We start from the raw sequence: 66,570 nt of genomic DNA on the forward strand, positions 1-66,570 counted from the left end.
CCACCAATAGGACGAAGGGGCTGGGGGCTTCCAGGAGCCGCGCGCCATCGCCTGCATCTTGGGTGGCGCTCAGGCCCCAGCTTCCCAGCGCATCTTCAAGTAGTTCTCTCACAAGGTGAATGCAGCCCTCCCCAGGCTCGAGGCCACGCGCCCGCTCATATGGTCCAAGTACGCCATCATCTTTAACTCGACGGACCAGCTCAAATGCACGGCAACCGCCGGCTGATGACCCACAAGTATAGGGATCTATCATAGTCCTTTCGATAAGTAAGAGCGTCGAATCCAACGAGGAGCAAAAGTAAATGATAAGCAGTTTTCAGCAAGGTATTCTCTGCAATTACTGAAATTATAGGTAACAAGTAGTTTTATGATAAGATAATTTGTAACGAGTAACAAGTAACAAAAGTAAATAAAGTGCAGCAAGGTGTCCCAATCCTTTTTGTAGCAAAGGACAAGCCTGGACAAATTCTTATATAGAGAAAAGCGCTCCTGAGGACACATGGGAATTATCGTCAAGCTAGCTTTCATCACGATCATATGATTAGCATTCGGTACTTTGATAATCTGATATGTGGGTGGACCGGTGCTTGGGTACTATCCTTACTTGGACAAGCATCCCACTTATGATTAACCCCCATTGCAAGCATCCGCAACTACAACAGAAGTATTAAGGTAAACCTAACCATAGCATGAAACATATGGATCCAAATCATCCCCTTACGAAGCAACGCATAAACTAGGTTTAAGCTTCTATCACTCTAGCAACCCATCATCTACTTATTACTTCCCAATGCCTTCCTCTAGGCCCAAATAATGGTGAAGTGTCATATAGTCGACGTTCACACAACACCACTAGAGGAGAGACAACATACATCTCATCAAAATATTGAACGAATACCAAATTCACATGACTACTAATAGCAAGACTTCTCCCATGTCCTCAAGAACAAACGTAACTACTCACAAAGCATATTCATGTTCATAATCAGAGGGGTATTAATATGCATATAGGATCTAAACATATGATCTTCCACCAAATAAACCAACTAGCATCAACTACAAGGAGTAATCAACACTACTAGCAACCCACAGGTACCAATCCTAGACTTAGAGACAAGAATTGGATACAAGAGATGAGCTAGGGTTTGAGAGGAGATGGTGCTGGTGAAGATGTTGTTGGAGATTGACCCCCTCCCGATGAGAGGATCGTTGGTGATGACGATGGCGATGATTTCCCCCTCCCGGAGGGAAGTTTCCCCGGCAGAACAGCTCCGCCGGAGCCCTAGATTGGTTCCGCCAAGGTTCCGCCTCGTGGCGGCGGAGTTTCGTCCCGAAAGCTTGCTTATGATTTTTTCCTCAACGAAAGACTCCATATAGCAAAAGATGGGCATCGGAGGGCCACCAGGGGGCCCACGGGGCAGGGGCGCGCCCAGGGGGGTAGGGCGCGCCCCCACCCTCGTGGCCAGGGTGTGGCCCCCCTCTGGAGCTTCTTGTGCTCAGTATTTTTTATATATTCTCAAAATGACTTCCGTGAAGTTTCAGGACTTTTGGAGCTGTGCAGAATAGGTCTCTAATATTTGCTCCTTTTCCAGTCCAGAATCCCACCTGTCGACATTCTCCCTCTTTATGTAAACCTTGTAAAATAAGAGAGAATAGGCATAAGTATTATGACATAATGTGTAATAACAACCCATAATGCAATAAATATCGATATAAAAGCATGATGCAAAATGGACGTATCAACTCCCCCAAGCTTAGACCTCGCTTGTCCTCAAGCGAAAGCCGAAATCGAAAAATATGTCCACATGTTTAGAGGTAGAGGTGTCGATAAAAATAAAATATGGACATGAGGGCATCATGACCATTCTTAGAACAACAATTTATATAATTCTTGTCATATGATCTCTTATGCTAGAGTAACAATTCAATCACAATTTCAAGTATGAATCATAAACTTCATTGAAAACTAACAAACTATAATCTCAGTCATTGGAGCAATTGCAATTTATCATAACATATGAAAGAGTCAATATAGGAGCTTTTCAGTAAGTCCACATACTCAACTATCATATAGTCTTTCACAATTGCTAACACTCACGCAATACTTATGGGTATGGAGTTTTAATCGGACACAGAGAAAGATAAGGGCTTATAGTTTTGCCTCCCAACGTTTTACCTCAAGGGTAATGTCAACAATAATAGTTCATGAAAACTCACATCCAATTAGCCATATATACCAGGATCTTTCCAACATGTTGTGCTTGCCAAAAGATAAAATGTAAAAAGGAAGGGTGAAGATCACCCTGACTCTTATGCAAGGTAGGAGATAAAAGTAAAAGATAGGCCCTCGCAGAGGGAAGCAGAGGTTGTCATGCGCTTTTATGGTTGGATGCACAAAATCTTAATGTGAAAGAATGTCACTTTATATTGCCACTTGTGATATGGACCTTTATTATGCAGTCCGTCGCTTTTATTTCTTCCGTATCACACGATCATATAAAGCTTATTTTCTCCCACACTAATAAGTCATACATATTTAGAGGGCAATTTTTATTGCTTGCACCGATGACAACTTACTTGAGGGATCTTACTCAATCCATAGGTAGGTATGGTGGACTCTCATGGCAAAACTGGTTTAAGGGTGTTTGGAAGCACAAGTAGTATCTCTACTTGGTGCAAAGAATTTGGCTAGCATGAGGGGGAAAGGCAAACTCAATCATGTTGGATGATCCATGACAATATAATTTATCTCATATGTAAGAAAACATAACCCATTACGTTGTCTTCCTTGTCCAACGTCAACTCTTTATCATGTCATATTTTAATGAGTGCTCACAATTATAAAAGATGTCCAAGATAGTGTATTTATATGTGAAGACCTCTCTTTCTTTATTACTTCCTATTAATTGCAACGATGACCAAAACTATGTTTGTCAACTCTCAACAACTTTTATTCGTCATACTCTTTCTATGTGAGCTCATTACTCTCCATAAGACCCATATGATCTTTTTGTTTCTTTTTTTCTTTCTCTTTTCTTTTATTCACTCAAGATCATAGCAAGATAATCAAGCCCTTGACTCAACACTAATCTTTATTATATATAGCTCATGGACTCGATTACATAGAAGGATCGTAAAGCAAAACTCACAACTAGATCATACTAAAACTTTATGCTACTAGATCAAGATATTACCAAAAGGATCGAACTAAGAAAAACGGTAAAGATAGAAGTGATGGTGATACAATACCTGGGCACCTCCCCCAAGCTTGGCAGTTGCCAAGGGGAGTGCCCATACCCATGTTACTATGTCTCCTTTGTTGGTGAAGAAGATGGTGGTGATGATGGATAGTCGCACATCGAGCGTAAGAGATCCTCCAACTTGCGGATAATGCCCTTGAGTGCAACTATATGCTCCTTCAACAAAATATTTTCACGTGTGAGATACTTATTTTGTATACGAGCTAATTCAATCATCTTGAAAGCTTCGATCTCAGTCGGGGTAAGAAGATTGTGATCAGGTTGAAGGATGTCTTCTGTTGCCGGAACTTGGTCTCCGTGGCCTTCTTGATCCCTTCATCCTTGTTAATCTCCATGGGTTCTTCCCTCTTCCGCTCTATCTTCATTGACCAAGCATCCTTCTCACCATTGTTGGAGGAGGGGGACGACATGATACCTGGCCTTGACAACCCTGACAGAAAACAGCTCGAAACAAGAACAGAGGACAATTGCGTGATACAGGAGTCAAAACCTTCGGGTGATTATATAATGAATTTTTACCGACGAAAATACGTAACATGTAAGAAAATGGAGTTCGGAGAGCACACGAGGTGCCCACGAGGTAGGGGGCGCGCCCTCCACCCTTGTGGAGCCCTTGTGTCCTTCCCAGACTGCTTCTTATTGTTCTATTTTTCTAAATATTCGAAAACGGAGAAAAATTGCCATTAGAACTGTTTTGGAGTCGGTTTACTTACCGTACCACATACCTATTCCTTTTCGGAGTCTGAAACATTCCGGAAAGTGTCCCTTATGTATTCCTCCGGGGTTACGGTTTCAATAACATTGGTTTCAACATTTATAGGATTACCTGAGATATAATGTTTGATTCTTTGACCGTTCATTACCTTCGGATTTGTACCTTCGAAGTTGTTGATTTTTATGGCACCGGAATGATAGACCTCCTCAATAACGTAAGGACCTTCCCATTTAGAGAGAAGCTTTCCTGCAAAAATCTTAAACGAGAGTTGTATAGCAATACATAATCACCTACATTAAACTCATGCTTTTGTATCCTTTTGTCATGCCATCTTTTAACCTTTTCTTTAAACAATTTGGCGTTCTCATAGTCTTGGGTTCTCCACTCATCAAGTGAGCTAATGTCAAATAACCTTTTCTCACCGGCAAGTTTGAAATCATAATTGAACTCTTTAATAGCCCAATAAGCCTTATGTTCTAGTTCGAGAGGTAAGTGGCATGCTTTTCCATAAACCATTTTATACGAAGACATACCCATAGGTTTTTATATGCAGTTCTATAGGCCCATAATGCATCATCAAGTTTCTTGGACCAATTCTTTCTAGATCTGTTAACAGTCTTTTGCAAAATTAATTTGAGTTCTCTATTACTCAATTCTACTTGACCACTAGACTGTGGGTGATAAGGAGATGCAATTCTATGATTAACATCATACTTAGCAAGCATTTTATGGAAAGCACCATGAATAAAATGTGAACCACCATCAGTCATTAAATATCTAGGGACTCCAAACCTCGGAAAAATAACTTCTTTAAGCATCTTAATAGAGGTGTTATGATTAGCACTACTAGTTGGAATAGCTTCTACCCACTCAGTAACGTAATCAACATCAACTAAAATATGTGTATATCCATTAGAGGAAGGAAATAGCCCCATATAATCAAAGCCCCAAACATCAAACGATTCAATAACAAGTGAATAATTCATAGGCATTTCTTGACGTCTACTAATATTACCAATTCTTTGACATTCATCACAAGATAAGACAAACTTACGGGCATCCTTGAAGAGAGTAGGCCAATAAAAACCGGATTGCAATACCTTATGTGCAGTTCTATCTCCAGCGTGGTGTCCTGCATAAGCTTCAAAGTGACACTTGCGTAGGATCTGTTCCTGTTCATGCTCAGGTACACAACGTATAATAACACCATCTACTCCTTCTTTATAAAGATGTGGGTCATCCCAAAAGTAATGTCTTAAATCATAGAAAAACTTGTTCTTTTGCTGGTATGTGAAACTAGGTGGTATAAACTTAGCAACAATGTAATTAGCATAATCAGCATACCATGGAGTAGTGTGAGAAGCATTTATGACATTTAATTGTTCATCAGGAAAGCTATCATCAATAGGTAGTGGGTCATCAAGAACATTTTCTAACCTAGACAAGTTGTCTGCAACGGGGTTCTCAGCTCCCTTTCTATCAATAATATGCAAATCAAATTCTTGTAGGAAGAGAACCCATCTAATAAGTCTAGGTTTAGCATCTTTCTTTTCCATAAGATATTTAATAGCAGCATGATCCGTGTGAATAGTTACTTTAGAATCAACAATATAAGGTCTGAACTTATCACAAGCAAATACAACTGCTAAAAATTCTTTTTCTGTAGTGGCATAATTTCTCTGAGCATTGTCTAGAGTTTTACTAGCATATTGAATAACATTTAATTTCTTATCAACTCTTTGCCCTAGAACATCACCTATAGCATAATCACTAGCATCACACATAATTTCAAAAGGTAAATTCCAATCAGGTGGCTGAACAATAGGTGTATAGATTAATGCTTTCTTAAGTATTTCAAAGGCTTCTGCATAATCATCATCAAAGACGAATGGTATATCTTTTTGTAATAAATTAGTCAGAGGCCGAGAAATTTTTGAGAAGTCCTTAATGAACCTTCATAAAAACCAGCATGACCAAGGAAACTTCTTATACCTTTGATATCCTTGGGACACGGCATCTTTTCAATAGCATCAACTTTAGCTTTATCAACTTCAATGCCTCTTTTAGAAATTTTGTGCCCCAAGACAATACCTTCATTAACCATAAAGTGGCATTTCTCCCAATTCAAGACAAGGTTAGTTTCTTCACATCTCTGCAAAACTTGATCAAGGTTGCTTAAGCAATCATCAAAACAGGATCCATAAATGGAGAAATCATCCATGAATACCTCACATATCTTTTCACAAAAATCAGAAAATATAGCCATCATGCATCTTTGAAAGGTAGCAGGTGCATTACATAAACCTAAAGGCATATGTCTATAAGCAAAAGTACCAAAAGGGCAAGTAAAACTGGTCTTAGATTGATCATCAGCTGACACAGGTATTTGGGAGAAACCAGAATAACCATCTAGAAAGAAAAAATGTGTATGTTTGGATAATCTTTCTAGCATTTCATCAATAAAAGGTAAGGGGTAATGATCCTTTTTAGTAGCCTTATTTAATTTGCGGAAATCAATTACCATCCTATAACCTGTAATAATTCTTTGTGGAATCAATTCATCTTTGTCATTAGGAACGACAGTAATACCTCCCTTCTTAGGAACACAATGGACATGACTTACCCACTGACTATCAGCAACGGGATAAACTATACCTACCTCAAGGAGCTTTAGTATTTCTTTTCTTACCACTTCTTTCATCTTAGGATTCAGTCATCGTTGGTGATCAATAACTGGTTTGGCATCTTTTTCCAAATTAATTTTGTGTTGACATAGAGTGGGACTAATGCCCTTAAGATCATCAAGAGTATATCCAATAGCTGCACGGTGCTTCTTCAGAGTTTTCAATAATTTTTCTTCCTCCTTCTCTGAAAGGTTAGCACTAATAATAACAAGATATATCTTCTTTTCATCAAGATAAGCATATTTAAGAGTATCAGGCAATGTTTTAAGCTTAAACATGGGATCATCCTTGGGTGGAGGAGGATCCCCTAAGATTTCAACAGGCAAGTTGTGTTTCAGAATAGGTCCCTGTTTAAAGAACACTTCATCTATTTCCCTTCTTTCATTCATATACATATCATTTTCATGGTCTAGCAAATATTGTTCCAAAGGATCACTAGGAGGTACGGCAATAGAAGCAAGACCAATAATTTCATCTTTACTAGGCAATTCTTCTTCACGGTGTTGTCTACGAAATTTAGAAAAGTTGAACTCATGAGACATATCACCTAAACCAATAGTAATAACATACTTTTGCAGTCTATCCTAGCATTAACAGTGTTTAAGAAGGGTCTACCAAATATAATGGGACAAAAGCTATCTTGTGGGGAACCAAGAACAAGAAAATCAGCAGGATATTTAGTTTTCCCACACAAGACTTCAACATCTCTAACAATTCCCATTGGTGAAATAGTATCTCTGTTGGCAAGTTTAATGGTGACATCAATTTCTTCTAACTCAGCAAGTGCAATATCATGCATAATTTCTTTGTATAAGTCAATAGGTACTGCACTAGCACTAGCACCCATATCACACAAGCCATGATAACAATGATCTCCTATTTTAACAGAAATAACAGGCATGCCTACCACAAGTCTATGTTTATGTAACATCCCGAAATTCTAAATTTTGGAATGTTATAATAAATAGATAGTTTTGATTGCTCTGTGATTGATTGGCTGAAAGTGAGTGAATTCGAAACTTTTTGAAAGTTAAATGAGAGGGAATAAAAGGACTTTCCCAAACTTTCATTCTGCATTTTGATCCCCGTGAATTCAAATTCTTTTCATCACAAAACCCTGGAGAGAAGATGACATGACTTCTTCCATTTATTTAAATGACAAGGGTTTTTGAAAGCATTTGAATTTCATTTGAAAATATTTCAAATTCAGAACTTTAAGCAACTCAATGATTTTCATGTGAGAAGATAAAATGACTTCTTCAAATTATATGAAATATGAGTTGGAAGTTAAAAGGATCAAATTCAAAGTCCTTTTGAAATTATTTTCAATTTGGAGTTATTTGGGTTTTATTCAAATTATTTTTCTCCAAAGATAAAATATACAGAAAATAGGGTAACATGATTCCCTACAATAGAAAATTGGAGAGAAATAAATTTGAATTAATTTTGGTATTTTAAAAAAATGATTTTTTACTGGATTTTACTTGAGCAGTAGCACTCTTTATTTTATTTGAATTTGTGTGGATTTTATTTGACTTTACAAAAATGTTCAGGTTGTAGGAAATCTTTTTCTGAAAATTTTGATATATTATATGCCTACATAATATTTTTATTTATTTTGGGTTTTGCTATTTTGTTTGTTTGGAAAAATGTTTTAAAAAAACCTCTCCGCCGCCGAACTGGGCCGGCCCAACAGGCCGCGGCCCAGCCCAACGCAGCGCGTCCCCGAGCTCTAGCCGGACTCCACCGCGCACACGCCACGCAGCCGCGCCACCATGGGAGGCCGTGCCCGCCCCGGCCTCCTTTGCCCCCTCGCCCACGCCACGGAGTCGCCCGGCCCTCCTTAAATACCGCACGCCACCGACCCCTCTCTCTCCTCGCTTCGCGCCGCACCTTGCGCCGCCGCCGCCACGCATCTCGCCGGAGCCGCCTCCACCCGCTTCGCCCCATCGTCGTGGACCACCGCCGACGCCGCCATCCTCCTCACCGCGACGCGCCGCTCCTCCCGGTGCCACTGCCCGGCGCCGACGAGCCCCGGAGCCGCCGTCCCGTCCGTAGCCGACGCCGCCGACGCTGTCCTCTCCGTCGCCGGCGACTCCAGCCGTCGCGGTAACCACCTCCCCTCCTCGTCCGTCCGATCTGGATCTAAGGATCCAGATCCATTTGTTTTTTTTCTCTAAGCCTTTTTTCTATTTAGAGAATGTTCGTTTTCTAAACCTCTAGAGCGAACGGTTTCATCATTTAGGTTCTGTTAGCGAGCGTTCACTCGATAGTTTTTTTCTTTTTCTTTTAATTTCGTCCAGGGATCCTTCTGCAAATACTTTCTTTATAGTTTAGTCCCTAAACTTCAAACGATCATTACTTTTCGCTTGTTTATCCAAATCCGACGAAACCAACGCTCACGTCTTCGTTATGATCCCCTCTATCCAGTAATACAACTCAAACATGTTTTTGAAAGTTTAAAATTTGACTTAGGCTAGATTTGAATGCAAACTTCGTTTGATCATAACTTGAGTTTTATAACTCCGTTTGAGTTGATTCTTTTTGCAAATTAAAGCTCTTGACCTACACTTTCTGATAAGGCCAAATTGACATAATTGGTACAGTTAGAAATTGCTTTATGTTCCAAGAGTTATTTGCTTGGTTTTGATGTTTTCCGAATTGATTTCTTTGATCTTTCTGATCTTTTGAGTGATTTCTTATGAGTGGTTACTATTGCTTGCTTATGATAGATTGACCAGAGTGAGACGAGAAGATCTATCAAGAGTGTTGAGTGTGAATCATCTTCATCAACATCGCAGGCAAGTTCACACTTTGATCATATCCCTTTCATACCCAGTTTTTATGCATTAGTTTCACCCTCAAACATTGCATGGTTAGGAATTTATAACATGTGGGTATCGGGAAGTAGTTGATGAGGTAGGAACCTATTACCCTGCATTCAAACCCTGGGAGTTACTATTATGTTATGCTTATGCTGCCATGCTATGCTCGTAGATGTGGATTGGTTTGAGAGAATTCATGACAGATGTGAGAGTTATTATTTAATGGTTAACTTAAGGTGGCTACTTTAATACACATCTGGGTTGGTTGGTTGGGGCACCCTAGAGCACCCAGTGGTTTGCCCGGGCACCTGGAGAACCAAGTGTTTGCCCAAGGGGATCCCAGAGGACCCGTGTGATCACCCCATGGAGTGCCACCCAGGCTCAAAGGGATCATAAGATTATTCATGCTAGAAACTTCTGTGTGCAGCCACAAGCTATTATGGGCTCTAGCATAGTTGAGTAAGTTGCGTGAAGCTTCCGAAGAGGTGGATCAGCAGGTAGTGGGATGTAGGTTTGGTATGGTCTGCCCGGAGTAAGGAGTTAATGCTTCTGAAAGACTGTGTCTCGGTCATCCATTTCTCAAACACCCTATAGTGCGAGAAAACCAATGGAGGAGATTGAGTCTTGTGGGGAAAAGTGCACAAACCTCTGCAGAGTGTACAAACTAATCATGGTTAGCCGTGTCCCCGGTTATGGACATCTTGAGTATCTGGTTCTTGGATTATCATATTGATCTCATCACCTTACTTAAATAATTTGTTGGGTTATTGATGTTAATTTGGGATTGAGTTGGAGGAACCTTCTCAATATTTTCATCCAACTTTGTAGTTAAATAAATTATATTCCTTTGCAGTAGGGAAAATTAGCTTTTAGCAAAAACATTATAACCATAGAGCTTTTCCACTAGCCAAATATGCATGTAGTGATAGCCTTTATTCATCATTATCCTATGGTGTGAATTTGCCAGTACATTCAATGTACTGACCCTTTGTGGCTGCAACGTCTCATGTTGCAGGATTCTTACGAAGAGTAAGTGATACGTTAGGGTTACGATTTCTACACTCAACTTTGCCGTTCGTGTTGATGGGAATCCACAACCTTGTTGTCACATCCGCTATTTGGATTGAGGTAATAGTATTTACGTTATTTTATACATGTGATTTACCTCTGTTATAAATCCTCGAGTACTGTGTGTGTCAGCATACCGATCCAGGGATGACACTTAAGCACAGAGACTTGACCGTCTATGGTCGGGTCGCTACAAGATGGTATCCGAGCACATGTTGACTATAGGACGTGACCCCTAGAAATTGGCAAGCCCATAGGAAAGATTTTCTCTAAAACTTTCTTTTCAAACGGATCTTTTACCTCTCTTCTCTTCTGAGCTTATTCAAAAAATTTCTTTTAGTGGGACTATACCCCTTTCCCATTTTGACCACGAGGATTCGACTGATGATACCACTCCAAGAAGTACAAGATATCGGACAACTAAGACCACTTCGGAATGAAGAATATTTTACTGTGCATTATAATAATGGAAACTGGAACGGTTGAAGACTCCAAAGACTAGGAGAATTTGAAGACTCTGAAGAATTTCCAGAGTGGTATGACCTAGGAAAGTTACCCTTATGGAACTTGGCAGACTATGGAAGTTGTCAATACCCGAGATCGAGGTGTATCGGAGAAAGACTGGAACATGGAGCGTAAAACTCAAAGTTTTGCCAAGAAACCTAAGGCAGGAGATATCAACTATGGAATGATAGCTCATGGTAATGACAAGGGCAGGAACACGGCTATCCATGATGTTATCGCCCGCTTATGCTATTATCACCGTGTTGAGTTAAGCATGCATATGCATGGAAGGATTGGATGGTAGAAGGCTGATGGAGCACCTATCAGCAAGATGAAGTTTTTACCTTAGCTGGTGTATCACCAGGATCTGGAGTATTACATTAAGAAGTTTAGGATGGACCTGCAGGAAGCCGTATTAGATAAGGAAGCATTTCGTGAAGAACTCAGGAACCAGAAGCTGAAAGTAGCCAAGCTGGTGGAGCTACAACCTCGAGATACCGAAGATTTGTCAGGAACTGAAGGACAGTAGGACCATGGTTCATGCCAAGGATGTTGAAACCCAGAAGTTTGGAATGCAACCCCAGAATATTGAAGGATGTCATGAGAGACTTCGCGCCGACAGAGATGATCTGGCAAAAGAACTTGAGAAGGACAAGCACGATCGGAAGTAGCCATCAGAGACATGAAAAAGATGTGAAGAGTTTGACGACTTTGAAGATTCGTTGACCTTTAGAAGACCAAGCCCATGTTATATACCTACATTAGATGCGACGATTGTGAGTTGTCATTTGTTTGATGTTTTTCCGACAGCCACAAATAAAATTTGTCTCTTCAAAACTATTGTTTGTATTGTGTGCATTCCCCTTTGCCTCTCTCATCTCACCCCAAACCCATGGAACCAATATAGGACGAATGGAGATGAACTCATGTTTCCCTGGACCGATAAGTCAATTGGAGACGGACCGATGGATTCAGAACATGGAGGATCACATGAATGAAGAATAACCCTATAGTCGGAAAGGATATGACCCAGCATGATCTTCAGTGCTTTAAAAGAGGTGCTGCTACTTGGTGGAGGATGTACCAAACCATCAATGGATGGCAAGGAGTAATCACTTGGAAAGAATTTAAGTTGACTTTGCCAAAGTCTCGGTTTGTGTCCCAGAAGTTGAAGCCTTATGGAAAGGATATGAAGAAACCTTGTGCATGCAAGATTTGTGGAGAAATAGGACACACCCATAAAGAACACAAGGATGAATGCCCTAATTGTGAAGGAAGTCACCCAGCTGAAGAATGCCCAACTAGGCAGATGTAAAGCCCCGAGACCGATGTGCCAGGTGTCGTTCAGTTATTCGTTGTTGTTGTCTTGTCATTGGCTTGCGTGTTTTCATCATGTCATCATGTGCATTGCATCATCATGTTTTCAAAACTTGCATCCGTCCCGGTCTCCTCGTTCCGTCCATTGTCCGTTCTGAGCCCAGACACACTTGCACGCGCCCGCGGCATGTCCGAAATATTATTTTATAAGTGGCTGGAAAATGTTCTCGGATTGGGTTGAAATTTGGTGTGTGGTCTTATTATAGTGTAGACAGACCGCCTGTCCAGTTTCATCGCAATCGGAGTTCGTTTGACGCCCCAACGGATAAATATAGCGGCAATAGTAGCCGGTCAAAACGTCGGACGTTTTCGGTCTCCGGAAACAGTCGCCGGGCCTCCCTCTCTTCTCTTCTCTCAGCTTGAGACCGTCTGCACAGCCACCTAGTCCATCCTCCTTCCCCTCTTCGCTTCCGGAGTTGCCCGATGCGATCGCGCGGTCCGAAACCCTCTCTGCGCAGTGCATCGAACCCCTCACGCGAGCACCCGAAAGCTGTCCCGGACCCGACTCGGACAGTCGTTACCGCTGTGTCCGGATCATCCCCTAACATCTACAAAATATCTCTGTTTTCTCTTTTGGACTCCCTAGCTATTTTTTTTTGCGACCGTCCGTTTTCGATCCGAGGGACCGAGATAGCCCTTAACCTAATCTGTGGGGTATATATAGTCCACCCTTAGTCATTTTGGACAAACCCTAACTTCTAGGCAGTTTGTCCCTGCCGCCGCCGCCGCACTCACCTTCCGCCTTGGGATCTCCCCAGATCCTTCTCGTAGCCACCCACAGGCCAGCCGTCTCCCCTCGATCCCCATCCCACCAGTCCTTCCGATCCAAAAATCCACCAACCACAGCGTCCCGCACCCACAGCCTCGTGCGCCCGAGGCCTCGCCTCTTCCCGATCTCGCCTGAGGTCAGGGAGACGAGCTCCTCCTAAGGAAAGCCCCTCACCCTGCGCCCGTGCCTCTTCTCCCTTCCCTTCCCTTTCTCTCTCTCCCTCTCATCTCCTTGCTCCCTCTCTCTCTCGCAGGGAACGCAAGGACCCAGGAGCTCCACGCCATGGCCGCCCCCTTGGTGCTTCGTGCAGCGCCTGACCTGCTCCTTCCGGTGGCCTCAGCCTCGCGCGCCGCGCCAGCGCAGCAGCGCCAAGTCGCCCTGTTCGCGCCGCCATGTCACCCGCGTCGCGCCAAGGCCCTCTTCGCCCGGATCCCGCGTCGCCAGCAGCAAGCTCCGCCGCTCCGACGTCTGCTTCCCCTGCATCGAGAAGTTCTTGTTCGAGGAGGGTGTGGTCGCGCCTAGCTCCGCGCCCCTCCATCCCCTGCGCCTCCATCTCTTCCTCGCCGCCGAACTCCTGCTTCAAGCCGCGCCGGCGCCCCACTCGCTCTACTCGGGAACAAGCACGCCCCAGCGCCTCTGCTTCGATCCAGGGAGCGCCCGCCTCGTCCTGCCAGCGCCAAGACCTAGCGCGCGCCTGGGTTGCCTCTCCTCCAGCCGCGCGCGAAGCCCAGCCCAGCCGCGCCAGGCTCCAGCTGGCCCAGCGCCCACCTCTGCCTCCCCTTCAAACCGGCCTCCCTCTCAACAGATCTGGGCCTTGGGCCGAAGTGAGCAGATTCCCCTCCAATCCCTCTACCCTGTGCATGTTGGGATAGCCTCTGTTTCGGCCCAGTGTAGTTTTTTTTCGATCTGTGATTTTGTCTATTTTTCCAGGGTATTGCAGTTTTACAGGAAAACCCTTGCACTTCATGCATTTAATATCTAATTAACCATGCATCGGTTTAAAATAAGTTATATAAGAAACATGACTAGAATTTTGTCTAGTTTAATAATATGTCACTTTCATCAATGTTAAAAATGTTGTTTGCATTAATTTACTCCTATGCCATGCTAAAATGATTTAATTCATAGCTAAATAACCGTAGCTCCAATTTAAATAAACTTTATATGTAAATGGGGTAGAATTTTGCCTAGTTTAACATGGTGACCTTACTTTGCATGTTTAACAACTCTAAAATTGTGTTTAGGCCAGAACAGGACCTAATCTAAAATATGCATATGGGAGTTTCCGGAATTGTTGTTCGTTGCTTCCGGCCTCCTTTAAACTTGACTAGATAGGTAGTTTTATTTGCTTCACCCTCTTGCCATGTTAATCAACATTTAATATTGTTGGGGTACATAAACGAGATCAAACTAAATAACTTGTTGTGGTGCTTCGTCAATATGCAACTCGTTGCATATTGATCTCCACTTAATTTGTAGAACTGCTTGTGCACCTTGCCATGCCATGCTTCATTAAACCGGACATGCATCATACTCGTTTGTGCATCATGCCATGTTGATGTGTTGGTTATTTACTATGTTGTGTGCTTCTTTTCCGGTGTTTGCTTCTTCGGGTTGGTTCCGATAACGTCGAGGTTGTGAGGATCCATTCGTCTACGTCCGTTTGTCTTCTTCATGGACTCGTTCTTCTTCCTTGCGGGATTTCAGGCAAGATGATCATACCCTCGAAATCACTACTATCTTTGCTATGCTAGTTTGCTCGCTCTTTTGCCATGCCAATGCTACGATGCCTACCATTTGCTTGTCAGCCTCCCAAATTGCCATGTCAAACCTCTAACCCACCATGTCCTAGCAAACCGTTGTTTGGCTATGTTACCGCTTTGCTCAGCCCCTCTTATAGCGTTGTTAGTTGCAGGTGAAGATTGAAGTTTGTTCCTTGTTGGAACATGGAGATTTTGTTCCTTGTTGGAATATTTATTTACTTGTTGGGATATCACAATATATCTTATTTAATTAATGCATCTATATACTGGTAAAGGGTGGAAGGCTCGGCCTTATGCCTGGTGTTTTGTTCCACTCTTGCCGCCCTAGTTTCCGTCATATCGGTGTTATGTTCCCGGATTTTGCGTCCCTTACGCGGTTGGGCTATAATGGGAACCCCTTGACAGTTCGCCTTAAGTAAAGCTTCTCCAGCAATGCCCAACATTGGTTTTACCATTTGCCACCTAGCCTTTTCTTTTCCCTTGGGAGTCGCGCTCCTGAGGGTCATCATTATTTTACCCCCCCCCCCCGGGCCAGTGCTCCTCTGAGTGTTGGTCCAACCTGTCAGCTGCCGGTGGCCACCAGGGGCAACTCTGGGTTGGCCTACCCGTACCTTGGACAATCTGAGTGTGCCCTGAGAAAGAGATATGTGCAGCTCCTATCGGGATTTGTCGGCACATTCGGGCGGTGTTGCTGGTTTAGTTTTACCCTGTCGAAATGTCTTGTTGTACCGGGATACCGAGTCTGATCGGAACGTCTCGGGTGGAGGTCTATTCCTTCGTTGACCGTGAGAGCTTGTCATGGGCTAAGTTGGGACTCCCCTGCAGGGATTGAACTTTCGAAAGCCGTGCCCGCGGTTATGGGCAGATGGGAATTTGTTAATGTCCGGTTGTAGAAAACCCGAAGTTGACCTTAATTAAAATACATCAACCGTGTGTGTAACCGTGATGGTCTCTTTCCGGCGGAGTCCGGGAAGTGAACACGGTTGTTGGAGTTATGCTTGACGTAGGTAGTCCAGGATCACTTCTTGATCATACTTTTATCGACCGTGCTTTGCCTTCTCTTCTCGCTCTCATTTGCATATGTTAGCCACCATATATGCTAGTCGCTTGCTGCAGCTCCACCTCATACCTTTACCTTACCCATAAGCTTAAATAGTCTTGATCGCGAGGGTGCGAGATTGCTGAGTCCCCGTGGCTCACAGATACTTCCAAAACCAGCTTGCAGGTGCTGATGAGTCTGTGCAAATGACGCAACCAAGCTCAGGAGGAGGTCGATGAAGATCTTGTCCTTTGTGTTGTTTCCGTTCTAGTTGATCAGTAGTGGAGCCCAGTTGGGGTCGATCGGGGACCTTTGTCGCATTTGGGGTTCTTCTTTTATTTTGGTTCCGTAGTCGGACCTTGATTGTATCTGTATGATGTAATGCTTTATTCATGTAATTGTGTGAAGTGGCGATTGTAAGCCAACTATGTATCTCTTTCCCTTATGTATTACATGGGTTGTGTGAAGATTACCTCACTTGCGACATTGCTTTCAATGCGGTTATGCCTCTAAGTCGCGCTTCGACACGTGGGAGATATAGCCGCATCGAGGGCGTTACAAGTTGGTATCAGAGCCTTCCCCGACCTTAGTAGCCCCATTGCTTGATCGTTTTTAGCGGCCGAGTTGTGTCTAGAAAAATGTTTTGAGTCATTTAGGAATAATATATCGGAGAGTTTAGGAATTCTTTTTACTTCCCAGTCTCCTCATCGCTCTGGTAAGGCATCCTGACGTAGAGTTTTGACTCTTCTCTTCTCAAATTTCACTAAAAAAAATTTAGGATCACGCGGGTATCTTGGAATCGTTCCGATGGTTTTATGATGAGAACATTGTCTTGGTGCCTCCTGTCAGGGGTTTAGTGGAAGTGTCCCGGGGAGTTGAGCTCTGAGGTGTTGTCATCATAATTTTATCGTTGCAGTTCTGGAATACCTGAGTTTAGTACGCCGACATCGAAAATCTCTTTTATGCAGTTGTTGGTGAGATAACCCCGATAACCCAGTACTGAGGTGAGTACGGGAGTATTGCCATGACTTGTATAACGGATGCTTTTCGAAGGTTGAGGTAGACGATTTCCGAAGGTTTCTTGGTTATGTGTTGAAGGATGGATACAGCTGGATGTAGGATTTGCTAGTTTGGGTGAGATATTATGCTTCCCCTGTATCCCCAACACCTGATTGCATAACCGGAAAATTTCGGGAGTTTCATAGGTGGGAATTCAAGTAGCTCTTAGGATATCTTTTCGACAGATGTATGATATGAAATTGGGGTTCGACGTCTAGTGGTCCGCCTTTCCACGGTCGTTTTTACAGTGGTCTTGTTGTGTCTTAAAGAGTCCTTGGCTATGCTGACTCGGGGATGCTTCGTATGTCATGTGCACTGCCTTGTACATGATGGTGCTGTACGATCGAGCCCGTGTAGGCCCCACCACGAAAACTTCGGACGAAATCTCTATCATATGTTTGTTCCGGCTTATTCTGCAAGCCAATCCTTTGTTTTGTTTTATTTGTGGTATTCGAGTTGCTTCAATGTCAAGTGTTGATTTCATACCTTTCCGAAATGGTGTTCTCATACTTCGATGTGAATACCAATCCTTCTCGACAATCGAGATTGTCATGTCAATCCTTTTCAACCAGCGTCTTTCTCTTCAAGTGGATCCGATCATTTCAACATTCGCAAGATCACCTCTCAGTTCTCTCAACGGTGTTTGTTTCATCCGTCCCAAGTTGTTTTTGTTTTCCCGCCCTCCCACCCCTTTTTCTTCAAGGACTCATTTATTTTAATCAAGTATCCATTTATTCATGTGAAGTCTCTCCATTCTTTTTCGTCAATGTTCTTATCCGGTGATTCTCAAGAAGATACTAACGGAGCTCCAAGTTCATCACTCTTCATTCTGGTTTTCTTCTCCGGTGGATTTACCTCAAGCTTTCGGTGTTGATCATATCCTTATCCTCGTTCAAATGCTATCCCATGCCGGTGCCTCTCATAATTGTTCATCTCTCTCTATTCTTATTCGGAGTGCTCAAGATATCTCAGAAGATTCGTGTTTCCATTCTTAATCCGTTCAAGCTATTTGGAGATTATTATCTCATTCAAGTCATTTAATTCAACCGGTGCAACATCTCTTTTAAATCTTTTCAACGGTGTTCTTTTGAGTGGGCCCTAACCCACAGGTCTTTTCCCAGGATCTTACCTGACTCTTCTATTTTCCCAGAGCTATCCTAAATTCTTCTCCAAGTTTGACGTAAGAATGAGTTATCATCAGTCAAATGCTTTTCTCCAAGATCTTTCAAATTCTTTTCATAGTTGGCTCAACCTCTTCGCTTTTGATTCTTCCGGTGTGCCTCAATAATTCTTGGTGGTGTTTCTCGTTGTCATTCTCATCATTTGAAGACCGAAGAAGAGTTTCTCTTTAATCTTGCTCTATTCTCTTCAAGATTCATGGTGCTAGCTTGTTGCCATCCTCTCATAATTCTTTTCGATTGTGAGAATCTTTTTCACCCATCAGGAGATATTCAAGAGTCTTCTCAGTTTGTCATCCGGAGTCCATCAATTCAGGTTTATTCATTCTCAGCCGTCATTTATCATTCTCCTATCTTGCCGGTGCATCTATCGAATATCCTCTAATCAGTTCTTGATCTCTTTGTTCTCATGTATCTAGTTTGTCTCAAGCACCTTCGTTCATTTGCTAATTCTTACCGGTGATGCACCCCTACTTCGATCATTTTCAATTCTTACGGTGGTTCTTTCAAGATCTCTCTTCCTTGTTCATCATATCAATTCATTTGTTGTTCCAATCCTACCGGTGGTTCATTGAAGACCTTCTCAAGTTTACGCTATATCTCTTTTAATCCTTTCTACGAGAATAAGTAGTATGCCAAATCCGTTGATTGTCGTCAATTTAATTGGTGAAGGATAAGCATAACATAATTCTTATTCTTGTTCATCCAAGTGATTAATTCTTTATTCCGGAGGCCCTTAAAATTCTCGGTTTCATTTGTTTCATCTTCTCTTTTTCCCGGAGTTCCAAGCTCTAATTATCACGGAGATCCATCTAAATCATTGCAAGGATTCACCTTGTGTTTTCAATTTCTCTTTCTTTTCATTCCTTTTGTTTACCGGAGTTCTTCATGGAGGTTCTACATGTTGGTTTATAAAGGATTTAATTCCTTCTCAAAGTTTTCATCAAGATTCATTTCTAGGGAGCTCAAGCTTTCTTCATATTGTAATCCGGAGTGCAATTTCTTTCTACCATATTATCGGAGGTGGTATTATGTCCTTATTGATAATTCCCCTTCGTTGCTTCGTGATTCACAAGTTTTCAAGAGTGACATATTTAAATCCATCTTTTTTCTCTTTGTTCAAGAGATCTTTTCAACCGTCAATCTCTTCATTGGAGTTATCTTGGTATAGATTTCACCTAAAGCCTTCCCTAAGGAATGTTGCTATTTGGTGCTTATTAATGACCCAAGTTATCTCTTTTCCATCTTGATGGAACAAGTTTTCATCTCTTCGTTAATCTCAAGCAAGTAATTGTTCCGTTAGTGGCCAGTTGTCACCTCATAATTTTGAGATGTTTCCATAAGCCCACTACAAGCTTATTCGTTTCGTTGTTGGTTTTCCAACAACTCCGTTATAACCTTCTTGGAAGGGTGCTTGGCATTTTCTTCTCCATTCTTCTATTTCAATTATCTATCTTCTATTATTTTGTTTCGGAGGCATTGTGATGTTGTGCTCTTCAATCATCATCTTGTTTGTCAGGATCGTGTTCTTTTCATGCTTATCCATTTAACCGGAGTGTCCTGCCTTTTTCTTTCAAGTTCTTTTTCATCTTATCAAGTCTTGCATCTCTTTCCAACCGGAGTGCTGTCCGATTTTGATCTTCCTTGTTCCTTGTTTATCTCGTTTCAACCAGAGTGATTTCAATTCCTTCTTGTCCATCGTACTCGTCATTCATAGCTTCGCAACCTTCAAGTCCTCGTAATGTTCCTTGTTCCTCTTTTCTAACGGATTGTTTGCAATCTCGTTCGTCTCTGCTGTACTCTTTCTTTTAAATTGCTCAACCTCTCAAGGTTCATGGTTTCACTCATTGGTCAAAGAAGCAACTTAGTTTTACCACTTCTCTTTCCCTTTCGTTTTCCCTCCGGTGCCATTCTAGATCTCGGGACGAGATCCTCTCGTAGTGGTGGAGTGTTGTAACGCCCCGAGACCGATGTGCCAGGTGTCGTTCAGTTATTCGTTGTTGTTGTCTTGTCATTGGCTTGCGTGTTTTCATCATGTCATCATGTGCATTGCATCATCATGTTTTCAAAACTTGCATCCGTCCCGGTCTCCTCGTTCCGTCCATTGTCCGTTCTGAGCCCAGACACACTTGCACGCGCCCGCGGCATGTCCGAAATATTATTTTATAAGTGGCCGGAAAATGTTCTCGGATTGGGTTGAAATTTGGTGTGTGGTCTTATTATAGTGTAGACAGACCGCCTGTCCAGTTTCATCGCAATCGGAGTTCGTTTGACGCCCCAACGGATAAATATAGCGGCAATAGTAGCCGGTCAAAACGTCGGACGTTTTCGGTCTCCGGAAACAGTCACCGGACCTCCCTCTCTTCTCTTCTCTCAGCTCGAGACCGTCTGCACAGCCACCTAGTCCATCCTCCTTCCCCTCTTCGCTTCCGGAGTTGCCCGATGCGATCGCGCGGTCCGAAACCCTCTCTGCGCAGTGCATCAAACCCCTCACGCGAGCGCCCGAAAGCTGTCCCGGACCCGACTCGGACAGTCGTTACCGCTGTGTCCGGATCATCCCCTAACATCTACAAAATATCTCTGTTTTCTCTTTTGGACTCCCTAGCTATTTTTTTTCGCGACCGTCCGTTTTCGATCCGAGGGACCGAGATAGCCCTTAACCTAATCTGTGGGGTATATATAGTCCACCCTTAGTCATTTTGGACAAACCCTAACTTCTAGGCAGTTTGTCCCTGCCGCCGCCGCCGCACTCACCTTCCGCCTTGGGATCTCCCCAGATCCTTCTCGCAGCCACCCACAGGCCAGCCGTCTCCCCTCGATCCCCATCCCACCAGTCCTTCCGATCCAAAAATCCACCAACCACAGCGTCCCGCACCCACAGCCTCGTGCGCCCGAGGCCTCGCCTCTTCCCGATCTCGCCTGAGGTCAGGGAGACGAGCTCCTCCTAAGGCAAGCCCCTCACCCTGCGCCCGTGCCTCTTCTCCCTTCCCTTCCCTTTCTCTCTCTCCCTCTCATCTCCTTGCTCCCTCTCTCTCTCGCAGGGAACGCAAGGACCCAGGAGCTCCACGCCATGGCCGCCCCCTTGGTGCTTCGTGCAGCGCCTAACCTGCTCCTTCCGGTGGCCTCAGCCTCGCGCGCCGCGCCAGCGCAGCAGCGCCAAGTCGCCCTGTTCGCGCCGCCATGTCACCCACGTCGCGCCAAGGCCCTCTTCGCCCGGATCCCGCGTCGCCAGCAGCAAGCTCCGTCGCTCTGACGTCTGCTTCCCCTGCATCGAGAAGTTCTTGTTCGAGGAGGGTGTGGTCGCGGTGGCTCCGCGCCCCTCCATCCCCTGCGCCTCCATCTCTTCCTCGCCGCCGAACTCCTGCTTCAAGCCGCGCCGGCGCCCCACTCGTTCTGCTCGGGAACAAGCACGCCCCAGCGCCTCTGCTTCGATCCAGGGAGCGCCCGCCTCGTCCTGCCAGCGCCAAGACCTAGCGCGCGCCTGGGTTGCCTCTCCTCCAGCCGCGCGCGAAGCCCAGCCCAGCCGCGCCAGGCTCCAGCTGGCCCAGCGCCCACCTCTGCCTCCCCTTCAAACCGGCCTCCCTCTCAACAGATCTGGGCCTTGGGCCGAAGTGAGCAGATTCCCCTCCAATCCCTCTACCCTGTGCATGTTGGGCTAGCCTCTGTTTCGGCCCAGTGTAGTTTTTTTTCGATCTGTGATTTTGTCTATTTTTCCAGGGTATTGCAGTTTTACAGGAAAACCCTTGCACTTCATGCATTTAATATCTAATTAACCATGCATCGGTTTAAAATAAGTTATATATGAAACATGACTAGAATTTTGTCTAGTTTAATAATATGTCACTTTCATCAATGTTAAAAATGTTGTTTGCATTAATTTACTCCTATGCCATGCTAAAATGATTTAATTCATAGCTAAATAACTGTAGCTCCGATTTAAATAAACTTTATATGTAAATGGGGTAGAATTTTGCCTAGTTTAACATGGTGACCTTACTTTGCATGTTTAACAACTCTAAAATTGTGTTTAGGCCAGAACAGGACCTAATCTAAAATATGCATATGGGAGTTTCCGGAATTGTTGTTCGTTGCTTCCGGCCTCCTTTAAACTTGACTAGATAGGTAGTTTTATTTGCTTCACCCTCTTGCCATGTTAATCAACATTTAATATTGTTGGGGTACATAAACGAGATCAAACTAAATAACTTGTTGTGGTGCTTCGTCAATATGCAACTCGTTGCATATTGATCTCCACTTAATTTGTAGAACTGCTTGTGCACCTTGCCATGCCATGCTTCATTAAACCGGACATGCATCATACTCGTTTGTGCATCATGCCATGTTGATGTGTTGGTTATTTACTATGTTGTGTGCTTCTTTTCCGGTGTTTGCTTCTTCGGGTTGGTTCCGATAACGTCGAGGTTGTGAGGATCCATTCGTCTACGTCCGTTTGTCTTCTTCATGGACTCGTTCTTCTTCCTTGCGGGATTTCAGGCAAGATGATCATACCCTCGAAATCACTACTATCTTTGCTATGCTAGTTTGCTCGCTCTTTTGCCATGCCAATGCTACGATGCCTACCATTTGCTTGTCAGCCTCCCAAATTGCCATGTCAAACCTCTAACCCACCATGTCCTAGCAAACCGTTGTTTGGCTATGTTACCGCTTTGCTCAGCCCCTCTTATAGCGTTGTTAGTTGCAGGTGAAGATTGACGTTTGTTCCTTGTTGGAACATGGAGATGTTGTTCCTTGTTGGAATATTTATTTACTTGTTGGGATATCACAATATATCTTATTTAATTAATGCATCTATATACTGGTAAAGGGTGGAAGGCTCGGCCTTATGCCTGGTGTTTTGTTCCACTCTTGCCGCCCTAGTTTCCGTCATATCGGTGTTATGTTCCTGGATTTTGCGTCCCTTACGCGGTTGGGCTATAATGGGAACCCCTTGACAGTTCGCCTTAAGTAAAGCTTCTCCAGCAATGCCCAACATTGGTTTTACCATTTGCCACCTAGCCTTTTCTTTTCCCTTGGGAGTCGCGCTCCTGAGGGTCATCATTATTTTACCCCCCCGGGCCAGTGCTCCTCTGAGTGTTGGTCCAACCTGTCAGCTGCCGGTGGCCACCAGGGGCAACTCTGGGTTGGCCTACCCGTACCTTGGACAATCTGAGTGTGCCCTGAGAAAGAGATATGTGCAGCTCCTATCGGGATTTGTCGGCACATTCGGGCGGTGTTGCTGGTTTAGTTTTACCCTGTCGAAATGTCTTGTTGTACCGGGATACCGAGTCTGATCGGAACGTCTCGGGTGGAGGTCTATTCCTTCGTTGACCGTGAGAGCTTGTCATGGGCTAAGTTGGGACTCCCCTGCAGGGATTGAACTTTCGAAAGCCGTGCCCGCGGTTATGGGCAGATGGGAATTTGTTAACGTCCGGTTGTAGAAAACCCGAAGTTGACCTTAATTAAAATACATCAACCGTGTGTGTAACCGTGATGGTCTCTTTCCGGCGGAGTCTGGGAAGTGAACACGGTTGTTGGAGTTATGCTTGACGTAGGTAGTCCAGGATCACTTCTTGATCATACTTTTATCGACCGTGCTTTGCCTTCTCTTCTCGCTCTCATTTGCGTATGTTAGCCACCATATATGCTAGTCGCTTGCTGCAGCTCCACCTCATACCTTTACCTTACCCATAAGCTTAAATAGTCTTGATCGCGAGGGTGCGAGATTGCTGAGTCCCCGTGGCTCACAGATACTTCCAAAACCAGCTTGCAGGTGCTGATGAGTCTGTGCAAATGACGCAACCAAGCTCAGGAGGAGCTCGATGAAGATCTTGTCCTTTGTGTTGTTTCCGTTCTAGTTGATCAGTAGTGGAGCCCAGTTGGGGTCGATCGGGGACCTTTGTCGCATTTGGGGTTCTTCTTTTATTTTGGTTCCGTAGTCGGACCTTGATTGTATCTGTATGATGTAATGCTTTATTCATGTAATTGTGTGAAGTGGCGATTGTAAGCCAACTATGTATCTCTTTCCCTTATGTATTACATGGGTTGTGTGAAGATTACCTCACATGCGACATTGCTTTCAATGCGGTTATGCCTCTAAGTCGTGCTTCGACACGTGGGAGATATAGCCGCATCGAGGGCGTTACAGCAGATTACTTGTTTCTTGTGTGAAGGGACTACCCACTATCCTGCTCAGTGTCACATTTACCCCATGGTACAGCGAACCATCCAGCAGAAGAAAGAAGTAATGAAAGGAGCCCTCATGGAAATTTTAGAAGAACAAGTGATAAAGGAAGAAGTGGAGGACACACCCAAAGAAGACCCAATTAAACCCTGCACCAAGTCGTGCTATTCATGTGGAGAAGAAGGACACATCTCCCAAAATTGTCTGAATGGGGATCTAGTAGAATTCCTGACAGAGGAAGTAGAATATGACCCACAAGAAATAGAAGCCCTGAATGGAATGGAAAAGTCCAGGAAGAGAAACCGATTGGAGTCCAGGAAGGATCTGAGTCATATCACCTGCTACAGGTGCAAGGAGTCAGGGCACTACCTCAGCAGTTGCCCAAAAAGGAAGCCAAGGACCCAAGGAGGCTTTGTAATCACAAGGAAACCTCAAGACTTGTCAGAAGTAATATGTTTTCGTTGTAATGAAGTAGGGCACTTTGCCAGGGATTGTCCCAAGGAGGAGACTTGTGATAATTAGTTGTGTCTGTGAGAACTAATGTAGTAGTAGTAGTACAAGTAGTGGGAACAACTCTTTTGTATCAAGGTTTTGAGTTGAGGCATGTAATGGAAGTGCATGAGATTGTAATACTTTGAGAATCAATAAAGTTAGTATCATGGGTACTATTTGGATTTTATGAGTTGTTACTCTATGAAGAAAGCTTTTGACCATTTTCGAGGATATGAGAAATATGGTCTATGGAAGATTGGGGCATTTTAAGGGTGGTAGTACCCTGTGAGGACCCTTGACCCCTGGAAAAAGATAATGATATTCCACGGAGTGGATTTTGGACAAAATAAGAATGAGTTTTGTCTCGATAAGTGGGATATCCCAAGAGTATGAAGGGATGAAGTAATATTGGATATAAAGGAGGTATAATGTTGGTAATATGGAGCAATGGTGACTCTATGATGAGTTTGAGTAATCACATCTTAGTTTGGTATCAATAGAATGAAGAGAGACAATATAATTGGATGGATTTAAGTATGCCAGGAAGCTGGAAGTTCGATGTTGGAATAACGATCAGTTGCCCCGAGGATAAGTTCAAGGTTTACAAGTAATGAGATGGGCCATAACCCACAGGCCCCAGGACCTGCCAAGGAGTAAGCACACTCTTGCTGAAGGAAAAACCCTAGAAGAAGTTACGTTTACCGACAGATGATTTTATAGGAGTAACACAAACCTGAGAGTTGTGAAGGACCGATAGATGTTTGTTTGGCTTGCAGAACCAATGGATTTATCCGAACTTGGTTCGTTGACAAGAGAAATTCTGCAATGCTTGTGAGGATGACCGAGTGTTAGAATGCGAGATTTGCTAAACCATATACACGGAAATGATTTGGGTGCCGGATGGGTTGATCACCATACCGACCTACTCTTATTGTTCGACTTGCTATATGGGATGGTAAATCTGAGTGACTTACCTGTAGTAGAGAGACGACGGTATTAAGCCTCGTTTAAACCTTAGAATGGTATAATCATTTTCCCTTGTACAAGGTAGTTGTTGCCAATCGTAGGACATACGGTGAGAATGAAGCCTAGACCCATTTCCTGCAGGAGAAGCCATAAATGGTTGATCACCATGAGATATCGATAGTTGTTTAGTATTGGCGCCAGACCCATCTGCTAAGAAGACCCAGTCATAGAAGAACCTTACCAAGATGAAAGACAAAAGAATTGAGGAAAAGGTTATGCCACTACCGAAAGAGCCCAGATAAGGAATTATCCTGAAGATCTGAGAAGACCGACACTGTTAACAATATGGATGAAGTATATGAGTTTTGATGGAACCATAACCATGCTTCTAAGGGTGGTAGCACCCCAGACCCCCTCCTGCGACAATTGATGGATTTTGAGGAGACCCCCTAACCCTAACCTATTTCTTGCTAGCCTCTCCGAATCTCGAGGACGAGATTCATTTTAAGGGTGGTAGGTTTGTAACATCCCAAAATTTTAAATCTTGGAATGTTATAATAAGTAGATAGTTTTGATTGCTATTTGATTGATTGGCTGAAAGTGAGTGAATTCAAAACTTTTTGAAAGTTAAATGAGAGGGAATAAAAGGACTTTCCCAAACTTTCATTCTGCATTTTGATCCCCGCGAATTCAAATTCTTTTCATCACAAAATCCTGGAGAGAAGATGACATGACTTCTTCCATTTATTTAAATGACAAGGGTTTTTGAAAGCATTTGAATTTTATTTGAAAATATTTCAAATTCAGAACTTTAAGCAACTCAATGATTTTCATGAGAGAAGATAAAATGACTTCTTCAAATTATATGAAATATGAGTTGGAAGTTAAAAGGATCAAATTCAAAGTCCTTTTGAAATTATTTTTAATTTGGAGTTATTTGGGTTTTATTCAAATTATTTTTCTCCAAAAATAAAATATACAGAAAATAGGTAACATGATTCCCTACAATAGAAAATTGGAGAGAAATAAATTTGAATTAATTTTGGTATTTTTTTAAAATGATTTTTTACTGGATTTTACTTGAGCAGTAGCACTCTTTGCTTTATTTGAATTTGTGTGGGTTTTATTTTACTTTACAAAAATGTTCAGGTTGTAGGAAATCTTTTTATGAAAATTTTGATATATTATATGCCTACATAATATTTTTATTTATTTTGGGTTTTGCTATTTTGTTCATCTGGAAAAATGTTTTTTTTAAAACCTCTCCGCCGCCAAACTAGGCCGGCCCAACAAGCCGTGGCCCAGCCCAACGCAGCACGTCCCCGAGCTCCAGCCGGACTCCACCGCGCGCACGCCACGCTGCCATGCCACCATGGGAGGTCCTGCCTGCCCCGGCCTCCTCTGCCCCCTCGCCCACGCCATGGAGTCGCCCCGCCCTCCTTAAATACCGCGCGCCGCCGACCTCTCTCTCTACTCGCTTCGCGCCGCATCTTGCGCCGTCGCCGCCACGCATCTCGCCGGAGCCGCCTCCACCCGCTCCGTCCCGTCGCCGTGGACCGCCGCCGACGCCGCCATCCTCCTCGTCGTGACGCGCCGCTCCTCCCGGTGCCTCTGCCCGGCACCGCCGAGCCCCGTAGCCGCCATCCCATCCGTAGCCGCCGCTGCCGCCATCCTCTCCGTCGCCGGCGACTCCAACCGCCACGGTAACCACCGCCCCTCCTCGTTCGTCCGATCTGGATCTAAGGATCTAGATCCATTTGTTGTTTTTTTCTCTAAGCGTTTTTTTCTATTTAGAGAACGTTTGTTTTCTAAACTCTAGAGCGAACGGTTTTATCATTTAGGTTCTGTTAGCGAGCGTTCGCTCGATAGTTTTTTTCTTTTTCTTTTAATTTCGGCCAAGGATCCTTCTGCAAATACTTTCTTTACAGTTTAGTCCCTAAACTTCAAACGATCATTACTTTTCGCTCGTTTATCCAAATCCAACGAACCCAACGCTCACGTCTTCGTTATGCTCCCCTCTATCGAGTAATCCAACTCAAACATGTTTTTGAAAGTTTAAAATTTGAATTAGGCCAGATTTGAATGCAAACTTCGTTTGATCATAACTTGAGTTTTATAACTCCGTTTGAGTTGATTCTTTTTGCAAATTAAAGCTCTTGACCTACACTTTCTGATAAGGCCAAATTAACATAACTTTGGTACTGTTAGAAATTGCTTTATGTTCCAAGATTTATTTGCTTGGTTTTGATGTTTTCCGAATTGTTTTCTTCGATCTTTCTGATCTTTTGAGTGATTGCTTATGAGTGGTTACTATTGCTTGCTTACGATAGATTGACCGGAGTGAGACGAGTAGATCTATCAAGAGTGTTGAGTGTGAATCATATTCATCAACATTGTAGGCAAGTTCACACTTTGATCATATCCCTTTCATACCCAGTTTTTATGCATTAGTTTCACCCTCAAACATTGCATGGTTAGGAATTTATAACATGTGGGTATCGGGAAGTAGTTGATGAGGTAGGAACCTATTACCCTGCATTCAAACCCTGGGAGTTACTATTACGTTATGCTTATGCTGCCATGCTATGCTCGTAGACGTGGATTGGTTTGAGAGAATTCATGACAGATGTGAGAGTTATTATTTAATGGTTAACTTAAGGTGGCTACTTTAATACACATCTGGGTGGATTGGTTGGGGCACCCTGGAGCACCGAGTGGTTTGCCCGGGCACCTGGAGAACCCAGTGTTTGCCCAAGGGGATCCCGGAGGACCCGTGTGATCACCCTATGGAATGCCACCCAGGCTCAAAGGGATCATAAGATTATTCATGCTAGAAACTTCCGTGTGCAGCCACAAGCTATTATGGGCTCTAGCATCGTTGAGTAAGTTGCGTGAAGCTTTCGAAGAGGTGGATCAACAGGTAGTGGGATGTAGGTTTGGTATGGTCTGCCTGGAGTAAGGAGTTAATGCTTCTGAAAGACTGTGTCTCGGTCATCCATTTCTCAAACACCTTGTAGTGCGAGAAAACCAACGGAGGAGATCGAGTCTTGTGGGGAAAAGTGCGCAAACCTCTGCAGAGTGTACAAACTAATCATGGTTAGTCGTGTCCCCGGTTATGGACATCTTGAGTATCTGGTTCTTGGATTATCATATTGATCTCATCACGTTACTTCAATAATTTGTTGGGTTATTGATGTTAATTTGGGATTGAGTTGGAGGAACCTTCTCAATATTTTCAACCAACTTTGTAGTTAAATAAATTATATTCCTTTGCAGTAGGGAAAAATTAGCTTTTCGCAAAAACATTATAACCATAGAGCTTTTCCACTAGCCAAATATGCATGTAGTGATAGCCTTTATTCATCATTATCCTATGGTGTGAATTTGCCAGTACATTCAATGTACTGACCCTTTGTGGCTGCAACGTCTCATGTTGCAGGATTCTTACGACGAGTAAGTGATACGTTAGGGTTACGATTTCTACACTCAACTTTGCCGTTGGTGTTGATGGGAATCCACAACCTTGTTGTTACTTCTGCTATTTGGATTGAGGTAATAGTATTTACATTATTTTATACATGTGATTTACCTCTGTTATAAATCCTCGAGTACTGTGTGTCTCAGCATACCAATCCAGGGATGACACTTAAGCACAGAGACTTGACCGTCTGAGGTCGGGTCGCTACAGTTTATCTTTAGCACAAGGTTTAACAATTCTAGAAGTTTCATCACAGAAATAAATAACATGCCCATCAATATTATCAGCCAAGAGATCCTTTAAAATAGCAATATTAGGTTCAACTTTAACTTGCTCAGGAGGTGTATAAGTTCTAATATTGCTTTTATGAATCACAGTTGAAGCTTTAGCATGATCTTTTATCCTAACAGGAAAAGGTGGTTTCTCAACATAAGCAGTAGGAATAATAGGATCATTATAAGTGACAGTCTTTTCTTCAACTCTGCTACTTTTACCTCAATGGGAGGATTATATTTAAACCACTTCTCCTTAGGGAGATCAATATGAGTAGCAAAAGATTCACAGAAAGAAGCTACTATCTCAGAGTCAAGTCCATATTTAGTGCTAAATTTATGAAAAACATCGGTATCCATAAAAGATTTAACATAATCAAATTTAGGTGTCATACCTAACTCCTTACCTTTGTCGAGGTCCCAATCTTTAGAGTTGCGTTTAATTCTTTCCAATAAATCCCATTTGAATTCAGTAGTCTTCATCATAAAAGAGCCAGCACAAGAAGTATCGAGCATGGTGCGGTTGCTATCAGAAAGCCGAGCATAATTTTTTTTGGATAATCATTTCTATTGAGAGCTCATGATTGGGGCATGAATATAACATTGACTTAAGCCTCCCCCAAGCTTGAGCGATGCTTTCTCCTTCACGAGGCCAAACATTATATATATAATTGTGACCACGATGAACAAGATGCATAGGATAAAACTTCTGATAAAATTCCAATTTCAATCGTTTGTAGTTCCATGATCCCATATCATCATATAGCCTATACCATGTCAATGCATCTCCCTCCAAAGATAAAGGAAGACCTTCTTATTGATAACATCATCGGGCATACCTGCAAGCTTAAATAATCCACAAACTTCATCCACATATATTAGGTGCTCATCCGGATGTAATGTTCCATCTCCTGCAAAAGGATTAGCTAGCAGTTTTTCTATCATACCCGAAGGGATTTCAAAGTAGACATTTTCATTTTCATTAGGTTCGGTAAGTTCGGTAGGTTGAGGAGCAACTCTTTGCTCTACTGGTCGGGGTGAAGATACCCCAAACAAGCCCCTCAAAGGATTACTTTCCATAGTAACAAGTGACAGTACATTTCAGCACACTATATAAATTTTTCCTTACCAAATTCCACCTACCAAAGGCGCTTCACTCCCCGGCAACAGCGCCAGAAAAGAGTCATGATGACCCACAAGTATAGGGGATCTATCGTAGTCCTTTCAATAAGTAAGAGTGTCGAACCCAATGAGGAGCAGAAGGAAATGATAAGCGGTTTTAAGCAAGGTATTCTCTGCAAGCACTGAAATTATAGGTAACAGGTAGTTTTGTGATAAGATAATTTGTAACGAGCAACAAGTAACAAAAGTAAATAAAGTACAGCAAGGTGGCCCAATCCTTTTTGTAGCAAAGGACAAGCCTGGACAAATTCTTATATAGAGAAAAGCGCTCCCGAGGACACATGGGAATTATCGTCAAGCCAGCTTTCATCACGATTATATGATTCGCGTTCGGTACTTTGATAATCTGATATGTGGATGGACCAGTGCTTGGGTACTATCCTTACTTGGACAAGCATCCCACTTATGATTAACCCCCATTGCAAGCATCCGCAACTACAACAGAAGTATTAAGTTAAACCTAACCGTAGCATGAAACATATGGATCCAAATCAGCCCCTTACGAAGCAACGCATAAACTAGGGTTTAAGCCTCTGTCACTCTAGCAACCCATCATCTACTTATTACTTCCCAATGCCTTCCTCTAGGCCCAAATAATGGTAAAGTGTCATGTAGTCGACGTTCACATAACACCACTAGAGGAGAGACAACATACATCTCATCAAAACACCGAACGAATACCAAATTCACATGACTACTAATAGCAAGACTTCTTCCATGTCCTCAGGAACAAACGTAACTACTCACAAAGCATATTCATGTTCATAATCAGAGGGGTATTAATATGCACATAGGATCTGAACATATGATCTTCCACCAAATAAACCAACTAGCATCAACTACAAGGAGTAATCAACACTACTAGCAACCCACAGGTACCAATCCTAGACTTAGAGACAAGAATTGTATACAAGAGATGAGCTAGGCTTTGAGAGGAGATGGTGTTGGTGAAGATGTTGATGGAGATTGACCCCCTCCCGATGAGAGGATCGTTGGTGATGACGATGGTGATGATTTCCCCCTCCCGAAGGGAAGTTTCCCCGGCAGAACAGCTCCGCCGGAGCCCTAGATTGGTTCCGCCAAGGTTCCGCCTCATGGCGGCGGAGTTTCATCCCGAAAGCTTGCTTATGATTTTTTCCTCAATGAAAGACTCCATATAGCAGAATATGGGCACCGGAGGGCCACCAGGGGGCCCACGAGGCAGGGGCGCGCCCCCACCCTCGTGGCCAGGGTGTGGCCCCCCTCTGGAGCTTCTTACGCTCAGTATTTTTTATATATTCTGAAAATGACTTCCTTGAAGTTTCAGGACTTTTGGAGCTATGCAGAATAGGTCTCTAATATTTGCTCCTTTTCCAGCCCAGAATCCCAGCTGCCGGCATTCTCCCTCTTTATGTAAACCTTGTAAAATAAGAGAGAATAGGCATAAGTATTGTGACATAATGTGTAATAACAACCCATAATGCAATAAATATCGATATAAAAGCATGATGCAAAATGGACGTATCACCGGCGTCCTCCCGATGTTGTGTTCACCCGTCATCAGCAATGTCCAAGTCACCAAGACCCTCGTCGACGGTGGCGCAGGGCTCAGTATCCTGTCTGTCGAGACGTTCGACGGCCTTCAAGTGCCATACGATCAGCTCCATCCCACCAAGCCTTTCTCAGGAGTGACTGACGGCTCCACCACCCCAATAGGGCAAGTTCGTCTCCCTGTCACCTTCGGTCAGCGCGACAACTACCACACCGAACTCGTCGACTTTGACGTCGCCCACATCCGCATGCCGTACAATGCCATCCTCGGGTACCAAGCGCTAGCCAAATTCATGGCAGTCACCCACCATTGCTACAACATCCTCAAGATGCCGGGAAGTGGCGGAATCATCACAGTCTCCTGTGAAGAAAGAGATGTGGTGTGCTCCCTCGAGCGCGCCTTTCAAGCTGCAGTAGTCGAAGACCCTGTCAGCGCATATGTGCAGTACCCTCCTGAGGCCAACCCTAAGAAGAATCAGCTACTCCGCACTAGGCCTCAGGGGAGCGGCGCCTCCAGTGGCGCTACCTCAGGATCGGTGCCCGCGCCTGGCGCGCCTCCCTCCCTTGCACAGGGAGGCGCACCTGGCGCCCTCCTCGGGCAGGGCTCAGGAGCTCTTTTCTGGAGGGCCTCAGACCTGGCCAGCATCATGAGGGTGGCACTCGGGCACCACATGGAGGTTTGATTCGCGACACGTTTCCCTGAGGAGGGCATCGGGCGAGGAGCACCTGGCGCTCAGGAGTTCATCACCAAGGCCACTCAGGAGCTTCACGAAGCAAGGGCAATATGCGGCGACCGCTGCCCACCTGGCGTTGCTCCCCATCCAGGCGAGGGTGGTGAGCTGCACGTCTGCATCGACATCCTGGGGCTCAACAGGGGCGCATCTTAGGAGCGCTTCTGGCCTTCGCATACTGGACGGTGTGAGGGTCCACCTCACAGCTACGTTCGGATGCCGTTCGGCCTGCCGAGCGTGGCAGCCGCCTTCTAGCGCAACCTGCGGAGCATCCTGGCAGGTCAGGAGGCCAGGCATCACGCGGTCCTAGCGGAGATGGAGATGGTCCTCAGGAGGCCACCTGAGCCTCCAGAGCCTCCTGAGGCTCTAGGTCTCGGCGGCTCGTGAGGAGCAACTTCTTCGCCACGCATCTTCACCTACCCCAACACTCCTTCGACAACCAAACCGGGTGAAATTTTCCAAGTTTATTTAGCTAGGAGCGCCCCCTAGGCTACATCATTCCCAGGCCGTGTGGGCCTATCCCTGCGGCATGTATCCACTTGCATCTTTGGTTCACCCTACTGGGGGTGCCCCTCGGGCTGCATCATCCCCAGGCCGCCTGGGTCCGACCCAGCGGCATGTATCGTTCTTGCATTTACCTAAGCTAGTTTGTTGTCATGCGTTATCTATCTATGGTTATCACCTGCTTGATTGTCACCCACCATGGGAGCCGCACGCCGATCGTCTTTCTTCAGGATCCTTCGCATAATAAGGCTAGGCACGACGTCTGTGCTCGGGCCCGTCCCTGCAGCGTTGATAAATCCAACGGCTGAGCTCTGTATGGTGGGCCGGCCCCGTTCACGTCACCTCCTAGGGTCGTTGGTGCTTGGCATTCTCGTGCGATAGCATCGGGAAATTCATTAGGCGCGGGTTGTCTAACCATCTCGTAGGAACGCCACAGCCATCAAGAACCAAGACCATGCGCAACCCACCTTGAGGTAGGGCCTCGTGAGTCCCATGCTAGCTCACGAGTGCCCAGACACACCTCGTCTAGCCCTACCGTGCAAGCCACGCGTCAGGGCGGGGCTGTACACGCCCGGGGGGCTCTCCGCAGTAGGGAGTCCCCTCCCATGTGCCAGTGGAAGCACCATGCTCCGCGCTGCCAGTCGACACTGCCGAGGAGCGGCTATGCCCGTGCAAGTGCAGAAGCGCTATGCTCCGCGCTGCCAGTCGATGCTGCCGAGGAGCGGCTATGCCCGTGCAAGTGCAGAAGCGCTATGCTCCGCGTTGGTGATAAACAACTGAGGGCAGCCTCACGGCCGTATCAACCTCAGGGAGCCTCCGAGCTCAGTGTCTGGCCTCATCGCAACACCTCCCCTTGGGAGAGTCGCGCGAGGGAGCTGGGCACGGGGGCTGCGCTCGGGTCACGCCCAAGTGTACGCCACCCTGCCAGGTCCTCGGACCTAGTCGTCGCGCGCCCTCCCAAGCGGAGCCAAGGTACGAAGGTCGTTTGCATGTCAAGGGGGACTCTTGAGCATCGCGACTCAGGAGCCTAACTGACCATGTAGCCCTCACTCCTTGGTCCATCCTGGTGATCTGGACGGCCCAATGGCGGCTGAGGTATGCGCGGGGTCAGGCCCTGCCGATGTAGAACACTAGGCCTAATCCCAGATCTCCTTTCCATAGGCTGTTTGCACGTCAAGGGGGACTCCTGAGCATCGCGACTCAGGAGCCTAACTGATCATGTATCCCCTCACTCCTTGGTCCGTCGTGGTGATCCGGACGGCCCAATGGCGGCTGAGGTATGCGCGGGGTCGGGCCCTGCCGACGTAGAACGTAAAGCAAATGGAAAGGAAATTGCAGAATTTCAAAGGAAATATTACAAGACATATTGTTCTCTTGAAACCAAACGCGAGTTTAACGCCTCCACGAGGCATGGTGCATATTGCAGAAACTAAACAGGAAAGGAGCCGCCAGCAAGTCATCCCGTCACCCCTGGACACCGCCGTCGCCTGCAAGGGATGCTTCTTCTTCAACGGCGTCGCCTTCACCTGTACCACCAGCTGAAGTTGCAGGATCAGTAGCACAGCCGGTCGGGGGCGCGGGGGCGAAGGCGCATGTTGGAAATATGCCCTAGAGGCAATAATAAAAGTATTATTATATTTCATTGTTCATGATAATTGTCTGTTATTCATGCTATAACTGTATTATACGGAAATCTTAATACACGTGTGAATACATAGACCTCAATATGTCCCTAGTGAGCCTCTAGTTGACTAGCTCGTTGTGATCAACAGATAGTCATGGTTTCCTGGCTATGGACATTGGATGTCGTTGATAACGGGATCACATCATTAGGAGAATGATGTGATGGACAAGACCTAATCCTAAGCATAGCACAAAGATCGGTTAGTTCGTTTGCTAGAGCTTTTCCAATGTCAAGTATCTCTTCCTTCGACCATGAGATCGTGTAACTCCCGGATACTGTAGGAGTGCTTTGGGTGTATCAAACGTCACAACGTAACTGGGTGATTATAAAGGTGCACTACAGGTATCTCCGAAAGTGTCTGTTGGGTTGACACGGATCGAGACTGGGATTTGTCACTCCGTATGACGGAGAGGTATCTCTGGGCCCACTCGGTAATGCATCATCATAATGAGCTCAAAGTGACCAAGTGGTTGATCACGGGATCATGCATTACGGTACGAGTAAAGTGACTTGCTGGTAACGAGACTGAACAAGGTATTGGGATACCGACGATCGGGTCTCGGGCAAGTAACATACCGATTGACAAAGGGAATTGTATACGGGGTTTGATCGAATCCTCGACATCGTGGTTCATCCGATGACATCATCGAGGAGCATGTGGGAGCCAACATGGGTATCCAGATCCCGCTATTGGTTATTGACCGGAGAGTCTCGGTCATGTCTGCATGTCTCCCGAACCCGTAGGGTCTACACACTTAAGGTTTGATGACGCTAGGGTTATCAGGAAGACAAGTATGTGATTACCGAATGTTGTTCGGAGTCCCGGATGAGATCCCGGACGTCACGAGGAGTTCTGGAATGGTCCGGAGGTAAAGTTTTATATATGGGAAGTTGTTAAACGGACACTGGAAAGTTTCGGGGTCATACCGGTATTGTACCGGGACCACCGAAGAGGTTCCGGGGGTCCACCGGGAGGGACCACCCCTCCCGGGGGGCCACTTGGGCTGCGTAGGGATAGCAGCCAGCCCCTAGTGGGCTTGGCGCCCCCCCCTTGGGCCCATGCGCCTAGGGTTGGGGGGACCCTAAAGGGGGCGCACCCCCCTTGCTTGGGGGGCAAGCCCCCCACCCTTTTGGCCGCCGCCCCCCTCTAGGGTTTCCCCTAGAGGGCCGCCCCCCTTGCCCCTCTCCTCCTATATATAGAGGGGTGAGGGGAGGGCTGCTGGACACAACTCAAGGCGCAGCCCCTCCCCTCCCCAACACCTCTCCTCCTCCGTACGTGCTTGGCGAAGCTCTGTCGGAGTACTGCTGCACCAACTACACCACGCCGTCGTGCTGCCGTTGGAGCTGCCTTCCTCAACCTCTCCTTCTTCCTTGATGGATCAAGACGGAGGAGACGTCGTCCGTCCCGTACATGTGTTGAACGCGGAGGTGCTGTCCGTTCAGCACTTGGTCATCGGTGATCTGAATCACGACGAGTACGACTCCATCATCACCATCCCCTTGAACGCTTCCGCACTCGATCTACAAGTGGTATGTAGATGGAAACTCTTCCCCTTGACTCGTTGCTTAGATGAACTCATAGATGGATCTTGGTGAAACCGTAGGAAAATTTTTAATTTTCTGCAACGTTCCCCAACAGTGGCATCATGAGCTAGGTCTATGCGTAGTTCTCTTTGCACGAGTAGAACACAATTTTGTTGTGGGCGTGGATCTTGTCAACTTACTTGCCACTACTAGTCTTTTCTTGCTTCAACGGCATTGTGGGATGAAGCGGCCCGGACCAACCTTACACGTACGCTTACGTGAGACCGGTTCCACCGATTGACATGCACTAGTTGCATAAGGTGGCTGGCGGGTGTCTGTCTCTCCCACTTTAGTTGAAGTGGATTCGATGAAAAGGGTCCTTATGAAGGGTAAATAGAAGTTGACAAGATCACGTTGTGGTTATTCGTAGGTAAGAAAACGTTCTTGCTAGAACCCAATTGCAGCCACGTAAAAGATGCAACAACAATTAGAGGACGTCTAACTTGTTTTTGCAGCGATTGATCATGTGATGTGATATGGCCAGAAGTTGTGATGAATGATGAATTGTGATGTATGAGATCATGTTCTTTGTAATAGGATTCACGACTTGCATGTCGATGAGTATGACAACCGGCAGGAGCCATAGGAGTTGTCTTTATTTTTGTATGACCTGCGTGTCATTGAAGAACGCCATGTAACTTACTTTACTTTATTGCTAAACGCGTTAGTCATAGAAGTAGAAGTAGTCGTTGGCGTGACAACTTCATGAAGACACGATGATGGAGATCATGATGATGGAGATCATGGTGTCATGCCGGTGACAAGATGATCATGGAGCCCCAAAGATGAAGATCAAAGGAGCTATACGATATTGGCCATATCATGTCACTACTTTATATAATTGCATGTGATGTTTATTATGTTTTATGCATCTTGTTTACTTAGGACGACGGTAGTAAATAAGATGATCCCTTACAACAATTTCAAGAAGTGGTCTCCCCTAACTGTGCACCGTTGCTAAAGTTCGTCGCTTCTAAGCACCACGTGATGATCGGTGTGATGGATTCTTACGTTCACATACAACGGGTGTAAGACAGTTTTACACAGCAAAACACTTAGGGTTAACTTGACGAGCCTAGCATGTACAGACATGGCCTCGGAACACGGAGACCGAAAGGTCGAACACGAATCGTATGGAAGATACGATCAACATGAGAATGTTCACCGATGATGACTAGTCTGTCTCATGTGATGATCGGACACGGGCTAGTCGACTCGGATCGTGTAACACTTAGATGACTAGAGGGATGTCTAATCTGAGTGGGAGTTCATAATTTGATTAGAACTTAATTATCATGAACTTAGTCTAAAAACCTTTACAAATATGTCTTGTAGATCAAATGGCCAACACTCATGTCAACATGAACTTCAACGCGTTCCTAGAGAAAACCAAGCTGAAAGATGATGGCAGCAACTATACGGACTGGGTCCGGAACCTGAGGATCATCCTCATAGCTGTCAGGAAACAATATGTCCTAGAAGGACCGCTAGGTGACGCTCCCGTCCCAGAGAACCAAGACATTATGAATGCTTGGCAGTCTCGTGCTGATGATTACTCCCTCGTTCAGTGCGGCATGCTTTACAGCTTAGAACCGGGGCTCCAAAAGCGTTTTGAGCATCACGGAGCATATGAGATGTTCGAGGAGCTGAAACTAGTTTTCCAAGCTCACGCCCGGGTCGAGAGATATGACATCTCCGACAAGTTCTATAGTTGTAAGATGGAGGAAAATAGTTCTGTCAGTGAGCACATACTCAAGATGTCTGGGTTGCACAACCGTATGACCCAGCTGAATATTAACCTCCCTGATGAGGCAGTCATTGACAGAATCCTTCAGTCGCTCCCACCAAGCTACAAGAGCTTTGTGATGAACTACAATATGCAGGGGATGGTAAAGACCATTCCTGAAGTATTTTCTATGCTAAAGTCAGCAGAGGTTGAAATCAAGAAAGAACATCAAGTGTTGATGGTCAATAAGACCACTAAGTTCAAGAAGGGCAAGGGTAAGAAGAACTTCAAGAAGGACGGCAAAGAGGTTGCCGCGCCTGGTAAGCCAGTTGCCGGGAAGAAGTCAAAGAATGGACCCAAGCCTGAGACTGAGTGCTTTTATTGCAAGGGGAAGGGTCACTGGAAGCGGAACTGCCCCAAATACTTAGCGGATAAGAAGGCCAGCAACACTAAAGGTATATTCGATATACATGTAATTGATGTGTACCTTACCAGTACTCGTAGTAACTCCTGGGTATTTGATACCGGTGCCGTTGCTCATATTTGTAACTCACAGCAGGAGCTGCGGAATAAGCGGAGACTGGCGAAGGACGAGGTGACGATGCGCGTCGGGAATGGTTCTAGAGTCGATGTGATCGCCGTCGGCACGCTACCTCTACATTTACCTACGGGCTTAGTTTTGAACCTTAATAATTGTTATTTGGTGCCAAGTTTGAGCATGAACATTGTATCTGGATCTCGTTTAATACGAGATGGCTACTCATTTAAGTCTGAGAATAATGGTTGTTCGATTTATATGAGAGATATGTTTTATGGTCATGCTCCGATGGTCAATGGTTTATTCTTAATGAATCTCGAGCGTAATATTACACATGTTCATAGTATGGATGCCAAAAGATGTAAAGTTGATAACGATAGTCCCACATATTTGTGGCACTGCCGCCTTGGTCACATTGGTGTCAAGCGCATGAAGAAGCTCCATGCTGATGGACTTTTAGAGTCTCTCGATTATGAATCATTTGACACATGCGAACCATGCCTCATGGGCAAGATGACCAAGACTCCGTTCTCCGGAACAATGGAGCGAGCAACCAACTTGTTGGAAATCATACCGATGTGTGTGGTCCAATGAGTGTTGAGGCTCGTGGAGGATATCGTTATGTTCTCACTCTCACTGATGACTTGAGTAGATATGGGTATGTCTACTTGATGAAACACAAGTCTGAGACCTTTGAAAAGTTCAAGGAATTTCAGAATGAAGTAGAGAATCAACGTGACCGAAAGATAAAATTCCTACGATCAGATCGTGGAGGAGAATACTTAAGTCACGAATTTGGTACACACTTAAGGAAATGTGGAATTGTTTCACAACTCACGCCGCCTGGAACACCTCAGCGTAACGGTGTGTCCGAACGTCGTAATCGCACTCTATTAGATATGGTGCGGTCTATGATGTCTCTTACCGATTTACCATTATCATTTTGGGGATACGCTCTAGAGACAGCTACATTCACTTTAAATAGGGCACCGTCTAAATCCGTTGAGACGACACCGTATGAATTATGGTTTGGGAAGAAACCTAAGCTGTCGTTTCTAAAAGTTTGGGGATGCGATGCTTATGTCAAGAAACTTCAACCTGAAAAGCTCGAACCCAAGTCGGAAAAATGCGTCTTCATAGGATACCCTAAGGAAACTGTAGGGTATACCTTCTACTTAAGATCCGAGGGCAAGATCTTCGTTGCCAAGAACGGATGCTTTCTGGAAAAAGAGTTTCTCTCGAAAGAAGTAAGTGGGAGGAAAGTAGAACTCGATGAAGTACTGCCCCTCGAACGGGAAAGTGGTGCAGCTCAGGAAAATGTTCCTGTGATGCCCACACCAACTGAAGAGGAAACCAATGATGATGATCAAGGTACTTCGGATCAAGTTGCTACTGAACTTCGTAGGTCCACAAGGACACGTTCCGCACCAGAGTGGTACGGCAACCCTGTCCTAGAAATCATGTTGTTAGACAACGGTGAACCTTCGAACTATGAAGAAGCGATGGCGGGCCCAGATTCCAACAAATGGCTAGAAGCCATGAAATCCGAGATAGAATCCATGTATGAAAACAAAGTATGGACTTTGACTGACTTGCCCGATGATCGGCGAGCGATAGAAAACAAATGGATCTTTAAGAAGAAGACGGACGCGGATGGTAATATCACCATCTATAAAGCTCGACTTGTCGCTAAGGGTTATCGGCAAGTTCAAGGGATTGACTACGATGAGACTTTCTCTCCCGTAGCGAAGCTTAAGTCTGTCCGAATCATGTTAGCAATTGCCGCATACTATGATTATGAGATATGGCAGATGGACGTCAAAACGGCATTCCTTAACGGGCATCTTAAGGAAGAGTTGTATATGATACAACCGGAAGGTTTTGTCGATCCTAAGAACGCTAACAAAGTATTCAAGCTCCAGCGATCCATTTATGGGCTGGTGCAAGCATCTCAGAGTTGGAATATTCGCTTTGATGAGATGATCAAAGCGTTTGGGTTTATGCAGACTTATGGAGAAGCCTGCGTTTACAAGAAAGTGAGTGGGAGCTCTGTAGCATTTCTCATATTGTATGTAGATGACATACTCTTGATGGGAAATAATATAGAATTTCTGGACAGCATTAAGGCCTACTTGAATAAGTGTTTTTCAATGAAGGACCTTGGAGAAGCTGCTTATATATTAGGCATCAAGATCTATAGAGATAGATCGAGACGCCTCATAGGTCTTTCACAAAGCACATACCTTGATAAGATTTTGAAGAGGTTCAAAATGGATCAGTCCAAGAAAGGGTTCTTGCCTATGTTACAAGGTGTGAGATTGAGCTCGGCTCAGTCACCGACCACGGCAAAAGATAAAGAAGAGATGAGTCTCATCCCCTATGCTTCAGCCATAGGATCTATTATGTATGCCATGCTGTGTACCAGACCTGATGTAAACCTTGACGTGAGTTTGGTAGCAAGATACCAAGGTAATCCTGGCAAGGAACACTGGACAGCGGTCAAGAATATCCTGAAGTACCTGAAAAGGACAAAGGACATGTTTCTCGTTTATGGAGGAGACGAAGAGCTCATCGTAAAGAGTTACGTCGACGCTAGCTTCGACTCAGATCCGGATGACTCTAAGTCACAAACCGGATACGTGTATATGTTGAATGGTGGAGCAGTAAGCTGGTGCAGCTGCAAGCAGAGCGTCGTGGCGGGATCTACGTGTGAAGCAGAGTACATGGCAGCCTCGGAGGCAGCGCATGAAGCGATTTGGGTGAAGGAGTTCATCACCGACCTAGGAGTCATACCCAATGCGTCGGGGCCAATCAAACTCTTCTGTGACAACACTGGAGCTATTGCCCTTGCCAAGGAGCCCAGGTTTCACAAGAAGACCAGGCACATCAAGCGTCGTTTCAACTCCATCCGTGAAAATGTTCAAGATGGAGACATAGAAATTTGCAAAGTACATACGGATCTGAATGTCGCAGATCCGTTGACTAAACCTCTCTCGCGAGCAAAACATGATCAACACCAGAACTCTATGGGTGTTCGATTCATCACAATGTAACTAGATTGGTGACTCTAGTGCAAGTGGGAGACTGTTGGAAATATGCCCTAGAGGCAATAATAAAAGTATTATTATATTTCATTGTTCATGATAATTGTCCGTTATTCATGCTATAACTGTATTATACGGAAATCTTAATACACGTGTGAATACATAGACCTCAATATGTCCCTAGTGAGCCTCTAGTTGACTAGCTCGTTGTGATCAACAGATAGTCATGGTTTCCTGGCTATGGACATTGGATGTCGTTGATAACGGGATCACATCATTAGGAGAATGATGTGATGGACAAGACCCAATCCTAAGCATAGCACAAAGGTCGGTTAGTTCGTTTGCTAGAGCTTTTCCAATGTCAAGTATCTCTTCCTTCGACCATGAGATCGTGTAACTCCCGGATACCGTAGGAGTGCTTTGGGTGTATCAAACGTCACAACGTAACTGGGTGATTATAAAGGTGCACTACAGGTATCTCCGAAAGTGTCTGTTGGGTTGACACGGATCGAGACTGGGATTTGTCACTCCGTATGACGGAGAGGTATCTCTGGGCCCACTCGGTAATGCATCATCATAATGAGCTCAAAGTGACCAAGTGGTTGATCACGGGATCATGCATTATGGTACGAGTAAAGTGACTTGCCGGTAACGAGACTGAACAAGGTATTGGGATACCGACAATCGGGTCTCGGGCAAGTAACGTACCGATTGACAAAGGGAATTGTATACGGGGTTTGATCGAATCCTCGACATCGTGGTTCATCCGATGACATCATCGAGGAGCATGTGGGAGCCAACATGGGTATCCAGATCCCGCTGTTGGTTATTGACCGGAGAGTCTCGGTCATGTCTGCATGTCTCCCGAACCCGTAGGGTCTACACACTTAAGGTTCGGTGACGCTAGGGTTATCAGGAAGACAAGTATGTGATTACCGAATGTTGTTTGGAGTCCCGGATAAGATCCCGGACGTCACGAGGAGTTCCGGAATGGTCTGGAGGTAAAGTTTTATATATGGGAAGTTGTTAAACGGACACCGGAAAGTTTCGGGGTCATACCGGTATTGTACCGGGACCACCGAAGAGGTTCCGGGGGTCCACCGGGAGGGACCACCCCTCCCGGGGGGCCACTTGGGCTGCGTAGGGATAGCAGCCAGCCCCTAGTGGGCTTGGCGCCCCCCCCCCTTGGGCCCATGCGCCTAGGGTTGGGGGGACCCTAAAGGGGGCGCACCCCCCTTGCTTGGGGGGCAAGCCCCCCACCCTTTTGGCCGCCGCCCCCCTCTAGGGTTTCCCCTAGGGGGCCGGCCCCCTTGCCCCTCTCCTCCTATATATAGAGGGGTGAGGGGAGGGCTGCTGGACACAACTCAAGGCGCAGCCCCTCCCCTCCCCAACACCTCTCCTCCTCCGTACGTGCTTGGCGAAGCTCTGTCGGAGTACTGCTGCACCAACTACACCACGCCGTCGTGCTGCCGTTGGAGCTGCCTTCCTCAACCTCTCCTTCCTCCTTGCTGGATCAAGACGGAGGAGACGTCGTCCGTCCCGTACGTGTGTTGAACGCGGAGGTGTTGTCCGTTCAGCACTTGGTCATCGGTGATCCGAATCACGACGAGTACGACTCCATCATCACCATCCCCTTGAACGCTTCCGCACTCGATCTACAAGTGGTATGTAGATGGAAACTCTTCCCCTTGACTCATTGCTTAGATGAACTCATAGATGGATCTTGGTGAAACCGTAGGAAAAATTTTAATTTTCTGCAACGTTCCCCAACAGCGCAGAACTTCTTCAGCAGGGCCTCCACTTGACCCTTCACGGCTACGGCTGCGGCCGCGCAATGCTCGTCGTCCACAGGCTCCAGCAGCTCGTCAAGGCAGGTGGCAGGATCGCGGAGATGGAGGTGGCTGAAGACGCGCGTCAGTGCGGCTAAGGAAAGAACGCGGGCTTCTTCCTTAGCCATGGGGCCGATACCGCTCACGACGTCCTCAAGCACACCGACTAGATAAGGAAGCAGCTGGGTGGGGCCCTCGTTGCTGGCGGTCAACGGCTCCTCCAAGCCATTCTCGTAGAGTGACCGCAGTGCCGTCCGAGACCTCTCCTCGAGGAGCTTGAAGGCCGTGCGGTCCTCAGCCAGGACCTTCGCCTTGGCGTCAAGCTCGGCCTTCTCCGCCTTCAGCTTCTGCTCCAGCTCCTCTAGCCAGCTGCGCTCCGTGGCCTGCGCCTTCGCCACCTGCTCCAGTTCGGCGTCGCGATCCTTGACGGCGTCCTCTCGGGCCTTAATCTTCTCCTCCTCCGCCTTGAGGCCTCGGGCTTCTTTCGCACGCTCCCTCCGCACGGTCTCCAGCTCGGCCTCCAGCGACCGGCATCGGTCCTGGGCGTCCCTGGCATCCTTCAGCGCCACCTCGCGGGCGGCCACAGCTTGGGCGACAGCCTCCCTGTCCTTCTCGGAGTCCACAGCAGCCTGGCTCAGCGTCGCCCGGACGGACACATCGGAGTGAAGCCAGCCAGAGACCAGCTCCAAGCATCCGGCCACCAGGCGACGGTCGGTGCTTTGAAGATCTTCTCGCAGCAGGGCCATCGCAGAAAGAGCGCGCTCCAGGACGTCAGGAGAGGCGGAAAAACCCGGAGACAAAAATGTGGCAGAAGGAGGAGAAGGCGACGTTTTCACCATGGCCTGGGAGGCCAGAAGCTCCTGAGCTTCGGGGACCCCAGCGCCCGAGCCGGATGTTGGCACCTCCGGAGCCAGCGGGGCCTCGGGGGCTGACTCCTCCTGAGGATGCTCCACCAAGCCTCGTGAGGATGATCAGGATGGAGAAGCACGAGCGCCGCTGCCCTTATCCATGAAGAGGGGTGATCTGGGCTCGAGCAGTACCACCTCGTCCTCTTTTCTCTTCTTCGCCGCGGGCATCGACCTGATTGCACAACAGAGAAGCATCAAGGGCGAGTGGCAGAAGTAAGAACAAGGCAGGACAAGAACACTTATTGGTCCACCGCGGCGTAGTCCCTCCGCTTCTTAAGCTTGAAGCCGGAGAGCCTCGCAGCCTGAGGCGCGGGCGCGCGGGCTGCAGGAGCAGAAGCAGGGGCAGCAGATGGACCGGAAGCAGCTCCAGGCGGTGTCGGGGCAGGAGCGTCATCCCGGGAGATCATCGCCGACCTGCCCCTCGTCGGAACCACGGGCGGCTCCTCTCTCTCCGGGAGGACGCCAGCCTCGTCATCGTCATCAGGCAGGGTGCGGAGGATGCCGGCCTTGCGCAAGGGGGGGGTCTCCCTCATCCCCTCGGGGGTCGCCTCCGAGTTGCGCTCGTCGCCCTCCTCCTCTTCCCCATCCCTGCGGGAATCACCAGAAGACACGTCCACCATTGCCGTCGCAACCGGGACCCCAGGGGGCGCCGGCGGCACCAGGCCATGCTCGTCAAAGGTGGGCATGGCGGCCACGACCAGCGCCCCGTCCTTCCGAAGGAACAAGGGAATGTGGGCACTCGGCGAATACTCTTGGTCGTCCCTGACCAAGAGGTGGAGAGGTACAGCCAGCTACTCTTCAAATAAGGCCTCCGGACTCAAGCGAAGCTTGCCTTCTCCGCCCCCGAGCGTCCACAAGGGGCGCGAGCGCGCCTGGAGAGGATCCACCCACAGCATCAGGAATTCTCTCAGGAGCATGGCCCCATCAGCTTCCCCGCCTTCGCATTGCTCGGCCTCAGGTCGATGGTCATCTTCTCCAGCACCAACTTCTCCCGGTCGTCGGTAAGCTTCGCGTGGGACCACCCCTCGTCAGACTGGGGCATCTCCGTTCTGCAGCTTCAACAGCGGGTGGACACACTTGGCATCCATCATGACCCACTTGCTCCTGAAGCCATCGGCCTTCTTTCCGGCCTTCGAGATCACATTGGCCTTGCCGGCAGCGACAAAGTTGGCGCACCCAGAGGTGTGGCCGTCGTTGATTCGGAGGAAGAAGAAGTGGCGTAGCAGTGCCACGGATGGCATCACCCCGACATGCGCCTCACAGTAGAAGGAAAAGATCGACAAGAGAAGGACGGAGTTGAGATGGAGATGGAGGGCATGCAACCTGTAATGACGGAGGACGACGTAGAAGAAGTCGGAGAAGGGGGGAACCAGGCACGCGACGACGCTGCTCATAAAGAAGGGGTAGAAGGAGCTCTTCGAAGCCTCCGGCACGACGGAGCCAGCTCGGAGCTTGGTCTTCCCCTTCTCGTTGCTCTCCCCCGCCGTCAACAGGCACGTGGCGGCGAGGTTCTTCTCCGAGACATTGGGCACGTCCAGAGCCGACTCATACCAGATAGGCGGCGAAACGGCCTTGGCCTTTCAGGGTACCATTGGTCGAAAGCTAGGAAGGGGATTGAAGCAGATCTGGAGATTTCGGAAGCAAGGAGCGAGAGAGGGGATCTGGAGCAAGACGAAGGAAAGCAATGAAGGCAAGCGTTGTCCGCGCCGACCTTTTTGTCAGATGGACAGTTGCCGAGGCAGTGTGGGGAAACAGAGACGCCCACGTCCAATCAGTTGCCACGCGCCAACCGTGGCCGCAGGCTGTTGGGGCCCGCGGCGCTCCACATTTGCCCTTTGGCTTCGCCTCGAAGCCAAGCCCGAGCGCGCCTTGGGCTCAGGGGCTACTGTCGGCGTTCTGGGAACGGGGCTCCCCAGACTTGCCTGCCTGCGGCCCACAACGTGGCTCCACCAGCGGCCCTGTACGACCCATCTTCACCAACAAACACTCAAGACCTTCGCGAGGGGCCAAGCCTCGCGAGGTGGACGACACAAGACCTCCTCAGGGGCAACTTCACCAGGCAGGCTCGTGAGGGGCGGAGAGATCAAGGCAAGGGACACCTCGAGGTTTCTGTGGCGCAAGACATGACGATTGGGGCCAGGCGGGCGCCAGCGCGCAGTGTCCTCGTTTCCTCTTTGGTGCTAAAGAGGCAAGCACAGGCGAGGAGTCCCGAGGCATCAGGCAAAGGTTTTCATATTGGTGCAACGAGACCAAGACGAGCAGGACGGCAGGACGGAGGTCATCGTGGAGCCCAAGATGGCGTCACCACCAGAGCCTTTGGCAAGCGAAGGCTACTTTTGTCAGGATAACTTGTACTAGTTGTTTCCCTTCGAATTTGGCCGTTATGGGATCCCTTCCCGCTCAATATTTGGGAAGAGGACCACGGCCTCTATAAATAGGACTAGCCACCACAGTGAAAGGGAACAGAAAACAGGAAACTGATCCAGAGAGAGAGGATCCAGATCATCCTTGACCATACAAGTTCGCCAAGCACAAGAACACCTCACCTCAGGAGGCTGATCTTCCCTTGTAACTGTTCATCCTCAGCCCAAGAGACAATCCACCATACCACATTGAAGTAGGATATTACACCACATCGGTGGCCTGAACCAGTATAAACTCTTGTGTCTCTTGTTCTCTGGGTTCGTCGAGCTAGGTCGTAAGAACATGGTGTGTGCAAGCTAGAAAGAGAGATCTTCGTACGCACCCCAGTGTTCGAACCTCAAGGGTTTGCCGAAACCCGAAATCCAACAGTGTCTGGCAAACTTTTCCCACATGTCATTGCATGTTTTGTACAAATATAGCAAATCCAATATACAAAGGTTGTCAAAGCACAACTTGATTTGAATTGCTGAACCTTCTCTCTCCTTTTTCTATCACCATTTTTTGGGAACCAATATACAAAAGCTGTTGGAGATGCACTAACCAATAATGTTCAGGCTTGGTAATGTGATTGAAGTACGAGGAACCAAAGACAAAGTAGCAGTACAAGACCCAAAAACAATAAATGAATAGAAGTTGGCATTTCTTTAAAAAATTATAAGTTCGCACAATGGGAGTGCATTTAAAAATTCATCCATAGTATTTTCTCTTCAACTCTTCTACCCTGCCCCCCTCTCCCTCTAAAGCACGAACATAACTCAACAAAATTGGTCCCTGTTTTTTTTGGGTTTTGTTTCAAGAAACTAAAAGAAAAAGAAAAAGATCTGTAATTCAGCAACAAATAAAAAACGGATGCGTCGACTTTATTCATTATTCTTTTTTGCAAAAATGATTCAGGTCTATTAGCAAAGTTCAACAGAACTACAAAGCATCTCAAACACAATAAAAATTACATTGAGATTTTAAGACCCCAAATAATCACTATTGCCGTCAGAATGAGCCGGCGCTGTCGTCGCTCCCCTACCGGAGCCAGCTTGACCTTGTCAATGACACTTAGGAAGTCTTCGTGCACGTACCCTAAGAGCCAGCGCCCTGGAGCCGCAATCGTCGCCATTAAACCCTTGCATAGATCTGAAGCATCTGGCATCAAATCTCATCACAAGATAAAAAAAACCCTAACCTCATCGTCCCAAAAGAGACGGCAAAATCTACGCCGGAGCTTTGTCGACTACATCCAAACGGACAAACTCAAAAAGAATCGAAGTCCGAACGACAAACTCGAAGAAGTAGCACCACCATCCGCCCGAGTACCGGCTACACCGCACCTGCGAAGACTAGAAAACCCTGACCTAAACTGCTAACGAAAGCGGCGGCACTAGAATTCTCCTCCCCATCACCAGCTGCTGGAAGCGGCAGGCAGAGGGGAGGCAACAAATTACATTAGATTGATGAAGAGATCAAACTAAGATGGACCCCAAAAAAATATCTGATTTTAACCAAAATTTGAATTATTTGACATCGCTGCCTCTAGTTTCATTTTTATCGCCACTTTTCTCGCAGCTATTGCTGTACGGCACGGAGCAAATTGCATACGTGGCTAACCATCGGGCCGCTCATCTCGTCCTTGTCAGGAAAGCTCGGCACTCAACGCCGCTTTCCTTCTTCCCCCGTTCTCGGCTGCTCTCCCTCCCTCCTCCCTATCCGACCGCCATGGCCTCCGCCCCTGCCCTGTATCACACCCTGCTTCACTTTCTCAACCCGATCCATTCTCATCACCTATCCTCTCCCCCCACACGCCACCGCCACCGCTGCCTCGCCCTCTCCTCCGCCGCCGCGCGCCTCCCCAACCCCAACGCCGCCTCCCCCTCTCGTTTCGGCCAGGGGAGGAGAGCCAGCGCGAGCCAACTAGCGTTCGAGACAGAGGATGGGGAGGAGACGCCTCTAGCGTTCGATACAGAGGAGGAAGAGGAGACACCTCGGTGGCCCGCTACGCAGGCGCAGTCTGACGACGAGGATGACGAGCAGGAGTGGGCCGGGGGCAATGGCACGGCGGCGCACGGGGAGGAGGAGCATTACGGCGGAGATCCGGAGGCCGAGGATGGGAGCGGGTGGACGCGGCGGCAGCCGCGGCCGCGCGAGATGTTCGTGTGCAACCTGCCGCGCAGGTGCGGCGTCGACGAACTGCTCGAGCTCTTCGGGCCATACGGCACCGTCCTCTCCGTCGAGGTGCGCTCCCTTGCATTTCACGCGGTCGCGCGCCTGCTCCGCTGTCGGATTCATAGTGTTACTATACCCTACACGGTGTTTATCATCCATGAAGAAGAATTGCACGGGCCGGCTGAACACCAGTGACGCCCCCTGGATGGATGGCTCCAATGGCTTGGGACATGGAGGTAGGAGATAGGCATGGCCCGTGCAGCCATGGACCATGGTATTGCCCCAGGCCTATAACTTACCATCCATGGAGTACTTCTTAACTTCTTAAGCTAGCATGGCACTACGGGTTACCTTGCTCTGGTCCGTCCCTCGGGAGTTCATAGAATTAAGTGAAGTTATCTGGTAACCCCATAGATAGAGTTTAACTCACCTGCCTCACCATCAGTAAGGCTAGCAACTCCACAAATCTCAATGGATGCTCTGAACCACCTGTTACGCAGCAGGTTTGGTATTTTGGATACTTCAATTGTGCAGAGAAAACAGCAGTCTGTCGTATTTTTTCCTTTTTATATACTTTATTTGAATGTTTACAATCTCTACTGGCGGCTCTTGCGCTTATGATTCCACAATATCTTACTGAAAACTGCTGATGAACAAAGGGTGGGGTTTATATCAGATGCTTCTCATTTTTCATATTTCTCGTGGTGTTGTATTAGTCAGTAATATTTGACCGACACACCAGTGAACTGAACTTGGTGCCGTTTGGCTAGTATCTGTTCAATGATGTCCTGGTTTAGGTCTCAATAGAATTACACTCTAATTGCTGCCTTAGTTATATGCGTGATTGTATATGATACGTATGATGGTGTCACATCCTTGGGTAATATTTTGTTGCTTCCAATTAAGGGCCTCTTTGATTCGTAGGATTTTAAAAATGTAGGAATAGGAAAAGTATAGGGTTGGAGTGGCATGCCCACTTGAATCCTATAGGATTAGCAATGAGTGTTTGATGTCACAGAAAAAACAAAGGAATTGTAAAAAGAGGTTGGAGTGGATGTTAGGTTTCCTATGAAATGTAGTACAAAATATTCCATAGGAAAAATTCCTATGGAATCTAATCCTATGAATCAAAGGACCAACATAGGAAAAAATCCTAAGGATTTCAATCCTCTAGAAATCCTATAAAATTCCTTTGAATCAAAGAAGCCCTAAGATTCTAGAGGCTCATTTTGATGGTAATATTTGAAGTTGTTAACAACCCGCAGGTTTCTCGTGATGCCGAGACCGGGATTAGTCGAGGATGTGGCTTTGTTACGATGCGTTCTCTTGCAGAAGCTAGAACAGCTATCAATGCTCTCGATGGATTTGTGAGTCATACAATGGCTTCATTTTCTCAGTAGTTTCTTCTCAACTTGCATATTGTCTACAAATGAAAGTGCTCCGTGTAGTAATCCAATTACAAATTACTCTCTTTTACTTTGATGTTTCTCTTATAGGACCTGGATGGGCGTGAGATGTTTGTAAAACTAGCGGCTCACGTCGTTGCTAGTAGGAGAAATCCCAGCCTGTCCCATACACCACCCATGAAGGACCATATCTTTGAAAGTCGATACAAGATCTATGTTGGCAACCTTGCATGGTCTGTTCAACCTCAACACTTGAGGGAGCACTTCACTCAGTGTGGAACTGTTGTTAGTACAAGGCTGCTGACAGATCGCAAAGGAGGGAGAAGTCGTGTCTATGGATTCCTTTCATTTTCTTCAGCCGAAGAGCTTGAGGCTGCTCTGCAGCTTAACAATACGGTATAATTCTTTAACTTCTGTATTTTGCTACTTATTCCCTCGGGTTTGATATTAGAATGGAAACCGCAAATCCTTGTTGAATTTATTTCAAGAAACTTCATATATGCATCTCCTTCAGAATCTGCATCTCGGGTTAGTTTGTATAAGAAAATCCTATATAAGTAAAATGGGATTACATTTGTTTCAGAATGTTTCTGCATAACCTGAAGCTTACCAGTAGCTCCATGATATCTTAAGCACCTCCATTTCATATTTTTTCCTGATTAGACTCTGCTTCTATATACACTTTTTTATGCCACTCCCAATGATATTGCGAGTTTGCGACTATGTTGACAACTATCATATCTTATCTCGACTCTTACTAACGCAACAGGAATTTCATGGACGGGATATCATCGTCAGAGAAGCTCATGTAAAATCGCCAGATACACTAAGCCAAACCCTTGAGAGTTAGAACCGGAAGCTACTGTGTTTATTTTTGTTTGACTTATTTGCCAATTGAGTTCATTGTTCAGGCACTTTGCACGAGCGCAACTCAGTAGCTAACATCTTCTGTATGTACGGAGTAATGTAGTGTGATGTACCATTGCAATTTTGCCGAAATACAATCATTAACATGAATGGACTGACTGGGTTGACCATATACCGGTGGTCTGAAATCTTGTGAGAGCATTATTCGATGGGATCTTGACGATTCATTCTAGTCAAGAATCAAGCGATCGGATTTCCTCTGCCTCTTCTTTGATGCCAGTGTCACACGATCTGTGGTCTTCCACGAATGTATCACACAGGAGTATGTTGCCAAGGGGGTGTGCTTTTTTAGAACGAAGGCTCAAGAAGAGCCCGACTTTGAATTAACAAAGCCATTAACCGGCCAGGATTACAGGACTGCCACTTACAACAAGAAAACAAAGAGCGGAAATAAAGATACATTGTGCTCAGTAGAACAACTCGAAGGCATAGAATGACATCGAACGCCGCTAAGCCGAAACCAGCTAACCTACTAAGGCTATGGGAGGAAGGCACCACCGTGCATGTTTTTGTGTCACTGATTGCCATCAGAAGGAAAACAGGGGCAACACATGACCTGACTCCGCCTCCGCAAAGGGCCCCTACCCTTTCATCCGGGCTCGACGGGTGCCGCACCGGCGGCCTGTGGAGTGGTTCACCCTAGAACCCAGATCAGCATTCCCAAGCAACCGAAGGAGAGGCACCAGGAACAAACCCACACGAAACGGGGAGCCGAACACCCAGTCACCGTTGCCGGCAGCAGCAAGGCAGAGCACCGGACGAGAGTTGTCGAGACGAAGGCGCTAAAAACCCCGGAGAAGGCCAAGAGTATGCAGCACCATGCATCGGTCAAGGATAGGAGGCACCATAGCCCATGGCACGAGAAAGGGACTCCGATCCCCTCGCACCAGTGGCTGAAGCCCTCCACACCTGGACCCGAGCAAGTTGCCGAAGATGAAGATCAGGCCAATACAATCCGCCGTCGAACCACCACCGACTCCACCACCACTTGAGCACTTCCTTGACGACGCCTTCAGGAAGGTTCACGCCACCAAGGTGCCGTCGTCGCCATGAAACGAGGAACTGAGGCTTTCACCTGAGCTGCTGGGTGGGGTGGGAGGTGCAGGAAGCCCACCGAAGCCTTCAGCAAGGAGAACGACGCCCAAAGGCGACATCTTCAGTGTGGCCGCCGCGCCGGCTAGGGGTTTCCCCCGGATCCGCACCCAACCACCAGATCCGCACACCCGGCATCCAGAAAACGGCGGCCAGAGCCACCAGGGACAGGGGGCGGCGCGGATCGGAGCAGATCGAGGATGAGGACGCCGATTCTCCAAGGTACAGCCGGCCGCACTAGCTCGTTTGTTGTTGACAAAAAAAATCACGTGAGTCCTTGAGAAGGGCTCGCGCGGATCGGAGCAGATCGAGGATGAGGACGCCGATTCTCCAAGGGGGTGTGCTTTTGCTTGGTGTGGAGTCCTTGAGGTCAATAAAGTCTTATTTTTCAAAGAAAAAAGAAGGATGTTGTCATACTGCCATAGTGATCATGTGTAACATGAGGATGTTGCCAAGGGGTGTGTACAGATTCGAGGGACACTAGTTTTTCATGCCAAAATTTGAGAACTTTAGCTACATTGTTTGACATAGGTGGCCATTTGATTTTTATCTCAAAAATTGGATACGTTATGTTTTCTTTAGCTCTTCAGCCGACTTTTGCATCTTTAACATGTTGAGGAACAAGAACGCCAATTTATAATTTGTCCATCCATGTAACATAATACGAACGCATTAGCAATGGACACGTTATTATTCGTCAGACAGCACACACTTGATGGACAAACGAGGTAAGTTTTTGAAAAACTTCTCTACTTACGACTTTATTGGCACTTTGAGAGGAGATGATCTGCTGATACCGAGTTTAAATGCAACATCTCAGCAAAGCTAGACTAAAGGAAGTTAGCCTGCACCATTCATAAAGGAATGAAAAATCCCAAAAACTTATGAAACCATTCATACTACAGGACTCTAGCATGTGAACCTTACCAAATCAAAATTCTCCTTTGATGCCATACTATGTATTTCCTAAGGATGTGGTCAACATTTCAATTTGAAAACGCTCAAGTATTTGAATGCGAGGCTTAGTTCAGTAAACCGCTGAGTAAGAGCAAAGCAAGCGAAGTATACGATCTTCAGCGGAAGAGCAACATGTACTATCTGAAAAAACATACGGTAACTGCTAACTGTAACTGACAAAATCTGGGTACATTATAACAGTCGTTTAACAGACAGAACAGTGAAACCATAAAGGTTTTACAGCATCCTCCAGGCAAACAGAGAAAATTTGCAGCATCTGCTTGGCTCCAAACTATCATAAAGCATTACATAAGAATGGTTTCCAGAACAATCAAGCTTTAATCAGCTAAGAGCACACCAGATCTGGATCTCCCTTAAGCCACCAGAGTGCTGGCGGTGGTAGACTCGCTGCAGAGGCGAAAGAATTGTGTTAGCAAAACATTTGTTGTATGAGATAACACAATTGGCAACATACAGGAATACTATAAGATAAGTCCAACGTAAATGCTTTACGTATGACAAAAAGTAGTCCGATATGTGTACAAATTCATCCAGGCCATACAACAAATGCAACAGAGTGAATATAAACTGTCGTACAATTATCATTGAACTGCCTTCGGTTCAACAACAATGTTTACATTACATAGATGCACGGTTTAGTTAGTACTCCCTCCGTCCGGAAAAGCTTGTCCCTCAAATGAATGTATCTAGCACTAACTTGGTGCTACCCATTTGTCTTGGGCTACATTCATTTGAGGGCCAAGCTTTTTTGGACGGAGGTAGTACGTTTGCCTTGGGCTACCCATTTGTATTCTAAAAGACTAAAATGCACCCTCATAAATGGCTGATATTGCTCGGCACATCAGATAACCAATGATTTTATTCGTATAAATTTAAATGCAATTTCATCATTATAGATTTGCTGCAGAATGACATGATTCAGCCAACATAATAGACCACCACTGAGTAGGAATCTAAAATAGATAAATGCAATTGTAGAAATGTTGCAGTTTGAAGAACACATTGTATGTGTCACCCAGACACCCATTCGTGGGATAATGACACATATGTCAGTATCACAACCAGTTGCATTTTTCAAAACTGCAAACATTTCAGTTGGGTTGATCTAATTTCTCTTTAAAACAAGTATTGTGATCTTCATCAAATTCCTATTTCATATCCAAACTAAAGAAGAAGTTAACATTATCATGCTGGCAAATTGAAGTCAATTAGTAACACACAAAATGCATAGGTGTTTTCCATTTAGATCTTAAAAAATGTCTGAAGTGGCTATATCATCACTTCATAACATCGATCTTTACAAATCAAACTATTGCATCATGTACTTATAATTTTGGTGTGCACACCGAAACAGCAGTGTCCACTACAGTATGCCAGCACGGGAATGCCTTACTAACACCAATTAGCAGCACATCCGGCACAAACACAACTAAGTTTAATCACAGGCATAACTAAGTAGCTTAGAATCCCATTTCTCTAAAATTCCTGTCCCAGGAGGACAGAACAGCCAACAAATTAGGATCTAAATATAGGCTAAGTGGCATGCATTGACGACACAATATCACATTTAAGTAGCCTCATCTGAAGTAGTACCTGACACTAACTCCTACTCAACAAGCTATATGTAGCACACATTCTACACCTCATATGTAGCAAGTGAAACACAAACAACGAACCGCTCACTGTACATTGCGTACTAAACTGATAAGGCCTCACAATTCACCGAAGCTATATCAGAAGAAAGATTAATGGCAATGGAAGTGAGTGACTTACTACTTCCAGGTGGGCGGGAGCTTCTTGGTGCGCTTGTAGTAGCGAGCGAGGCGGTGGATCCTGCTCTCCACAAGGATGAGCCTGAACTTAGAGTCCTTGTCCTTCCTGTTCCTCTCCAGGTGCTTCCTTATCGCCACCGCCTTCTTGATCAGAAAGTAGAGGTCCTCCGGGATCTCTGGTGCCAGCCCTGCGCACCAACACTCACACAATCAATCCACTCATCAAGCAAAGAGCAATCTGAGAAAGACGAGGTGGGATCTAATCTACTTCTCACCATGGGCCTTGAGGATGCGGAGGATCTTGCTCCCGGTGACGCTCTTGACGAGGGGGATGCCGTGCTGGTCACGGAGTAGGACGCCGATCTGCGACGGCATCTGGCCCTTCTTCGCGGCCTTGGTGATTAACTCGTCCACCTGCACACGAGCCGACGCGCGCATCAGCCAGCCATATCACATCGAATCGAGGGGGCCAAGAGAAGGCGAGGCTTCTTCTTACATCGGCGACGGCGGTCTTGACCCAGCTCGGGGGAGTCCTCTTGTACGGCAGCGCCGACGACGAGATGCCCTTCCTGCGTAACAGAGTCGCGGAGACGCCATTAGACCAGAAAATTCACCGGATTGTGGTTGCGGTGTAGGGGGTGAGAATTACCCGCGGCTGTGCATGCGCCCCATGGCTGCGGCTGCTGCGGCGGCGAGGGGAGTGGCGGCGGCGGCGGCGGGAAGGGCGAGAGAGGCGCGAGTGGTGAGAGGATAGAAAAGAGCCTGGTTAGGGTTCTGGGGTTCCACTTATTTGAGGGCTTTCTTATATTTTGGTCCTTCAGGTAATGCCCATTTAGATCCATGATCACGCCGCGTCGCAACGTGGACTGGGCTAGTGTGGGCCTTCAAAACCAGCGTTTTAACGACTGCGGCCCACATATGTCCTAGTCCAACAGGGAAGCTTGTGAAAACGATGATTCCTATTTCTCGCGTAGGGCGGCAGATAGCAACCAAACGCATACCTCCTCTCCCACTTATTCGCTTGGTGCCACATAGGGTGAAGTAGAACTGCTTGTATTTTTATGAAGACTCCCTTTCTGGTTTTGGGCAAATCGGTTTTCCTTTTTCTCTCTGTTTTCCTTGTCAGTTTTATCTGGATTTTTCTTTTTTTGTTTTATATTTATATTTATAGTTTTTTTTAATATATGAAAAAAATTTAAATGTGTGATAATTTTTAAAATTCTAAAGAAATCATGAATATTTTTATGTATTCAAAGACAATTTTCGAAATCTGGAAACAATTCTGAATTTCTTTGATTCAGAACATTTAAGAAAATTCATGAACACTTATTGAAATACATGAACATTTTTTCAAAATCATGAACAATTATTTAAATCCAGGAACATTTCACAAGGTTGTGAGCATTTTTTAAATTCGGAACATTTCTTAAATTCATGAATAGCTTTTGAAATTTGGGAATTTTGAAATTTTCCAAAAACAAATTCAAATCATAAAGATTTTTTGAAATGTGGGATATTTTTAAAATCCACAAAGATTTTTTCAAATTCATATTTTTTGAAATGTTGTGAAAAAATATGAGTTTTGGAAAAAATGAAATTGAGAAAAAAAATTGAAATCCTGATTTTTTTAAGAAGCAAAGAAAACACAAAAAATAGGGGAGCCTCGCCCCTCATATGGGCCGACCCAAAACTAGTGCGGAGGAAAGTCGCTGTGTGTTTCCTCTCTATTCCCCACATAAGTCAGGGAAAAGGAGGTCAAGGTGAAAAGGCCACCATTTCTGCTTTTTGAGATGAAATAACATTTTGTTCTAAAAGAAGAGAAGAAATGACATTCACTGAGAAAAAATGGTAGAAAAAGACAAGGTCTTGGATAAAGACAAACACGGAATTAGGGTTCCTCCTCTAGTCGGCAAAATATTATGCTTGAAGTAAGTGCAATGATAAAAGGCATGTGTGACGAGTGGAAATGGCAAGCACATTAACATTTTTAACATTTGGAACCTAGGAGTGCGCCTGCACCCTGTCCAGGACTTTGCTTGGGAACTTTCTTGAAGAAAGCACCATGAAATTACAAGACTCGATAGGTTCAAAAACCTTTTGGGCTATCAATGCAAAGTGTGTCTTGAGCGTCTGACGTCAAGTTATGGCATTGAATCTCACCAAGCCAACCACCTTTTTTGGTGAAGTCGTCTTACTAAGGGATGGTCAACACGGCCGAAGCCGCAATGGTATGGGAGCGACGTGGGACCATTTAGTTCGGGGGGGGGACTGGTACAGGTACTCAATGCACCAATCCAAATGAAGCTTTTTTCAACTCTCTGCACGGACTAGAGCGGTGCATGAGGATTTATATGTTTGGGACTGAGTAACTTTGAAGGGACGAAAAATGAGAATAAATAAGTTAAAAAATAATTAGAGAGGTTGAAGCGTGTTCCTATCAGTGGGGAATTAGAGAGGTTGAAGCATGTTCCTATCGGTGGGGAATCACGTTCGAGGGAGAAGGAAATTTTAGTACTCATTGAAAATCTTTTGGATCAAGAAGAAATTTTCTGGTTACAGAGAGGCCGAGCAAACTGGTTGTTACATGGGGATCGCAATACATCACTTTTTCATAATGCTGCAACTGCCAGGAAAAAAGGCACAATATTAAGAAACTTCTGGATGATGATCTGAAGGAACATATTATGAGTTACTTCTCTAGTATTTTTACCTCGGATGTTCTAAACCTAAACCAGGAAGTCTTGTCCCTTGTCCGGAGTAGAGCGATTGTAGAGGTGAATAATGTTTTGCTTGGCCCTTATACTTTTGATGATGTTCGTAAGGCTCTTTTTTATATTGGAGAATTAAAGGCTCCAAGGACAGATGGACTTCATGCTATTTTTATAAAATATTATGGCCCATGCCACGGGATGATTTGGTTGATGAGGTCTTGCAAGCGGTGAATACCTGCACAATTCCATCGGGATGGAATGACATTGCGATTGTGTTGATCCCTAAGGTCAATTCACCCGAGAGAAGGTAACCTAGTTTAGACCTATCAGTCTTTGCAATGTGGTTTATAAAGTTATCTACAAAATATTGGCATCACGATTGAATGTTTTGTTGCCTCATATTATTAGTCCCCCCCAAAGTGCTTTTGTGCCCGGGAGAATGATTATGGACAATGTTTTAGTGGCATATGAGAGCTTTTATACTATTAGAAATAAGAGGGAAGGAAAAGAGGGTTTATGCGTGACTGAGTGGAATGGCCTTTCTTGAAGGGAATTGTGTTAAAACTTGGTTTTCAGGAAAGATGGATAAATCTTATGATGAAATATGTCTTCACTATTGATTATAGGGTTTGAATTAATGATGAAGAAACTGAAAGTTTCAACCTAGGAGAGGTTTAAGACAAGGCGATCCATTATCTGCGAAGTATCATTACTTATGGAGCTCTCAACAGGGAGCCTCTATTTTGATTAGTAGGCCATGTTATATTAATGCACACACCAAATTACAGCACACATGGCATCTCTCAGAAAAATTGCACAGAGATAACACATAGGGGTTTACAGGGAGGCACTATTGGATTAGAATCCCCTATGCATTACAAAGATACTCACTTATTTTTTATGTTTTCATGCATGTAGATATTGAACATGATCATAATGAATATGATAATTGGTGCACGAGAGGAATATTGCAGAATAATCTACTGGCTAACAAACTTGGCATGATGGAGGCTGGCCTATCTTATTCACCCATTAAGGTGCTTGCTCTAACTTGGCAAGGTTGTATTAGTCGCACGTATCTTGCATATGATGTCTTTCATTACTTCTACTTTGTTACACCATCATCTGATTAGTTGACACATCATATATGAGAATATGACATGCCTATCCATTTTATGTACCTATTCCATGTGTCATCATACCATGTTTTTTCAGTCAGGTGTTGTTCTTTCGTAATAGATGTCCACAAGGAAGAGGGTGAGTGCAGATCCTGAAGGAGTACAAACAAAGTATTTGGAAAAGGCAGTGATACCTGATAAATCAGATAGATCACCGGCCCCAGAAAACACGACCCCAACTGTAGCACACTTTACCCCTACTCCATTGGCCAAAGCCCTATTAGAACTGCAGAGGGCCCGGCGCCAAGTACTGTCTATAATATCAAATCAAAAATTGAACTCCTACATTTTTGCATGTGCCTTACCATATCTCTTATATGAAAACTACCTGCAGATGAATATCCATTCTCAAGGGATCATAAGATCTCACACCAATACTGGGCACTGCATTGCTCTTCTCAGTACCTCTTGTTCTTTATCACCATACTTACACTCATTTTTGTTTGATCATGTAGTATCAATGTAAATGTTCGCTTCCTTATCCACCATCTACTCGAAATTATAAGATATATATTTACTCTTACATAAATGTAGAATAAACCCAATGGTTATGAAGTTCTGGATTGGTCTTGTAAGTACATGTTGTCATGCACTCCCTCCGTATCGAATTAATTGTTGCTCAATTGGATGTACTTAGAACTAAAATAGTGTTAGATACATCCATTTGAGTGACAAGTAATTCCGGGCGAAGGTAATATTAGTGTACTTACATTGAAAGATAGTTGATTGTCCAGCATTACTCCGCATCTTATTTGCACTGCCCTCCATTTTCTCCAAATTATCAGATCTACATTTACTCTTACCCAAATGTTGAATAAAACCAATGCCACTGCACAAGTTGAGGTCTGCATTCCTCTTGTCAGCACCTTTTGCCTTGTAACATTGTACTTAATTGATAGCTATTTGATTATGTATCATCCCTCTGCATATGAGCTTCATTATCCTCTATTTCTTCCTGAAGGAAATATGCCCTAGAGGCAATAGTAAAGTTGTTATTTATATTTCCTTATATCATGATAAATGTTTATTATTCATGCTAGAATTGTATTAACTGGAAACTTAGTACATGTGTGAATACATAGACAAACAGAGTGTCACTAGTTTGCCTCTACTTGACTAGCTCGTTGAATCAATGATGGTTATGTTTCCTCACCATAGACATGAGTTGTCATTTGATTAAATGGGATCACATCATTAGAGAATGATGTGATTGACTTGACCAATCCGTTAGCTTAGCACGATGATCGTTTAGTTTGTTGTTATTGCTTTCTCCATAACTTATACATGTTCCTATGACTATGAGATCATGCAACACCTGAATACCGGAGGAACACTTTGTGTGCTACCAAACATCACAACGTAACTGGGTGATTATAAAGGTGTTCTACAGGTGTCTCCGATGGTGTTTGTTGAGTTGGCATAGATCGAGATTAGGATTTGTTACTCCGATTTTTTGAGAGGTATCTCTGGGCCCTCTCGGTAATGTACATCACTATAAGCCTTGCAAGCAATGTAGCTAATGAGTTAGTTACGGATGTAGCTATTGGGACCCCGATCCTAAGTCACACCGACCTAGCATGTAACACATCATATCACTTTGCGGCCTCACGCACGGTATTCCCACGGGTGCCACCTTACCTGGCCCGGGACCGTTTGCGCCTTTTGGCTCACGTATATGATAGTGTCGCTAGCATCTATATGACAGAGAACCCAGGCCGACATGACTAGTCGTAAACCCAAAGTGACACTAACTTACAGGGACATGCATACATGACCCAGCAACGAACGTGTCGGTCATCAGCGAGTGAATTCGGGTTGTAGCAACTGGGCTAACAGGACTCCGGGAACCCGGGCTCTAGCAGGCTAGCAGGACTCCGGTAGACATCGCGTGACATTTCCCCGAAGGGACAGACACAGGAACGAAGAAAGACACACACCGGCTAGTCTAAGTGTTCCGGAGTAGTAGCAATTGGGCTAACAGGACTCCGGTAATCCGGGCTGTAGCAGACTACCATGGCTCAGTGGAAGCACTAGACTACATTTCCCCATAAGAAAGGCTACCAAGGATAGACAACTAGGTTGTCCGATCCCACACATAGCAATACACGTCACACATACGCATAACATGCAAGTATGTGCTGTACAACATGGCATCACAACATAACTCAAACTCATATAGATAAAGGCCCAGAAGAGCCACATAGCATTATATTACAAACAGAGGTCACATGACCCATCATTCAGAGCATACAAGCAATGGAAGCATAACATGTCTGAGTACAGACAACTATAAATGAAAAAGGCTGAGAAGCCTAACTATCTACAAGTCCCTCCCAAGGGTACAAGATCATAGTTGAGGTAACAAGCTACTCGTCGAAGTCCAAGAGGAACTACTAGTGAGACATATGTCTCATCTACAAAACATAAATAAAGCAAACATGAGTACAAAGGTACTTAACAAGACTTATATCAGATCCTATCATACATGCATTAGTATCAAGAAGGCAATGCGGGGTTTAGTTGCAGCAAGCCAGCTTTGACTCGGTGGCTATCATGTTCTACAACTACGAGTAAGTTCTTTGAGGTAGGAAAGCGCACACGAGTCCACTAATCACCACATCAATACAGTACTATGGATTCATTCCCGTCCCCCTATGAGAAGGCCATCCATAGCACTCACACTTGTCTTGAGCATTTTAGAGTATCCACTTCAAGTTGTCTATGTACCATGTAAGCATCCAAGAAGTCCATAACCACGGACCCGGATATTCGAATAGATCATGTTAACCCTGCAGGGGTGTACTTCTTCACACACGCTCTCGCCACTTACCGCCATGTACATGTCATGTATGTCGGCAACCTTCAAGCGGAAGCCTGGCGAGGGTGTCGGACACGACCTGACTAACCACGCAAGACTCTAGTCCAGGTTTATCGCCTATTCGAGTTCCATCCGCAAGGAGATCCGGCTGGGGTTTCGCTCACGGTCCCAAACGATGTGAGCGGGGTTCCCAAGCCCACCATCTGGGTGCCACTTGGTACACCGTGCCACTTGTGCCTAGTCTGTTCCAAGCCCACCCTGCTGGGTGCCACTTGGTAGAAAAATAACACTACCTACAAATACCAGAAACTAGTTGCGACTCCTAGACAGAGATCAAGTTGGTTAATAAGTCGAGAGAGCTTGGAGCGCCCGGAGCCCAATGTGTGGTAGTAGCTAGTCATTGGACAACTTATATAGAACTCAGTTCTTAAGGACGACCCCAATGAGACAACCCACCATGTACTCCTACATGGCCTCTCACCGCCACCTTTACCAAATCGTGTTCACACGCTTAACTCTCAGCATCAGAACATGGCATAACACTCCAATTCATTCCCAATGAATCAGACCCGACACAACTCTAAGCAATAACAGGCATGGCATGGTAGGAACACAACTTGGCTCAAACCACTCCTACATATGCTAGTGGGTTTCAACTATTTACTGTGGCAATGACAGGTCATGCAGAGAAATGGGTTCAACTACCGCAGCATAAAGTAGCAGTTGAATCATTGTTGTCCTAATGAAATAAAAGAGAGCAGGAACGAGTGAGTGGGATTGTATCGGAATGAACGAGGGGGTTTTGCTTGCCTGGTAGATCAACAGGGGCACTGCTCCTCAGATAGGTACTTTGGAGCACTCTCCGGAGCAGGACCTATCGAGAAGGAACGGTGTCAACAATCAATACACAAGCATATGCAACAATATGATGCATGAACATGGCATGAATATGTGATGTTGTCTGAGCTAATGCAGCTAGAATTCATTTTGAGGAAGTCCATCTGAACCAAGAATTCAAATGCAACTCCAGGTTAAGTCTTTATAAATGCCATTTATGTGTTTTCACTTATATAGTAGGTATAAGTTGGTTTGTCATGCATGAAACTAGTACAGATGGATAGATTGAATTTTTTGATAATTTTTCATATATAAATTATTTCAATCCGAGCTACAGTTGAATTTCTATGAATTTTTGAAGTTTTGGCTAAAATTCCGGGATTTCCTGAATTATAAATAATCCAGAAAACACTTACTGCATGAGCATGACAATAGCACGACATCAGCAGGTCAACCGGGGCTGACCAGGGTCAAACCTGACGTGCGGGGTCCACACGTCAGTGACACAGTGTTAACAGGGGGGTATTTCTAATCTAATTAAAAGATTAGGGCGTCGGGGCCCAACTGTCACTGTCAGGGGTTTAGTTAACTAGCGATTAGCCTTAAGCTAATCACCTGGAAGATCGGGCCCGCATGGCAGGGCTCAGGCGGCGGGGCTCGTCGCCGGCGCCTCTGGTCACGGCGGAGTCCATGTTACAGGCCACGGGGGCGGCGACTAAGGGCACCGAGGCATAGCCCGGGCTCTCCCGCACCCGGTGGGGCAGGTGAGAGGCGGCAGGGACGCCGGAGCTCACTGGAGCGGGGCTCGCGGCGGTGGCCGGAGTATGGCTTGAGCGGGCGCAAGACTTCGGGGTATGTCCAGGCCAGCTGAGGGGATCTGCGGCCTCCTGGGATAGCTAGGAGCTTGCTAGGCTCATGGGTGGGAGCGCAGCGGCACGACAGCGCCATGCCCGATGTCCATGGCGGACGGCGGTGCTCGGTATGGTGGCTGGCACGCTATGACACGGGAAAGACTGCGATGAGAGAGGGGAGATGTGGCAGAGCTCACAGAGAAACCGTAGACGTCGTAAGCGAGCTCGGGGAAGGCCTGGTGTGGCCGGAACGACGACGGCGATCTCGGGCGGCCGACGAAGAAGACGACGGCGGTGACAGCTCCATAGGGCTTCCGGTGACGCATGGCTTGGCGGAGAGGACGAGGACTACGGCGCGGAGCTATTAGACTCGTCGGAGGGGCGAGGCCGTGACGGTGGGCGCGGCAACGGCGAGCGGCGGCGACGGGCGTGTTCGGTCTAGCGGGAGAGAAAGCAGAGGAGGCAGGGAAGAGGGATGAGAGTGGGAGGGGTCCGGAGCGTCGTGGCGACGTCCAGAGAGACCGAGGCGTCGAGGGGTAGGGCAGGCAAGCAGGGAGGTGGCGTGGAGCCCATGCGCGCGGGCGGCGAGCGCGTGCCCTCGTCCTTCTGTCGACGCTAGAAGGACGACGAGTGGCGGTTGGGCCAGTCGGCTTGCTGGGCCGCCAGATGAGGGCCAGGTAAGCCTCTTTCCTTTTCTTTATTTTGTTTTCTTTTCTATTTCTGTAATTTGTTTGGTTTAGTTTTAAGAACTAAATCATTTTTGTTGCCTCTGGTAATTTTTGAAGTGACTAAAAGGATTATTCCAAAGCCCCTCAACAAAAATCAGAATTATTGGAGCAATAAAGTATTTATAGTATTTATTTGCTCCAATTCAAAATACAATATGTGTTAATTCAACAATCCAAAATGTCATGCAAAAATGTGCATCACCTCTGGTTGCTGTTTCCAGCATTTTCCAAAAATGATGAGCTTTTTGAAGGCCATTTGGGTTCACTGAAAAATATTTTTAGTTGAACCTATTTGAATTTCATTGATGCTAGGGTTTGAACATCCCCCAATTCAAGTTCATTTGAAAATTTAAACATGATGCAAACATCAGTAGCTAGCCTAGAGCATACCAGAACTAGGTATGTGACAACTCACCCCCGCTCGAAAGAATCTCGTCCCGAGATTCAGGAGTTGGCGGAAAGAAAGTGGGGTACTCAAGTCGAAGACGATCTTCTCGCTCCCAGGTAGCTTCTCTCTCGGAATGATGAGACCACTGAACCTTGAGAAACTTGATGTTATGACGTCGAGTGACACGCTCTGCTTGATCAAGAATGCGAACAGGGTACTCTCGATATGTGAGGTTATCTTGGAGATCAAGCGTTTCGTGGTCCACTCCATGGATGGGGTCCGAGAAGCAACGCCTGAGTTGAGAGACGTGGAAGACATCATGAACTCGAGAAAGATGTGGGGGTAGTTCCAACTGGTAGGCTGTAACACCCACGATGCGGCTATATCTCCCATGTGTCGGAGCACGACTTAGAGGCATAACCGCATAGTAGGCATGTCGCAAGAGGGGTAATCTTTACACATCCCATGTACTGAATAAGAATGGGATAAAGAGTTGGCTTACAATCGCCACTTCACACAATACATGAATATAGCATTACATCATCCAGAATACAATCAAGGTCCAACTACGGAACCAAAATAAGACAACCCCTAATGCTAGATCCCTGATCGCCCCGACTGGGCTCCACTACTGATCAACTGGAAAACGAAACAACACAACAAACACGATCTTCATTGAGCTCCTCCTTGAGCTTGGTTGCGTCATCTGCACTGGTATCATCGGCACCTGCAACTAGTTTTCGAAGTAACTGTGAGTCACGGGGACTCAGCAATCTCACACCCTCGTGATCAAGACTATTTAAGCTTATGGGTAGGAAAGGTAGTGAGGTGGAGCTGCAGCAAGCAATAGCATATATGGTGGCTAACTTATGCAAATGAGAGCGGGAAGAGAAGCAAAGCAACGGTCGTGACTAGAAATGATCAAGAAGTGATCCTGAAACTACTTACGTCAAACATAACACAATAACCGTGTTCACTTCCCGGACTCCGCCGGAAAGAGACCATCACGGCTACACACTCGGTTGATGCGTTTTAGTTAAGTTAAGCATCAAGTTCTCTACAACTGGACATTAACAAATTCCCATCTGCCCATAACCGCGGGCACGGCTTTCGAAAGTTCAAAACCCTACAGGGGTGTCCCAACTTAGCCCATCACAAGCTCCCACGGTCAATGAAGGATATTCCTTCTCCCAGGAAGACCCGATCAGACTCGGAATCCCGGTTACAAGACATTTCGACAATGGTAAAACAAGACCAGCAAAGCCGCCCGATGTGCCGACAAATCCCGATAGGAGCTGCACATATCTCGTTCTCAGGGCACACCGGATGAACACTACGTACAACTAAAACCAACCCTCAAGTTTCCCCGAGGGGTGTTGCAAGTGGCTCTGTTTTGGACCAACACTCAGAGGAGCA

General features: G+C 45.9%; 2 protein-coding genes across 2 annotated transcripts; one reads left to right on the forward strand and one right to left on the reverse strand.

Annotated features, from left to right (window-relative positions):
- Positions 1-48,946: 48,946 nt before the first annotated feature.
- On the forward strand, positions 48,947-51,929 carry LOC119332247 (28 kDa ribonucleoprotein, chloroplastic-like). Its single transcript, XM_037605433.1, has 4 exons — positions 48,947-49,537; positions 50,734-50,835; positions 50,965-51,270; positions 51,644-51,929. The coding sequence occupies exons 1-4, from the start codon at positions 49,022-49,024 to the stop codon at positions 51,722-51,724; spliced, it is 1,005 nt and encodes a 334-aa protein (XP_037461330.1). The 5' UTR covers positions 48,947-49,021; the 3' UTR covers positions 51,725-51,929.
- A 2,059-nt stretch (positions 51,930-53,988) lies between these two features.
- Positions 53,989-56,432, reverse strand: LOC119329771 (40S ribosomal protein S13-1). Its single transcript, XM_037602867.1, has 5 exons — positions 56,293-56,432; positions 56,140-56,212; positions 55,919-56,057; positions 55,645-55,831; positions 53,989-54,258 (listed from the first exon to the last, which is right to left on the reverse strand). The coding sequence occupies exons 1-5, from the start codon at positions 56,313-56,315 to the stop codon at positions 54,225-54,227; spliced, it is 456 nt and encodes a 151-aa protein (XP_037458764.1). The 5' UTR covers positions 56,316-56,432; the 3' UTR covers positions 53,989-54,224.
- Positions 56,433-66,570: the final 10,138 nt, after the last annotated feature.

The sequence above is a fragment of the Triticum dicoccoides genome, chromosome 7A (assembly GCF_002162155.2).
Source record: "Triticum dicoccoides isolate Atlit2015 ecotype Zavitan chromosome 7A, WEW_v2.0, whole genome shotgun sequence".
NCBI lineage: Eukaryota > Viridiplantae > Streptophyta > Magnoliopsida > Poales > Poaceae > Triticum > Triticum dicoccoides.

Bases quoted from the DNA above. Each gene is read 5' to 3' on its own strand.
- LOC119332247 (XM_037605433.1), top strand. From the start codon at position 49,022: ATGGCCTCCGCCCCTGCCCTGTATCACACCCTGCTTCACTTTCTCAAC. The intron at 49,538-50,733 runs GTGCGCTCCCTT...AACAACCCGCAG, and splicing joins GCACCGTCCTCTCCGTCGAG to GTTTCTCGTGATGCCGAGAC. The intron at 51,271-51,643 runs GTATAATTCTTT...CTAACGCAACAG, and splicing joins CTCTGCAGCTTAACAATACG to GAATTTCATGGACGGGATAT.
- LOC119329771 (XM_037602867.1), bottom strand. From the start codon at position 56,315: ATGGGGCGCATGCACAGCCGCGG. The intron at 56,213-56,292 runs GTAATTCTCACC...TCTGTTACGCAG, and splicing joins GGGCGCATGCACAGCCGCGG to GAAGGGCATCTCGTCGTCGG. The intron at 56,058-56,139 runs GTAAGAAGAAGC...GCTCGTGTGCAG, and splicing joins TCAAGACCGCCGTCGCCGAT to GTGGACGAGTTAATCACCAA.